The 72,089-nt window shown below is 32.6% G+C and overlaps 4 protein-coding genes across 7 annotated transcripts; 2 read left to right on the top strand and 2 right to left on the bottom strand.

Annotated features, from left to right (window-relative positions):
* Positions 1-23,693: 23,693 nt before the first annotated feature.
* Positions 23,694-27,715, top strand: LOC107406469 (transcription factor MYB1). Its single transcript, XM_016013592.4, has 3 exons — positions 23,694-23,943; positions 24,168-24,297; positions 27,098-27,715. The coding sequence occupies exons 1-3, from the start codon at positions 23,811-23,813 to the stop codon at positions 27,501-27,503; spliced, it is 669 nt and encodes a 222-aa protein (XP_015869078.1). The 5' UTR covers positions 23,694-23,810; the 3' UTR covers positions 27,504-27,715.
* A 322-nt stretch (positions 27,716-28,037) lies between these two features.
* On the bottom strand, positions 28,038-36,416 carry LOC107406472 (ran-binding protein M homolog). 4 transcript variants are annotated; one of them, XM_048475574.2, is made up of 11 exons: positions 35,688-36,415; positions 35,095-35,241; positions 34,856-34,942; positions 33,605-33,650; positions 32,522-32,598; positions 31,900-32,065; positions 30,732-30,800; positions 29,518-29,577; positions 29,128-29,214; positions 28,541-28,766; positions 28,038-28,436 (listed from the first exon to the last, which is right to left on the bottom strand). In XM_048475574.2, the coding sequence occupies exons 1-11, from the start codon at positions 36,071-36,073 to the stop codon at positions 28,420-28,422; spliced, it is 1,368 nt and encodes a 455-aa protein (XP_048331531.1). In that variant the 5' UTR covers positions 36,074-36,415; the 3' UTR covers positions 28,038-28,419. The 4 variants fall into 4 exon arrangements, with proteins under 4 accessions (XP_048331531.1, XP_048331530.1, XP_048331534.1 ...); XM_048475573.2 differs by having other exon boundaries at positions 28,038-28,766; XM_048475577.2 differs by lacking the exon at positions 34,856-34,942 and having other exon boundaries at positions 28,038-28,766; positions 35,688-36,416.
* Positions 36,417-41,946: 5,530 nt separating this feature from the next.
* LOC107409528 (V-type proton ATPase subunit G3) lies at positions 41,947-43,279 on the bottom strand. Its single transcript, XM_016016962.4, has 4 exons — positions 43,123-43,279; positions 42,716-42,821; positions 42,371-42,471; positions 41,947-42,275 (listed from the first exon to the last, which is right to left on the bottom strand). Exons 2-4 carry the CDS (start codon positions 42,801-42,803, stop codon positions 42,138-42,140), a joined length of 327 nt encoding a protein of 108 aa, XP_015872448.1. The 5' UTR covers positions 42,804-42,821; positions 43,123-43,279; the 3' UTR covers positions 41,947-42,137.
* Positions 43,280-65,211: 21,932 nt separating this feature from the next.
* Positions 65,212-68,046, top strand: LOC132803788 (uncharacterized). The gene is made up of 4 exons (XM_060817320.1): positions 65,212-66,331; positions 66,419-66,914; positions 67,251-67,741; positions 67,835-68,046. The coding sequence occupies exons 1-4, from the start codon at positions 65,212-65,214 to the stop codon at positions 68,044-68,046; spliced, it is 2,319 nt and encodes a 772-aa protein (XP_060673303.1).
* Positions 68,047-72,089: the final 4,043 nt, after the last annotated feature.

Below are 72,089 nucleotides of genomic sequence, written 5' to 3'. Positions count from 1 at the left end.
TTTTAAAATAAGCTGTACCTAGAGAGGATTAGCCTATTTTTGGTTCCCTATGCTACGGTGCATATCAAATATCTTTAAAAAAATTTTATAACTTTTTGATTATCAAAATTGATTACCAAAGGATCTAATTATACAGCGAGCCCTTAATACCAATATCCAAAATTATGGTTTTTCACCCTAAGATCAATTTTATGGAATTGAGCATTCTAATGGGTCCCATTAACATCTAATTACATAAAACAAACTCTAATTTGATCCTAAGTTGTCCAAACACCATCCAATTTTATCTGGTATTAAACTAATTGACCCAAAAATAGAAAAACTATCAAACAACATCCCATATTCTCAAACTTTATGGAAAGCATAAGAGATGGGTACTACAGTGGTGTGCTTACCTTGCTCAATGATCACTGATGGTGGTTGGAATCTCGATGAAAATTTGAGGCCAAGCTTGAGATTGATGAATCCCTTAAATTGTGAGGATTTTTAATGAATAAAGGTAGAAAATGGATTTAGAAGGTCCAAAATAAGGGAGAAGGACCAGACCCACAGCTTGAAATGGTTGGAATCTGGCTCTATTGAGGTTGATTGGAACTTTACCACCGCTGTTGGAAAATGGCTTATCCCAAATCATTGACGAGAATTCTGGTGAGAAATTTTAGGTTTTGAATGGAAATTTCATGGTTAATCCATCCATTGGAGCATGTAGCTCAACTCCCAAAAAAAAAAAAAGAAAAAAAAAAGAGGTCAATCGGAGTGTTTTCCTGTGATGGGTGGTGGTTATAGATGGTTGCCAACAAATCAGGTTTGGTCCGACTGGATCTCTAGTTTTTAGGAATTTTTTGGGACAAAAATGGAAGTTTTGGATTTGTTTAATAAGGCCACACTTCCCTATGCATTTATAGAACTTTGGAACACTATAAGACACAAACTTGGACTGGTTTGGACACAAATAAAAATTTTGGTATTAAAAAATTTCTCAGAATCATAATTTTTTAATCATAATTCAGAATCAAGTATGCTGCCAGTTTACGAATTTATGTTGATGATCTCTACATAATGGTACAAGAGTTAAAGCTAAAATTATTATCTAAAGAAAAGTCAAACTTGATCCCACATAAAAAGTTTAATTTGGTCAAACTTGATCAAACTACTCAACACTTCAAATTTTGTGTGTTTTGATCTTGGCATTCTAATTTCGTTGGTGGTCGCTATGTATGTAGACATGCTCTGGATCCAAACACTAAAAAAGATGGTTGGCAATATATTTACTATGAGTTGCCCCAAAAAAAATGTTAAAGAGAGAGAGAGAGAGAGAGCCACAAATATATAAGAGAAGAAAGCTATCAAGCAAAATCAATCACATAGATCTATCTGAAAATCAGTCAACAAACATCAAGAAAAAAAGTCACCATACTAGGAGTTCCAACAAAGGAAAGAATCCAACAAATGATGGCAAAATATGGTTTGAATATAGTTGTCCTAGTTGACTATTATATTAGGAAAATGTCATTCAATTTTTGAATTAGTTTAGTTTTCTTATTTCTCACTCAATGTATTTATTTATATTATTGGTTAACTTCCTTGTAATACATGGCTTTATATAATAAAAATGATCTTGTCCTTCGACTTTTGAAAAATATTGATAATTACCAGAAAAATTGAAATACCCGAAAAACAAAAAAATAAAAATAAAAATAAAAAACCAAAACAGACCATGAAATTTTAGTTTGATAATTTGCAAGTCCTGAATTTAGATAATCACCAACATAAATATGAATGGTTATTTTTTTATATGTATATATATATTGTTACTATATATACGGGTAAAATGTAATTTTATTGTTAATTAAAGAATATAATAATATTTTTAATTTTAAAATTCTGATTACTAAAAGGAGAATCTAAAAAACTAGCTTCACTATTTTTCAAATTCTAACTTTTAGAAGAGATAGATTATTAAATAATCTAAAATCTATAGATTTACTATATTTAATAAAACAAAATTCTCCTATAACCAAATATGGGGTTTAAAAGCAATCCCAACTAGTGTAACAATACCATTTATGACTACTTTTGACCGTCTCCAATAAAATCTAGTTAAAAGGCTGTTCCAAAAAAAAAATTCACTTCCCATGTTATATCAACAGTGGTTGAACTATCAATCACAAAATTAACAACAAATAAAAAAACTATGCATTAATAATCTTTTAAAATTGGCTAATTTTAAAAGGGACATTAACGTCGTAGGTAAGAAGAAAATACCTAATAATTTCAACAAAAGATCCACATAAACTATATATACATCGACATACACTTCATAGGGTGAAAATTCTATAAAATCAAACCTTTGTTTACCCCTAAATTCAAAGAGAAACATTAATAACATGACCATAATTCACCTCATCATAGATATTTTGCAACTTTTCACTTCGTTTTTAAGTGTTTTCGTTGTACTCTAGATTCAAGATAAGCTAGACATTTGTCAAATGTAGCAGTAGCCAAACCTAACAAATTTGTACACATACTTTGTAATAATTTGATATCTTTAGAATTTTGAGACAGTAAAAAAAAAGAGGAAGAAGCTAAGAAAATTAATGTAATTGGTCTGATGCTTTATTTCGGTTCCTATGGTACAATTTATACCCACTACATGACAAGAATCAAATAATGACTTACATAAAAATAATATAGGCACCACTACCAGCAGTAAAGTAATGGCCACAACTAAAATAACAACTAAAACAAAACAATAACAAATTACTAATTTTGTTAGTCCCTATCCTAAAGATAAATGCACCAGAGCTAACTCATTCCTAACAGCTCCACATTTCCCACATTCAACATATGTTGCCACGGAAGACATGCACATGTTCTCCACGTTCAACACCTATTGCCAAGGAAGACATGGATTATATGCATGGGCCACATTACGACCACAACATCCTCCCACCCACCCCCCACCCCCTTAAGACTCCTTATCCGCAAGGAGGAAGTCAGGGTAGGTCCGAGCAAATCACCATGTGTTTTGCCACGAAGCATCTTCCTTGGGCAGTCCTTGCCATGTAATTAACACGTCTGTTTTTGGCTGATAACAACCCTTTTGCATCACACGGTGGTCCAGGACAGCTTCTGGGCGAGGCAAAACTATAGCTTCATCAGAGATAGGCAGTAGTTGTTATGAAACCACTGGCAAGTTCCCCAGGTGTTTGCGCAAGAGACTCACATAAAACACATTGTGAATTTTAGAACCAGGCGGCAAAGCAAGTTTGTAAGCTACAATACCTACACGTTCTAACACTTCGTATGGCCCAAAAAAATGTGGGGCAAGCTTGCCGCCTATCAGCAAGAGTGAAAATCTGGGACTGATCTTACAAAAGATTGGCATGAAGAAGACGCAATACCGCATCATGGCCCTGAAGATAAGTATCAACTGCATCAACACGAGATGAATGGGGAACATAAGAAAGCAAAGTTGGTGGAGACCAACCATACACAACCTCAAAGGGAGTCATCTGAGTAGTAGAATGTTTAGGGGTGTTGTAGTTGTATTCGGCCCATGGGAACCACTCCGCCCAATGCTGAGGATGATCACTAGTGAAGCAACGCAGGTACTATTCCAAGGTGCGATTAACCACCTCGGTTTGGCCATCCGTCTGTAGAAGGTAGTTGGAGCTCATACGAAGTTGGGTGCCATTCAACTGAAAGAAAGCTCGCCAAAAGGAACTAATAAAAATTTTATTGCGATCACTAATGATGGACATGGGCATGCCATGGAGTCAGACCATGTGGCTAACAAAGGCCTTAGCCACGACCATAGCTGTGAATGGTTGAGTAAGAGGAACAAAATGGACATACTTAGGCAACCTGTCCACCACCACCATAATAATCGAATAGCCATTTGAAGAAGGCAACCCCTCTATGAAGTCCATCGATATATCAGACCAAATAAGATCAAGAATGGGCAAAGGCCGTAATAACCCCGCTGTAGTCTGATGATCTGCCTTGCACCTTTGACAGACATTTCATCTACAAACAAAATCGGTAACATTTTGTCGCATTCCAGGCCATTTGAAATCATTATTCAAATGTGATAAGGTTTTATGGAACCAAAAATGGCCTCCTATTGGGGACGAGTGACACTCAGTGATTATGGTTGGCAACAAGGTAGATGAAGGACTTAGTGAGACTTTGCCATGTTCAAACTAAATGCCATCCCGTTGTACACGGTGCAGGGTGGAATCGAAATTAATATAGTATGGATCCTAGGCACATTCAGATTGCAGATGGCTCCACCAATCGGCCTGTGGTGTAGAAACTGAAATAAAATTGAGCTCAACTCAAGAAAGGGGCATCGACAACCCGGTTTTCATTCCCACGTTTGTATTTAACATGGTAATCATACTCAAGAAGTTTTGGCAACCAACGTGCTTGGGCAGGGGTGGTTATGCGCTCTTCTAACAAGTATTTCAGGCTTTGCTGGTCTGTGCGCACCGTAAAAGAATTTCAGAGCAGATATTATCACCATTTACGAACTGATTTGACCACCACCAACATCTCTTTTTCATATGCGGAGAGGGAAAGTACCAAACCTGGTCATGCTTGACTGAAATAAGCAAATGGCCGACCATTTTGAGACAAGATCACACCAATTCTGATTCCACTGGCATCACATTAATAACAAAGGGTTGTGAAAAATCTGGAATCGCATGAAAAAGGACTATGGTTAGTGCCGTCTTCAGTTGTTGGAAAGCAACTCACATTCTTGAGTCTAGTGGAATCCATCCTTGCTGAGTAATTTAGTGAAAGGCACTGTGATGCCATCGAAATGTTTGATGAACTTCCGATAATATCCTGCCAAACTGAGAAATCCACGAACCTCATGAATAGTCACCAGGGTTGGCCACTCATGTACAATATGTACCTTAATAGGTTTGGCATTTACTCCTACTGGAGAGATTATGTGCCCCAAATATTTAACAGTAGACACTCCAAAGATGAATTTGGATTTCTTCATAAATAAGTGATTATCAGTGAGGAGGGATAAAACTATACAAAGATGGCTTAAGTGATCCTTCCAACTTTTAGACAAGATCGAAATGTCATCAAAAAATACCAGAATGAATTGCCGTAGGTAAGGCCAAAATATATCATTCATCAAGCTTTGGAACATGGCTGGCACATTGGTGAGGCCAAACAGCATTATGACGAACTCGTAGTGGCTTTCATGAGTTCAGAACGCCATTTTTGAAATGTCGGCTTCGTGTATACGAATCTGGGGTAGTCAGATCGTAAATCCAACTTTGAAAAAAATTAGGTGTCAGGGAGCTCATCCAGCAGCTCGTCAATCATCGGAATGGGGTATTTATCTGTGATGGTGATCACGTTGAGTGCTCGATAATCCATGCAAAATCACCACTCCCCACTGGCTTTCTTGACCAATAACATCGGTGAAGAGAATGGACTGTTCACGGATAATTTTCTCTATTTCAGATTTTTGATAATGTCCGTAACAATAGGGATGCACGTTCACTGGAGGGTGATTTGGCAAAAGTGGAATTTGGTGATCATGAGGTCTCTGCCGTGGAAGAGTTGTAGGAGTTTGAAAGAATGATGGAAATTTGCATAAAAGCATATCTAAATCTGGTGGGTGGGTTAAGATTTTTTTGGTGGGTGACATGGCAACCAGCTAGATAAAAATTCGTGTACCGATTCCTACAGACCCATATGAGCTTTGGCATTCCTTTTGTGAGAGTACTCTTAGTCCTTGTTGGACTCCTTGAAAAGTATGCATGATCCCATCTTGCTTGAACGTCATAGTGAGGCATGCATAGTCGGTTTCGATCAGCCCAAGCGTGGCAAGCCATTGATGTAACACCCCGTCCCAAAGTACAACGGAAATTTTCTAACTTTGACCAAGGTTGACCGTTGACCGTTGATCGAAGGGATCAAAAGTTAAATTTTTAACTTGGATGGAATTCTAGATTGACTGAGGTACCGTTACGAAGTACACATTGGCACGAGTTCGTAGACTAGTAGCACGTTGAAAACGGAGCTACGGTTTGAAAGTTATGAGCAAAACAAGATTTGGGGTCCAAACTGTCCAAGGGTGCCGAAGTTGACTTTTTATTTATGGGGAAATGAGCTTTAACTCATATATGGTTGTAAAGTGCTCGTCGATACGCGTCCATAGACTAACGGCAGACCTAATTTGGACATCTGGTGAAAACGTTATGGACCTGCAAAGTTTTAAAATACCGTATTATTCTAATATTATTTTTTAAACGTATAAGAATGTTCCACATGTGACTTAATAAATGTGACCATGTGTCACCATGATCAGATGCCACATGTCAACCATGCTTAATACCATACTATTTTATTATTGTTATTTTATATAATAATATTATTTTTAATATTATTTAATTATTTTTATTTTCTTTTCTTTTTATTTTCTTTTACTTTCTTTTTCTTTTCTTTTTCTTCTTTTTTTCTTTTTTTTCTTTTCCCCCATGTGAGGAAAAAGGGCCACGGCCCCTTCTTCTTTCTTCTTCTTCTTCCTCCTTCTTCTTCCTTTCCCTTCCTTTCTCCCTCTCGGGTTCTTGCCTTTTTTTTTTTAATTCCGGCCACCACCTTGCTACACGCGCCGGCCAGAGAGGAGTGGGGAACGGAGGTGAGCTCGACCGTAAAATTTTACGGCCGCCAATCGCCGGATGCGCCCAATTCGGGCCGGAGAAGCCCGACAGCCGAAAATTTTTTCTCTCCTCTTTTCTTGTGTTTTCTGGCCAACTCAGCTCGACCCATACCTCTATCCCACCATTTTCGACCCCTCTGAGTCCATTTCCATGATTATATTGCCCAAAACCCCCACCATTTGAAAGATCTCTCAAGATGAAATTCGGCCGGTACTTCCTGGGCAAATTTCGACCACCACCGGCGGAATTGGGATCAATGGAGGCCGTAATGCGATCCTCATTCCATAAGCTTCGTTTTGGTATATTACTTGTTAATTTTGGTTAACGTTTGTGTTTAACCCCCCGGGTACCAGGTATTATTTACCCGAATAAAATATTAATTTATTAATAAAGTAATATTATTTGATTTATTACGGAATTTATTTGTAAATTTATTTTGATTAATAAAAAATGCATTTATATAAATTTATGCATTGTGGAAATTATTTTATGGTATTGAGGATTTGTGGAATTCAATTATATATGAAATTCTTGTGGTTTTAATATTATTTTTGGGCGTGATTTGATTTTTAAATATTTCAAGGAAAATATTGGTTTAAAGTGGTAGTTTCAAATTTTATAATTATGCCAGTGGAATATTATTTAATGGACTTTGTGATACGAGAAAAATTATTTGTATATTGTTATCGGTGGATTTGTACCGGAAATGTTAAAGAACAATGTGGGAAGTTGAGTTCGAAAAATGGTATAATTCCCACGGTGGATTTTGCAAAAGTTTGTGTATCTTTTTATAATAAAATTTGGTTATTTATTTTAGACTCACTCATACAGTACTGGTGTTTTGTACTGCATATGTGGATGCGCACGCAAGTTATAATGTCTCCAGTGAGTTGCCATTGGATCGAGGGCAGGCAAGTTTTATGTAATGCGCATCAGCCGCCCCCCCTCCGTGGCCGGGATGACGGTTTCAGCAGTGGCGCTGTCGGGACATCGAAGTGACCGTATGCAAGTTTTTCTCTTTAACCTCCCGCCAGTCAATGTTCGGGACGCTGGGTATCGGAGGGCATTACTGGTATATGGTGTGGTGCGTCAAGTATAAATTTTCAGATAAAAAGTTCAAACCCTAAAGTGTTCTAAAATTATTTATTATATTTTATTACATTTTATTTATATTCGGATCATTTAATTATTATTTATTAAATTAATGATTCCTTGATTTTGGGCATATGAATAACGGGTTTGCAAAAATGTTTTAAAAGGGGAACCTTTCCAAAGGAGTGAATAGTGAGGGTTTTAAGAGAAAATATTATTTTCAATTAATTATTATTTATTTATTTTTAATTAATCAAACGTACTGTGATTATCGTTACTATCATATTTGTGCAGTAGATAGGGTCACTCACTGAGATGATTAACATCTCATATTTTTTTAAATTCCGTTCCCCTAGGTCCAGGTTGGGAGATGTTGATTGTCCGGGGCGAGCCCGACGTCTCAGTTCATTGCCGAAAGTCCAAGAAGCATTTCCTTTCCTTTTTATTACTTCTTTATTTGTATAATTGTATTAATTCAACATTTATTTGTATAATGCTTTGTATACTGTATTGGACATTTAGTTATTAATTATGCACTGATTTATTGTTATTCATTTGGAGTGCTATAAATTTGTGGAATCAAATTGTAGTAACATGGGAGGAATAAGGGGATGTTTCTAGAAGTGTGTTTTCAGTGCAGGAAATTTGTGGTAAGTCCAACCCTTAGGGGAGGTTCTGCCGGATTTTCCATTGGAGGGTCCGGTAGGGTTTCCCTGGGATCAGGGCTTGTCTAGAGTTCCGGTGAGAAATTTTGGACGGGTCCTGACAGTTGGTATCTGAGCTCTAGGTTCTAGTATTCCTAAGGGACTATGCATTGTTGTGCATCCCATCCGCGTTTAATCTCTCGTTTTACTTGTCTTAAAGCGTTCTTTCCCTTTGTCTCAAAGCAAATTCTTTGCCTGAGTTGAAATAACTCTAATCTTCGAGGGTGTCAATCGGAATCACCTATCCTAATGGGGAATTCCTATGGCCTAGTCAATGGTTGGGGATTGTCTTTTCTCTATCGAAGCTCAAGTAATGGGGGCAGATCCAATTCTGTGAATCTTTTTGGGATCCTAAGTGGTCCTAGATAGGGAGTGAGTAGTTCTTATGTTTATGGACCGCTACCATAAAGGAGTAAAGTTAAAGTGTTTCAGCTTACCTGAAGTGGTGCTCCGTGGAGGAGTTAGGAGGCCTTTACCTTGGTTAATTTCTATCCTCGTCTCCAAGGAGCTATCAGAGAATGGTTGTCAAAGGTATTTGACCCATGTGGTTGATGTCCGAGTAATGGTGAGTGTTGGAACTGCTCATAGTGGGAAGCAATTTCAAAGCGTTTTCCCAACAAGTTACCTGGATTACGACCGTAAAAAGGATATCGAATCATTATTGAATTGGCTTTGGACATCGATCTATTTCAGTACCGCCATGCCATGCGACTCCATTAAAGTTAAAGGACTTAAAGGCTTAACTGCAAGATTTGGTGAATAAAGGTTTCACTAGATCAGGCCTATCATCGTGAATGACATCTGCTTTGTTGATGGAGAAGAAGGATGATTGCCTAAGGGTGTGTATCAGCTACCAACGACTTAACGAGGTCACCACCCATAATCGATACTTGTTATCGAGTATGGATGTGTGTCGATCAACCTCAAGGTGTAAAGATATTTTTTCTGATCGATTATCAAAAATTAAATGCTTTTCAAAGTGATATTTGAAATTAAAGGTATTTTATTCAAGTATTTTTTGTTTATGTTCGTACATGTATTTGTATGTTATATTGTTTGATATTATATTGCCTAAAACCCCCACCATTTGAGAGATCTCTCAAGATGAAATTCGGCAGGTACTTCCCGGGCAAATTCCAACCACCACCGGCAGAATTGGGATCAATGGAGGCCGTAATGCGATCCTCGTTCCATAAGCTTCGTTTCGGTATATTACTCGTCAATTTTGGTTAACGTTTGTGTTTAACCCCCCGGGTACCGGGTATTATTTACCCAAATAAAATATTAATTTATTTAACTGTGTGTAAATTGTTATTTTAGGAGCACGTGTGGATTGACGAATCGATCCTATGGTGAATCGTGGTTTAATTGCATGTTCCAGGTGAGTGATCCACCTTCAAATTAATTTCGAGAATTAAATTTGTGAATATTTTGTGTGAATTGAATATTTGAAATTTATATTTATGTGTTAAATATTTAGCAAAATTATATTTGAAATTGTGATGGCACAATTTGAATAAACTGAAATGTAGATGTGCATTAAATCATATTTTGATTTTTGACAAATTATGAAAATTTGGATTTTATGGAAATTTGATATTTAAAGGAATTGTAAAAGTAATATTATTTGATTTATTATGGAATTTATTTGCGAATTTATTTTGATTAATAAAAAATGCATTTATATAAATTTATGCATTGTGGAAATTATTTTATGGTATTGAGGATTTGTGGAATTCAATTATATATGAAATTTCTGTGGTTTTAATATTATTTTTGGGCGTGATTTGATTTTTAAATATTTCAAGGAAAATATTGGTTTAAAGTGGTAGTTTCAAATTTTATAATTATGCCCGTGGAACATTATTTGGTGGACTTTATGATACGAGAAAAATTATTTGCATATTGTTATCGGTGGATTTGTACCGGGAATGTTAAAGAAAAATGTGGGAAGTTGAGTTCAAAAAATGGTATAATTCGCACGGTGGATTTTGGAAAAGTTTGTGTATCTTTTTATAATAAAATTTGGTTATTTATTTTAGACGCACTCATACAGTACTGGTGTTCTGTACTGTATATGTGGATGAGCGCGCAAGTTATAATGTCTCCCATGAGTTGCCATTGGATCGAGGGCAGGCAAGTTTTATGTAATGCGCATAAGCCGCCCCCCTCCGTGGCCGGGATGACGGTTTCAGCAGCGGCGCTGTCGGGATGCCGAAGCGACCGTATGCAAGTTTCTCTCTTTAAACTCCCGCCAGTCGGTACTCGGGACGCTGGGTATCGGAGGGCATCACTGGTATATAATGTGGTGCGTCAAGTATAAATTTTCAAATAAAAATTTCAAACCCTAAAGTGTTCTAAAATTATTTATTATATTTTATTACATTTTATTTATATTCGGATCATTTAATTATTATTTATTAAATTAATGATTCCTTGATTTTGGGCATACAAATAACGGGTTTTGCGAAAATGTTTTAAGAGGGGAACCTTTCCAACGGAGTGAATAGTGAGGGTTTTGAGAGAAAATATTATTTTCAATTAATTATTATTTATTTATTTATTTATTTTTAATTAATCAAACGTACTGTGATTATCGTTACTATTATATTTGTGTAGTAGATAGGGTCACTCACTGAGATGATTAGCATCTCATATTTTTTTAAATTTCGTTCCCCTAGGTCCAGGTTGGGAGACGTTGATTGTCCGGGGCGAGCCCGACGTCTCAGTTCATTGCCGAAAGTCCAAGAAGTATTTCCTTTCCTTTTTCCTCTTCATTTTGTATTACTTCTTTATCTGACATTGTATTAATTCAACATTTATTTGTATAATGCTCTGTATACTGTATTGGATATTTAGTTATTAATTATGCACTGATTTATTGTTATTCATTTGGAGTGCTGTAAATTTGTGGAATCAAATTGTAGTAACGTGGGAGGAATAAGGGGATGTTTCTAGAAGTGTGTTTTCAGTGCAGGAAATTTGTGATAAGTTCAACCCTTATGGGAGGTTCTGCCGGATTTTCCATTGGAGGGTCCGGTAGGGTTTTCCTAGGATCAAGGCTTGTCTAGGGTTCGGTGAGGAATTTTGGATGGGTCCTGACAATTGATCACCCAAAACTATGGGGCAAGCTGCCACCTGAAGCATGTAATAGTTGACGGTCACGGGACATCCCTGAATGTGCATGGTAAGCGCTTGGCAGAGACCAACGAACTTGATTCGCTCCTTGTTGGCTACCATAACATGAAGTTACTGGCAAGCCATATTTGGTGACCACTACCTGATCGATGAAATTGTGTGTACTTCCTCCATCGATGAGTACTGTTAATTCTTTATTCTGTAGCTTTCCCAAAACCTGAATTATTTGCGAATGGTCTGTTCCCGTGATTGCATGGAATGAGATTTTGGGTGTTGTTCTATCGACCTGTATGAGATTTCGGGTGTAGTTCTATTAACCCCTTCTGTTGTCGTGACTTCCAGGTCTCCCTCAGTGGTTTCAACTTCATCCCCTATCTTGAAGAGCCATGGTCGGGCACAACGATGATTGGGAACGAGTTTTTCATCGCAATAATAACACAACCCTTTTTCACGGCGTTCACAAGCTTCTTTTGGGGTTATACATCGGAAAGTGGTAATAGTAGGGCTGGATGTGGTTCTTTGCAAAGGTGGACACCCCAGTCATCCTTACATGGAATTTCCCTGAGTTCGAGCCAGTGGTGTTGCCGAACGATGGAGTGGTGGAAGTCTTCATTGCAAGAGATTAGGGATGCCACCACTATGGCTTCGGTCAGATTAGGGATGTTAATTTTAACATCCAAGCGAATATCATCCCTTAAGCCAACAATAAAACACCCAATTAAAAATGATTCTGGTAACCCATCAATGTGGTGGGATAATTTTTCGATGTTCTCCTAATAAGCCTCTACTGTGGAGATCTATCACAGATGGGGTAAGGCTTCTAAGGGGTTTTCAAACTTAGTTGGACCGAAGCATAGGAGAAAGGCCTTTGTAAACTCTTTCTAGGACACTGGCCTTCGAAATTTCATGAACCATCTATGCCATTGAAGGGCCAATCCTTCCAAATGAAATGATGCCAACAAAACCTATTGGTTAGAGGGAACTCCTTGGAACTCAAAATATTGTTCTGCCTTGTACACCCAACCTTGTGGGTCCTCTCCATCAAATTTTAGGAAGAAAAGCTTCATATGATGGTAGTTAGGTTCGCTGGCAGCATTCTAAGATTCTCCGTGAGAGAATGGATTGATATCTAATGACTAATGAGGTGATTTTGAAGATACCCAAAGAGATTGGAGTTCTGAAAAAACAATCTATAAGGTTGCAGTGACTTACTTGAAATATGTATTCACCTTTCGTGTCTTGCTAGGGCCTCATTTACTTCATTACGACACTCGGGGCAAGAACTCGGCATTGGTCTTGCCCCGTGTGTCCATTAGTAAACCTAGGATCTATGGTTATGAGAAGAGCTTTGTGTGTATGTGAGTCAAGCCTCTATTTTAGACAGTAAGAAACAAAGCCAAACAGAGTGGGGAGGATGAGAATAAAGAGAGGAAGAGAGAAGAGAGAGAAAAAGTGGTAACCAGGCTCTAATACCAATGATATGTTTAGAATTTTGAGACAGTAAAATGAAAGAGGAAGAAGGTAAGAAAGATTAATGTAATTGGTCTGATGTTTGATGTTTTATTTCGGTTCATGTGGTACAATTTATACCCACAATATGACAAGAATCAAATAATGACTTACATAAAAATAGGCACCACTACCAGCAGTAAAGTAATGGCCAGAACTAAAATAACAACTAAAACAAAACAATAATAAATTACTAATTTTATTAGACCCTATTCTAGAGATAAATGCACCAAAACTGACTCATTTCTAACAGCCCCACATTTAGCACCTGTATCCATGGAAGACATGTACACGTTCTCCACATTCAACACCTATTGCCAAGGAAGATATGGACATGCACACATTCTCCACATTCAACACCTATTGCCAAGGAAGACATGGATGACATGCATGGGCCACATTATGACCACAACATAATGAGCTACGCTTCCCAGATCTCTATCCACCTAAAAACTTCTTTTGACTCCCTCATGCTTAAAAGGTTACAAAAGGCTTACACACACATCAAGCGGAAGTACAGCAACCCATTTAGGAACGAAAAATTATTTGTGGATCAGGTAAAACATAAAAGGGCCTCTGTGGAGTGTACCGGAAGCTAAATCCAACATGATCCCTCTACATTGCATTTTAAGAAATAGGCAACTCTGCATATGAACATGGGAAGATGATTAAGTGTGGTTAATTAATCAAAGCTAGCACTTTGCCTTCTTAGGCCATGTATGGTATAGCTTTCAGGGAGCCAAAAACAGCTTTTGAAAATCAAAACTGCTTTTGAAAGTATTTGGATAATTTTCAAATATTGCATATAGTCTGCATAGATACTTCTAACCAAAACCAATAAAAAATAATTTCCTCTTAAAGTATTTTTGAAGAAGTGGAAACTATACCAGGACCTTGCCTCTGTTGAGTACTCTTTGAAGATGGAAAGACCCGGCAATATCAGGACATAGGGAAAATCCGGGTATTAAAATACATGCATAAATGCTAGGAAATATGTGTGCCAAGTTAGCGTATATTGAAAAGAATTCGTAACATTCTAAGAGGCAGAACTTGTGGTTATTAGAAGACACTTGAAAGAGATACGAAGGACCATAAAAGGGAGTTAAACAAAGTTAAGACAGTACACCTGGAACAGTCTGGGGATACCAATCACCAAGTTTGCCAAGTGCAGCATCGATCTACCCATTCCTTATTAGCTTCATTGGCAGGAAAATATTGGTTAGTGGTATCCAAAATTCATTATATTGGCTGGTTTACTATATTTCAGATGGAAGAAGAACAAGCAAAAAATAAAATAAAATCCACTCGAGCATATATCCTATAGTAACACAAACTGCATGTGATAGTACCCAAACTGAAAATAGAGGAAGTCAAAATCAAGCAGTCATGCAAGGCCCAAATTCCAAAATGCGTAACAGAAACAAAAGGCAGTAAAAGTTCGATAATTAGTTTTGTCTTTTTTTTTTTTTTTTTCAATTGAGGATTTTGCATGATTATATAAAATTAAAGGCGTCTTTATGGCATCTATTTCAAATTAGTTTAAGGATATTGCATTCTTTTCAGATAAGTTTTTTTTCTTAACTAAAAACTTTTCTGGAGGAATTTTTTTTCTCTAAATTTTTTTGACGATTTAATTATTTCAACATTATATCTCTTTTTATTAGTACATAAAAAGGTAGATGAAATTTAAAATTTAAAAAATAATTAAATATAAATTTAATAATATATTAAAATTTTATTTAGAAAAATAAATTTTGTTAAAATCTAATAATCAGTAAATATAATTTTATATTTCAGTTTTTGAAACTTTTAATGCGATTCTAAAACTAAAAAAAAAAATAAACTTTTTCAAAAATTCGATAATTAATAAATATAATTTAAATTTTACTTTATTCAATCTAAAAATTAACTAAAAAAATATTATAATATTAATTTTAATATTAAAAATTTTATTTGAAACTGCCAGCATATATAAATATAAATATATGCACATATTTACAGCCAAAACTTGTTTCCAAAATTTTAAGATAAAAATAGAATTTTATTCTGTTATTTATTTCTCAAAAACTAAAGATATTTGGAAATGACAATGATAAGTCGAAGAGACATATTTGAAATTAAAGTAAACTGCTAAAATCCCATGAAAGTTTCATTATTAGAGGAGAAGACGTGAATATGTGGTACACATTTAATGTTTTATGTCAAATAAATGGCCAAATACTTTTTTTTTTTTTATCTTGGTAATTGGACAAACACTATTTCTAAAACGAGCGAGTTGGTATTTCTTTTTAATACAACTCCAAAAAAATTAAATAAATAAATAAAACGATGCACCGTGTTTTTATTGATTCATGTCAAATGAAGTCACAGCTAATAGTCTTGCGTTTTTGTCTTTATTGCTTTTACTGTCGAATGAAGTCACAGCTCATGGTCGTGCTTTTTGACTATTTTATTTGGTTGAATCTTCATTAGAGTTTTTATTTAATTTTATAGATATGACCCATATTTGGAAAGATTGATATTGACTTCGAAAATGACACTATTAAAAATAATAATAATAATAATAATTTTTTAAAAAAAATTCCCTTCATGTAGTTATACTCGTATATGAGTGGTGAATGGAGATCGGGGCCCTATTATTAATTTCCTATCACCATACCTATCCGGTAAATCCATTTGATATTTTAAAAAGAAAAATATTATTTGTTATTATTACTAAACAATTATTAATGTAATTTATATACCAGGTAGCAATTTATATAGATATTATCAAAAAAAATTAAAATTTTAATTAAAAATAATGTAATTAAATATGTTAATTAAAAAATTTATATAAGTTGGTGATTATCACCAATATTAAAAAATAACAAGATTTATTTTGAAAAATAACTTGGATCATTTACTTGATTCTTTTTTTTTTTTTTTTAATGTTTGTTTATACGTGTCCTTTAATCATAGTCATTCATTTTCTAATTCATTCAATCTAATTTATTCAATCAATAGATAAGATCTAAGCCATATCATTTTAATATCATATGTGACTTACATGTGCAACACAAGTAAGAACTTAACCTCAAAATCTCGATTTTGGCATATATAGTATTAAGGTCAATTATCATAATAAAGAAACTTACATATATATATATATATACACATAATGGTATTCAGTGATAATATTTTTAATTTTTTAGGTTGAGAATAAGTGAGCTAAATCATTTGAAACCATCAAATTAAATATATTTTATGTGACATGCAATTCGGTGGTTATAAATAATCAAGCCCACTTATCCTCTATTTTTTGTGGATATATATATATATATTCTCACCAAAGTTGGACTATATATATATATATATATATATACTCATTTATATCAAAATTATAATAGTTTACAATATAAAGGTGAAGGAGGCATAACTTGAACCAATAATTTCATTGTTGTGAATTTAAGAAATATATAATATGTTCTATATGTTGAAATACTACTTGTTTCAAAAGATTAAGGTTTTGGAATCAGTGAAATTTCAACTTGGTATCAAAAATCCAAAATGTTCTGAGTTCAAAACTCAATAATTTCATCCAAAATAAAAAAATAAAAATAAATGTAAGGATCCTGAAAAAAGCCTAAAAAATAGGACCTACATTTGAGGGGTAATATTAGAGAAAAATATAAATAAAATAAAAATTCATCTTCCATCAGCTTAAATTTTTGGATTCAGTGGTATTTCAATTCTATATATAAAATAATTATCATCCAATTTCTCAAAAATACTCGAAAACTATATATGAAATAATTATCATCCAATTTCTCAAAAATACTTGGAGACACATATATGGTGGGTAGAGCTAGCAATCAAGATTTTGAAGATTGGACTGTTAGCTGATATTCTTTGACGGTGGATTATGTGAGAGTTTTTTCCCCTTCACTCGACAACCATTTGTACTGCCAATTTCAATGTTTCGCCTGACATTTTCGACCACGCACAAAGCCACTTTGGACCTATTTGTACGAAGGTTTAGTTTCTGTTGTTAAAATAATATACCTTTCCAAGTGTATAAAAGTCCAACTCCTTTTATAAAAGGGGTACTTTAATATGGTATATATTTTGATATGTACTTTGATATGAAGAATCCTCAGGGATAAGTGTAAAGCATAGACTTCTAGCAACATGTAATTTAGAGAGAGGCTGCATTTGTTGGTGACCGGCTGGTTAAGAATTGCGACATGGTGGATGGAGATCTTCGGTCTTCTATTTCGTATCACCATTAATCCTAAATTGAATTCAGGAGATGCTACTTATGCAAATTAAGATTGTTGTTCCAGTTTTCTGAAGTTCCTGATCAATCATGCACTTAATTATTAGCCATATATAAAAACAATGCACTTAATTATTAGCCATATATAAAAACAAACATTCAATTTATCTAACGAATTTGGAAAGTTTAGCAATATACACAGCATAAAAAATTTAAAAAAATGGTTAACTAATTTTATTAGATTTATTTTTTATAAAATGCATAATTGAACTAAATTAAACTAAATAAATAACGAACTAAAGTGAGGTTTGGTAACATAATTATTATTAGTTTTTAGTTTTTAGTTTCTATTTTTATTTTTTATTTTTTATTTTTGTCTAATTATGTATAATTTTGTTTATATCAAATGTTAAATAATGATAGTTATAATTTTTTAAACATTCAATAAAAAAAATTAAAAAAAAAGTACTACAATTTGAAGTTGTATTCAATTTTATATGTATGTATATATATATTTTTCTTCCTTTATAATTAATTAAAAAATCTAATAACCTTTAATTATCATTAATTAACATTTGACATAAGCTAATCCACACAATTAATCAGAGAAAATATAAAAAAAATTAATAAATAAAAATCAACTATATTACCAAAACACACATAAATAAACAAAAGTCGTTGCCGGACTTTTTTGTAATTTGCAGAGCAAATTAGGGTTGCATTATTGCTACGTTCTCTTTGTCCCCTGCCACCGTTCATACTTTCTCTGATTCAATTCAAATGTACCCTGATATCCACTTTCCAAATTCAACCCATCTTATCAATCAATTAATTTTTTTCAATCAATTAATTTTTTAGTTACTCCCCATCTCAAACCCATACTTGTAATGCTGTTCAACCATCCACGCTTTATGTATTTCTTGGTAAAAATATGCCCTGCCCCATATATGTAACAATGTATGCCCAATATTAACTGAAATCCTAAAGCTTCTTTTGGTGCCATCGTATCAAAATCTCATGTACTTGTGCCAAGACGTCTCCATAAGCAGCAACAATATTTTGGAGAAATTACACCAACTAAAGGAATCTGAGGAAAGGGGCTTTGTTTTGGGATGCCAATTAAGTTGACCGAAAAAAAATAATAATAATAAATGACAATCGAGATCATCAGGTCAAAATGGGAAGTTTATACATATTTACCGTGGCTGGGAAGGAGGCCGTGCAATAACGCCAACCATCATATTGTGCAAAACTGATAGTTCAAGGAAGTATCAATAAAAAGAGTGTTCAACTAGCAAATAGAGCCACCAAGAAACTTTGGATATTATGTTCGAAATTTCACAACTCTTACCAAAAATAATTTTAAAACTTTGAGCCAAAAAAGGCTAAAAATTGCCGTGCCAAAAAAGGTTGATTGGTTTTAGCTACGCTAAAAATTTAATATTTTCTATTTCCTTTATAAAATTTTAAGAATAAAAGCAAAAGTTGGAAGGAGTAAAAAGACTCCAAACCTTTATGTAGCGACAATTTTTGACACTCCAACCATATTTGATAATCAATTGATTATTTGTTAAATATTGAAAAGCTCTAACATTTGAGTAATTCTTGGATGCTACCCGTATCACGACAAATCGGTAAGGAAATCAACAACTTCCACAATGAGGTATTGATTCACTCACTCACTTACTCACAGACCAAGAACCAATCCTCTGAGCATATTCTCGCCTTATTCTACAATTGATTGTTATCATCTTTACGAATTTAAATAAAAAAATACTGTTTATCACTGTTAAAAATAATAATTTATGAAATATATATGTGATTTGACAATTTAAATAATTACTTAAAATTTACTATTACAAATTAAAATTTGGAATAAAAATTTATTACATAATTAAAAGCAAGCAAGTAGTAATATTAACAGTGATCCCAGCACCGATAAAAAATAATAAGACTTATTGACCCATCCATGGAATTTTGCTCCCACTAGTCCTGCCGTTGCAAACATGGAAGCAACCTGTCCGTACCAAGGTCATCAATTCCAGGATCGTTTACAGCTTTGGTAAATTTTCTCCTGAAGCATTTTTAAACTCAATTTCATGCAAATATTTCCAAACCAGAAGCCTATACCTTCTATATATGCTAATGATCCACTTATTTCTGACCTAAAATTTATTAATGGACATGACTAACTACCTCAATGGGTTTCAGCCAGCTCTTCCAAAATTGCTACTTACGATCATGAAAAGGAATGCAACATGGTGAAGAAGATTTGCAGATAGGTGTATAAGTCGATGAGCTTAAGCAAGTAGAAGATTGCACTTGCTACTCCTTTAAACGCTCCAGCCCCACCGCTATTAAGTAATTTCGCTTTCTCATTGCATCAGAATAGACTCTGACAAAAAGGGGAACATGAAAAAAAAATAAAAATAAAAAAATAAATGAATATGAAGACTAATTTTATCAATACACGATATTTAAAATTTGCTAACTATATTATAATCAATATTTTAAAATTTTTAAAAATTTGCTAACTATATTATAATCAATACACAATATTTCAAAATTTGCTTTCACCAACTAAACTTATAATTTATACTTATTTTATGTTTAATAACTTAAAATTAAATCTACATCCATAACAACCTATAATTTCCTTCAATACCTTTACATTTTATTTGGATGTCAAAAAGACAAAAGGCGAAAAAAAAATTAAAGGAAAAAAAATATGAAGGGGAAAAGATTAAAATTTTTTTTTTTATGTTTGGTTCAATAATTTGCAACAGGCAAGAAAAATCTATATGCAGTCTTTCACAAACATGAGAGAGACATAGAGAGACAGAGAGAGAGAAGAGAGAAGAGAGAGTTGCAAAAGAGAGAAAGAAAAGAGATATTGTAAGAGAAAGTTCTAGAGAGGTGAGAGAGAGGAGAATGAGAGGGGGAACCACAATAGAGCGGAAAGACTATTCAAAGAGAGACTACGGGGACAATAGTGTATTTAGTATTTTTTTTTTAATTTTTAAAGTTATTTAAGATATTTTATTTGCGAATATTATTACAATATTAAAAAATTATTAAAATTATAGTACAACTTATGTAACGTGGATAAAATTGTCCATAAACCAATCCTTCCATGGCAATAACGCCAATCCTTAATAGCTTTTGTTTATATCGCTTTCTATAATGATTTTAAGAATAATATAAAACATTATTTAGTCTATTATCATATTTTAAAATATATATTATTTAAAATTAATTATATTTAATAACATTTATATTTTACAAAATTCATTTATATTTTTGTATTAATCAATTAAATAGTTATGCATATATTTTTAATAAATATATTGGTAGACTAACAATACGTGTAGCATTACTCTCATTTTAAAATCCACAATATGTTACAACGTAACCTTTTCAATTTGATTTTTGAGCAAAAAAATATTTTCAATTTGTATTTTGTTTATTTTATTTTGCTAATTATGGTTAACAATTTCATCTCACACATGATTCTTAAAAATTGTAATTCTAAAATATATCAATTTTTGGACTATAATTGGCAATAATAAAAAAGCATCCATAAAGGATAGCTGTAACACCCCGTCCCAAAGTACAACGGAAATTTTTCAACTTTGACCGAGGTTGACTGTTGACCGTTGACTTTGATCGTTGACCGTTGATCGAAGAGGTCAAAAGATGACTTTTTGACTCCGATGGAATTCTAGGTTGACTGAGGTACCGTTACGAAGTACACGTTGACACGAGTTCGTAGACTAGTAGCACGTTGAAAACGGAGCTACGGTTTGAAAGTTATGAGCAAAACAAGTTGATGTCCAAACTGTCCAAGGGATGCCCGAGTTGACTTTTTATTCATGCAAAGTTGAGCTTTGACTCATGCATGGTTGTGAAGTACTCGTCGATTTGAGTTCATAGACTAGCGGCACGCTTAAATTGGACATCTGATTAAAAAGTTATAGGCATGCAAAGTTTTCCAAATACAGTATTATTTTAATATTATTTTAAATAAGTGAACAGTATGTGCCATGTGTCGCAATTTCAGCCAATCCCGTGAGTGAACAGTGTCACCTACGGGTGGCTTTTATTTTGGCAAAACGCGTGAGCCGGCGAGGAAAGGAGAGAGAAAGAGAGGAGGAGAGAGAGAGAGAGAGAGAGAGAGAGCTAGAGAGAGAAACCAACCGGCCACCGCCGTTCACCCATTTCTGGCCACCGAAACAGTACACGTGCCACCCCACCTGAAAACTGGCCGGCCAGCCAAAAATCAAGGCCAACCGACCATCAACGGGCCCGGATCGAGGCTTTTTCCGGTGGCAATGCCAATTTTTCAAACTCTGATTTCTCCCTATTCCGGCCACCGTTTGCCTTACCGCCGGTCCCATTGAGTTACCCATCACCAGATCTACCTTCCCACCAAAAATCACGGCCAGTGGCCATCTGAAGCGTCGACGGCGGTGGCGGATTTCGGTGACCACGGCGGTTCGCCGGGAAATTGACTTTCCGGCGAGTTTCCGGCTGCACCACCCCTCCTTTCCCACTAATTCCGACCCTCTGAACCCAAATCCGGTGTCCCGTTTCCTCAATTCTCAACGGATTGAGAGAATCAAGGACTTGAAATCCGTGAGCTTTCCGACCAGATTCCGGCCACCACGGGTCCGATCTCTAGGAGGTAAGCCTCAATCCGCGATCCTCATTCCATAAGCTTCGATTCGGTATATTACTTGTCAATTTTGGTTAACGTTTGTGTTAAACCCCCCAGGTACCGGGGATTATTTACCTTAATAAAATATTATTTTATTTAACTGTGTGTAAATTGTTATTTTAGGAGCATGTGTGGATTGACGAATCGATCCTATGGTGGATCGTGGTTTAATTGCGTGCTCGAGGTGAGTAACCCACCTTAAAAATTATTTTGGAATGTTAAAATATGTATATTTTGTGTTAATTGGTTATTTGAAAAATATATTTGATGTGTTGGATATTTAGTAAATTTATATTTGGAATTTTGATGCCAAAATTGAATGGAATTAAATATTTGTGCATTATAAAATATATTGGTTTTAAGGAATTTGAGATTTTGGTAAATTTTATCAAATTTCATTGTTGGAATATTTCATAATTAAATAATTGATAAATATGTTTATGTATTTGATATTAAGAGAATTTCCATATAAATTGTATTGCTAATTTATAATGTTTTTAATATATGTTTTGGTGCCAAAAGAATATATTTGGGAATTTAAAGAAATTGTGGGTTGATTTATTTTAATTATTGCTATGGTTATTATTCAATTATTGTGCACAATTATATGAATTAATTATATATGAAATTTATGTGGTTTTAAGGATTTGTTGATTTAAATAGATTTTGAGGATTGGAGAAAAATATTGTTTTAAAGAATTATGTTTCAAAAATATTTATGCCATTGGAAAATTGTATATTTGAGTTGATGGAAATGAAAGTTGATGGATTTGAAAATTGTATAATTGTATCGATGAATTTTGTGATGTAAGAAAAATTATATTATTATCGGTGGATTTATGCTGGAAATGTTAAAGAAAAATGTGGAAGGAATAAGGGGATGTTTATAGAAGTGTGTTTTCAGTGCAGGAAATTTGTGATAAATCCAACCTTTAGGGGAGGTTCTGCCGGATTTTCCATTGGAGGGTCCGGTAGGGTTTCCCTGGGATCAGGACTTGTATAGGATTCCAGTGAGAAATTTTGGACGGATCCTAACAATAGCAAATAAATTATTTAAAAAGAAAAAAAGAGTAAGACGTACGAATTCGACAAAATTAGAATGAATTCGGTCTAAATTACAATGTAAAAAAGATAAATAAATAGAAATGAAAAGTACAAGTACCTAAATTTAGATGATGTACTGATTCTCACAGTTATAGTGTGGCCCAATATGGCATATATAAGGTGTGCGTGGATTAATCTTTAATTGGATACCCATCTCACATTTTGTCTATGATTTTCTCCGTTCTCTTTTTTTCTCTTTGACCCCAGTTGAACTGTTCACACGTCGACGTCGTGTATATGTGCGGTGTACTTCTATTCCAGCTCCATTTTGAACCATGTGAAAAATCTGAAAACGACTTGGAGGTTGGGCAAGCAAGATTTAAATTTGAAGGTCGGACTGGTAGCTAGATGATGATCTGCATGCATGTGAAATTAATTAGTTTGTTCCTTTTTCAGAGACCATACCCTCTTTTGGAAATGATTTGTGTGGACACCAAATTTTTGCATTTCCTTTTACAATATTACAAGAAGAAGTAATATGTACCAAATTCGATCAATTAGGCCTACTTTATATATAAAAGAATTATTGAGTTTGTATATTTTTAAAAGAAACAAATACAATTTCGTTTTGTTTCAAAAGTTACTGGGAAGCATATATGGAAGAAGAAGGACAAGAACGTTGTTTAGGTGTCAGAAAAGGAGCATGGACTCAAGAGGAAGATGATCTTCTAAAGCATTGCGTAAACAAATATGGAGAAGGAAAATGGAATAAAGTACCTCAAAGAGCTGGTAATTTACACGTAGAGAATCACAGGATCCTCTCTCTTAAGTTGCATAAACGATATATATATATATATATATATATATATATGTATTTAGGTATGTATGCAATCTTCAATACGATATATATGTATGTATGATTGTATATATGCATGTATAAATATGCCGTTACCATGCATGGATATAGGTTTTTTTTGGTAGTTTCTGAGTCGATCATTTTCATGGGTTAACAGGTCTAAATAGATGCGGAAGAAGTTGTAGAACAAGGTGGCTAAATTATCTGAAACCAGATGTGAATAATGGGGAATTCATGGAAGATGAAGTTGATCTGCTTATTAGACTTCATAAGCTTTTAGGCAACAGGCAAGTTTTACTACTACATATTTGTCGTAAGTCTTACTGCAATCTTTGATTTGATTAAATCCTAATACTTAAGAGCTTACTTGTTAGATAATAAAAATAAATAAATAAATAAACATGATTTAAAATTTTAACTTCTATAGAAATATTGAAAATTAAAAATATGAAAATATTCACAAAAATATCAAAAATTATTAAATAAGAATAAAAATTTATAAAAAATAATGAAAATTAAAAAAAAAACTATTTAAAAGTAATTTTTCTTATTGAAACTTAGTATTTATTTATTTGATTAATTAATTATCAATTTGATTAGAAAAATTTCAAAAATATTTCATGGATATTATATTTTTCTTAATCAATCAATTTATAATAAATATTAATATAGTTATAAATATACTATTATTAATAAACAAATATGCAAAAAAATACATATTTAATAAACTATTTTTAATTAAAATATATGAAATAATTATTAGAATTATATTATATTTCATTAATATTATTTTGATATCATAAAGAGTTACTTAAGGGTTAAAAATTATTGTTATATTTCAAATTCTCATTTTAAGATATAAAATATAAAAAGTAATTATTAAAATATTATCTCTTTGATAATTTTGCTTTTAATTATTAATATTTTATTTATATGAATATCTAACAACTGAATTTGTAGAGAATATTTTTTGCATATCGTTCAATTTTTATTAACATTTTAATTTTTATCTACTTTATAATATTTATAAAAATATTTAATTTATTATTATAAATATATATATATATATATATATAATAGTGGATAAATAGACTTATAAGTTATACGTGACATTAATTTTTTCTAAAAATATAATAGGTAAACTTGTTTAATGTAATTTTAAATATTATTTATTAATATGTTTTTTTTTATTTGCTTGATTATTGGAAGGCAATTAAAAGATAAAAAAATTATTAATATTGTTAATTTGACCAAAAATTTTACTAAACATCAACAATATTCTTAAAATATTTTTATAAAATTATTTTACAAAAGAAAAACATATATATTTCCAAAATTTCTATAAAAATTTTATCAAAATTTTAAAAATTTCCATAAAAATTATGAATTTTCTAACAAAATTATAAAAGTTTTTATGTGAATATTATAACGAAAGTTTATATAAAAATTATGGACAAAAATTAAAAATTTTAATAAATATTATGGAAATTATACATGTTTCCATATATATGATTAAAATGAAAATTTCATAAAAATTTTGTAAAAAGTTTTGATATTTTAAACTATGGAGATGAATATTGTTTGAATTCAAATCTAAAATTTTACTTATGATGTGGCAACTTGTTGCATTTATTGATAAACATCCTTGCTTATCAAAGTGTAGGAAACCTTGATATAAGAACTATTGAATATTATATATATATATATATAAAAAGAGGGGCTATAATGCAAACATCCGGATGGGTTAAAAAGGGACAAAAACATGCATTTTTTTGCTGACCGTTGGATTGTAATAGATACCCCAAATAATCAGATCTCTCTCTCTCTCCCAATTTTCTCAGTTCCCATCATACACGCCAAAAGCAAACCATAATATAGACTTTCTCTCTTAATTCCCTCATTGTCAGTGGTTTTCTATGGTTTCCAAATTCAAACACCCCAAAGTCAGAACAAAAGCGAAGACGAAGAAGAAGAAGAAGAAGCAAATGTCGATTTCCACCGTATCAATCACAGCGAACCCGACGACTCAGTGGAGACCAGTCTTGGCCTCCGAGAAGAAATCAAACATTGAGTTGGTGGCTAAGTCCGCCGATAATAAAACCGTCACCGATAATGGCAGAGATCTGAGCAATCTGTCGCCACCGATAATAGCAGAGATCTGAACAATCTCTCCATAAGAGGCGAAGCATTCCTCGAACGCTTTTCCAAAGAAGCAGTACAACTCAAGAAATCTGCACCCAATTCAACCGTCACACTGCCCATAGTCCGGCGTTCTTGTAAACCCATCCCTACCCGGCCTCGTTGGCTCACCGTCCTTAGCGTTTTCACCAAGAATTTTGTTCTTCTCCTTGTGCTTGTGGGAGGGAAAAAAAAAAATTCTAATCTGGACCTTCTATTACAATCCAACGGTCAGCGAAAAAAGGCATGTTTTTGGTCCGTTTTTAACCCATTCGGACATCCGCATTATAGCCCCTCTCTCTTTCTCTCTCTCTATATATATATAGTGCGTTTATGGTGCGGACGGTTCTCATACGGACCACAGTATTGGTAATGATTTTTTATAGTATTGGTGACGATTTTCTAAAGAAACCGTCGTTAATACTATAAAAAAACCGTCACTAATACTGCGGTCCTCATGCGGACCATCCTCACCATAAAATTTCCATATATATATATATATATATATGCAAATATATATTGATTTTGATATGTTGGGTACTGATAAATCTCACCATATATTAGAAATCCATTAAAATTCCTATGTGTTAACAGTAATTATTTGTCTAAGCACTTGACACGTTAAAAAATTTCCATTGAATCTACCCATTTTAGTTGCTATTAATTTTGTATTTCTAAAACGAAGTTATTTTAATGTATCGTTCTTTTGTTGTTCAAGAAGTTAATCTCACATGCATTTTCATGTATGATATTAATTCATGTAGAACTCGTTTATAATTTCAAATACTCAAAAAAAAAATAATAACAATAAAAATAAAAAATAATAATAAAATAGTAGTCTTGGTTTTTTTTTTTTTTTTTTTCAGTTGTTCATATGTATCATAAGCTTATGCTTTTCCATACATGTAGATGGTCAATAATTGCTGGTAGACTTCCGGGAAGAACAGCAAATTGTGTGAAGAACTATTGGAATACTCACCTACGGAAAAAGGTTGGTGATGATGAAGAACACTTGAAAGATAATGATACCCCAAAAATGATACAAATGAAGTCCAACATATACAAACCTCGACCTTGGAAATTTTCAAAACATTTTCATTGGGGAAGCAACATTAATAACCCTACGAATATTCAACCACGAAAGACATCTCTAATTTTGGAAGAGACTCAATGGTATGGAGAAGAGCTTCCCCCAAATTTTTGCATTGAAGATCTTGAACATTTTGATGAAGCCCACCAGGATCAAACTGATTATTGGGAAGACTCGAAGGGTTTGGACCCTAGGGGCCTTTTCAATGCAGAGAATGAACCATAATTAATCAACTTGGGTGGCTGTTTCTTACCAGAAGAAAGGTAGGGGGGTTGTTCTTATCCGACGCCGGATAAGCAATATATAAATAAACGTTTGTATTGGTGTTGCATTTTGAAAAATACTATTATCACCACAATGACCATCTTTAGTAAATCCTATTTGCCATCCGCAGTTTAAATGAAAAATTGCTTTCCCATATTAAATTTTTAAAATTAAAATTAATATATAATTAATGCAATCGTTTAGTCAATTAAAATTTCTTTAAAAAATTATCATACAAGGAATAGTTCAGACTGTCACCACAAAGTGATGAATAGCAAAACTCTTAGAATTTTATTAACAAACATTTATGCATTATTTATTTTATAAAATTAGCTAATTTTAAAAGGACATTAACCTAGGTAAGAATGTCAGTACATTTATTTTCGACAAGAAGAAAATACCTAATAATTTCAACAAGAGCCACATAACCTATATAAGCATAAGACACATGTTTCATAGGGTGAAAATAAAATAAAACCTTTATGTACCACAAAATACAAAGAGAAAAACATTAATAACATGACCATACATCATAAATATTTTGCAACTTCTCACTTCGTTCCAAGTGTTTTCACTGTACTCCAAATGCAAGATAAGCTACAGATTCGTCAAATGCAGCAGCAACACAACCTAACAAATTTGTACGCATACTTTTGTAACAATTAGCTACATTTCCCAGATCTCTGTCCAGCTAAAACTTTTTGGATCCCCCAGGCTTAAAATGTTATAAGTTACAAGAGGCTTACAGACACATCAAGAGGAACAACAGCAACCCATTATGGAAAGAAAAATTATTAGTGGGTCAGGTAAAACATAAAAGGGGCCTCTGTACAGTATACTGGACACTAAATCCAACATGATCGCTCTGCATTGCAGTTTAAGAAATGGGCAACTCTGCATATGAACAGGGGAAGATGAGGAAGTGCGGTTAATTAATCAAAGCTAGCACTTTGCCTTCTTACCACTGTTGAGTACTCTTTTAAGATGGAAAGCTTCACCTTGGTCGTCGTTCAAAGATCTTCTCTCCAAACAGCAAGCAGTCAGCTGCCTGAGTAGCCTTTCAAGATACGAGTGCAAGCAACTGTTTGAATCTTTCAGGTTGGGATTCGTTGACAGGATCATTGCATTAACCATATCTGCTACAACTTCACGCTGCGACTCTTCAAGAAGATATCCTACTAAAGACTCCTGTGGTTGTTGATATGCCAGCAAAGCAACACAATCCTATAAAAAAAGAGTTTTTTTGGTGATTAGTATACTTCAATTAATTAATACCCTAATATGCAAAGAAACTAGTTCTGTATTGCTTCTGCCAGCACGGACCCAGAAAAATATATGGAAACTCCACTCTAGAGACAGTTATTTATCGTCTAGGGAAAAAGAAAACGAAACATAACGTGGACAGGAGGAAAAAAATAATAATAAAAATAAAATACAGAAAACTGGTGCCTTCTATGCCCTTTCTAAGGAAATAAGCATTCTTTCAATGTCTCATTAAGGAAGAAAAAATAAGCGTTCATTAATATCTCATAGTATTTGAATCAGTAAATATTTTACGGATGTACAGGCTTACAATTACACTTACCTTAACTAGATCCTCAAACTCAGGCAGCTCGAAGAACTTTGCCAATTGCATCCTTCCATATTTCACAGCTTCCTCTAGTGCTCCAGCCTATATGTCAGATTGAATGGCCTCAGAGCAAGTTCACATACAAACATGGTGAAGGTATGTTTATCATATAAAAGAAATTAATTCCTGTTGACAAATATTCTCCTGACTGATTAAGGAAGTGGTTGGTACATGGTGTTAGAAATAAATCTAAAGGGATGTTTTTGTCTAAATTGGAACCCCATAATATATATTAAAATTTAAAATAACAATAATAATAATAATACTAAGGTTAAAAGGATATGGGATGTTAATGTAATGGACCCTAAATTAAATGGAATATAATAAAATAGGGAAAACGCATACCCGAACCAATTCAATAAACTTTTGACAGTGAAGAAGAAAGCAAGTAGCTGATTTATCATCCTGCAGAAAGTAAATTACAACCTAAATAAGATTATCCTTTTGCTATAAGAAATCAATCACAAACTAGTTAGAGGAAATTATACTCTAGGAAACTACAAAAACATTCAACTCAATGTTTCTAAGGTATCTTCTAAAATACATACTGGTGACATATTTTCAATCCTTGAATACCATAAGAAACAACTGCAAGTACATTTGCAAAACAAGGACTCATAATAAACCAAACAAATGGCAAAATGCCAAGATTAGAAGTGTCAAAGGTGAGGGAACTTCATCAGGGCTAAGAAACTGGTCAAGTATCAGACCTTCTCTTTTTGGAATTTTCAGTCCCTCCCCACCACCATAAGCAAATAGTAGTAATAATAATAAAAAGTACAACACGGTCAAGCTATTTATATTCATAAGTAGATAACAAAATATGGAATCAACTGCTTCTACTTTTAAATTTGAAAAACAAATATGGAAAGGTACAACTTTTGATTGACCTAGGTAACATTGATTTTTCGAGTAAACCAACCACTCAAGCTAAAGTGATAAGTGAAAATGAAAGAATAAAAGTACATCCAATCAGTATCAACCCAATCTGTGAAGGACCTTCTGAATTCAGATATTCTTAAATGTTGAAATTAGCTAATGTAAGGGGAAAAGAGGATATTTGTTCCAATCAAAATATACCATATGGCCAAAGCCATACAAGATATGACTTTTAACAACCTCTTTTTTGTTTTTTTGTTTTTTCGTTTTTTTGTTTTTTTGTTTTTTATAAGTTCAAAAACCTCAAAAAAATAAACAATCAGAGGTTATTTTAAAGAAAATTTAATCCGGGTAATACATGCATAAATGCTAGGAAATATGTGTGCCAAGTTAGCGTATATTGAACAGAATTTATAGCATTCTAGCAATCAAAACTTGTGGTTATTAGAAGACAACCTCAAAAAAAAAACAATCAAAGAGGTTGTTTTAAAGAAAAAGACACAACATTATCAGGACACAGGGATAATCCAGGTAATACATGCATAAATGCTAGGAAATATGTGTGCCAAGTTACTTATATTGAGCAGAATTTATAGCATTCTAACGATCAAAACTTGTAGTTATTAGAGGACACTTGAAAAAAATACATATAACCATTAAATAAAGTTATGACAGTACACCTGAACAATCTGGGGATACCAATCACCAAGTTTGCTAAGTGCAGCATCAATCTCCCCATTCCTTATTAGCTTCATTGCGGGAAAATATAAGTTAGCCATAACCAAAATTCATTATATTTGGCTGGTTTACTATATTTCAGATGAAAGAAGAACAAGCCACAAAAAAACAAACAAAACACTCAAGCATATATCCAACGGTAATAATATAAACTACACATAATGGTACCCAAACTGAAAAAAGAGGAAGTTAAAATCAACTATCATGCAAGGCCCAAATTCCGAAATGAATAAAAGAAACAAAAAGCATTAAAAGTACAATTATTATTATTATTATTTTTTTTTTTTTTTTTTGGCTACAGAAAAGTGTAGTATATTTTTGAAACATGCAATCATGACTTTGTTTTGAACATTATGGAAGAACTTTTAAAGAGGATTTTACAGGATTATATAAAATTAAAGGTGCCTTTAGAGCATCTATTTCAAACAACTTTAAGGACATTCCATTCTTAAATGGAACGTTGTGATGTAGAATTTTCAGATAAGTTTTTTTTTTTTTTTTTTTTCTTAATTAAAAACTTTTCTTGAGGATTTTTCTTCCTCACTAATTTTATGTTTTTCTTTCTATCAAAGAAGTAAAGTTTTCCACACTAATTAACAGTATATTTCACAAACAGAAATTCGTTAGCCATGACCAAGGAGATAAGATTTTCATAGAAAGTAATAACATAAGCAGCAACAGGTTCTTGTTTCTGATTCAAAAATAGATGTGATATCATACCAATATAACCCCCACGTATATTTAGCCCCAACATGTTCTCATGAAAACCTTTCTGAAATTACTTAGTCACAAAATATAAAAAGCTTGAAGAAGAAAATTAGATCCCAAAATGTATGAAAAAAGCTCATTTAAGCCATAATTGCAATGATAGATTCCAATTAGCTGATAACTAAACCATAATAACTTGGAGCCCCATAACTAAGCACCTCCAAAAACAACTCCCGAATATTTCAAAATTTCTAATCTAAACATGAAAAGAAATTTTAAATTCATCTCAAAGAAGTAAAATTTATAGATAGGAAATCTAACACAAGACATTAAGTCAAAAAAAAAAAGAAAAAAGCATGGGACTATTTTTACCAAGCAATCTGTATACGCAATTTTTCATACCTGTCGAAGAGTCTTTCTCTGGCTCAGTGCATACATGATATCCTCCTGTTCACAGGAACCATTTTCTTGAGCTATATATATAGGAGGAACAGTGCTTTTACTAGCCATGTCAAATGAATTGAGTGTGTCTTCGTATCCATAATGTAGCAAGTAGGAGCGAACAATCCTGATTATATAATTAGACAAATAAGAAAATATTAACAATTATTTAAAAGTATCATAATGATATTATCAGCTCCAAGATAAAATCTGACTGAAATGCTGCAAGAAGTAAACTCTAAAGCTTTTAAATCCGTCAGATCTGAATAGTAACTTTAATATTGGTAACAAAAGACTCGAATATGTAAGATTGCACAAGCATGGATAGAACACCTAGAGATGACCAAATTTTTGTCCAATAGAAAATAAAAAAGGTGCAAAGTACACAGAACAGGATTCATGCAAAAGGCCATAAACATGAGACTTCCACGTAAAGTCCATATTCTGGATTTCTACTTAATTATAAACATCAGACTGTTCCATCGAGAAATATTGCACTAGAGGCATATTATTTGCTAAGTACACTAACCCAAAATCAAGAAATTTGTTGATTGAAAAGGATCCAAGACAAATGTTAACTTACCCATGACTGACATTTGTTGGTAGAGAAATTTTTTCAATTGTCATTTGCTGCTTCATCCTCTCTTGTGCTTCAAAATCCTAATCAGATTCTATAGCATGAATATCGACAAAAAGACATGATATAATAAATAAATAAATAAAAGGAATGAATATTTCATGATTTTGTTTGATATAAAAATGGTTTTTTCCCTTTTTTGATAGAATATCTTGTGTTATATTTCAAAAAAAAAGGAGAGTAAAAAAGAAATAAATAAATGCAATGGAAGAGGAAGATGGGTCAGGAAAAAAATGTCAGTGATGATGATGAAATCAAATTTCGAGCATAGTGAATAAAGAAATTATTAAATGTTCACAATCAATCATAAATATAATGCAGACAAGAATAAACAGTTTCTGTAGTTTTCCATGCTTTCATAAACTACACAAAGCAGGTGACTTTTCAAAAATAATCAGCTCAAGAGAAACTTGGAGCAAGTTATTGATAACTCTAGGAATTTGGTCTGTTAGAAAGACAACATAATTTGAGCCAAATTTTGTATGAGTTAACAGGACTAGTATAAGCAACACTCCAATTGAAGTTACTATACATAACACCATTACTTAATTTTCAGTATGAAAATATCTAATTATCAACACGAATAAAGATCAAAGTTTCCATGTAGTAGTATTAGGAGGCAAGCAACTGGGAACAGTGACAAAATTGCCATGAACAGTGTAGAAAGAAACATGTTGAGATCATGTAGATCTACTATGTCAAAATATTTGAACCACATTACTCACAAAAATTTAGAGGCACACACATTCAAGGTTTTTTCCCATACCATCCACTATACAAAGTTGACCATCTAATAACAGTAAAAAAATGATTATACAAGCAAAAGTAACAACACAAACCATACCTACTACTACAAACCTGAAATTTATACAAAAAATAAAATAAAATAAAATAAAAGAGCAGCAAAACATAAATAAAATACTAAAACATAAAGTTTAAACAATAAAATATATGATTGACTGAGAGTGAGAACAAAAGAAAACTGCGGACCAAATATTTAGAAATAACGAGGACAAACTTCTATCTCACCTTGAGATCAAAAGCAAAAGGCTTTTGTCCAAAGTTGACAAGCACCCTGCAAAAGAAAGTACCACAGAGATTGAATAAGGGGTTTGAAAAAAAAATGAAAGAAGAAGAAGACAAATAACGCATTCATGGCACCTTGCATTAAAAATTAGGATAAACAGGAAGTGTACTTAAAAAAAAGAAGAATCCAAGAACCAAAATGCATAACTTGTGTACACATTAAAACTGTTTCTAACAGCCAATTGACCTGAAAAGAAAAGTAACCTAGAAATGCATCCACAGACACATACAAGGAAGGGACAGAGGGGGAAGAACAATAATCCAGTTCAAAAAGTCTAGCACAATGAAAAGCAATGCCATATTCATAAAAGTTGCAGAAGTAAATAGATTAAACGACTATCTAGAGACTCAACCAGCAAGCTTCAAATGCTAAACATTTCACAAAACTGTAAACCAATAAGTGTACTTAAAAAAAAGAAGAATCCAAGAACCAAAATGCATAACTTGTGTACACATTAAAACTGTTTCTAACAGCCAATTGACCTGAAAAGAAAAGTAACCTAGAAATGCATCCACAGACACATACAAGGAAGGGACAGAGGGGGGAGAACAATAATCCAGTTCAAAAAGTCTAGCATAATGAAAAGCAATGCCATATTCATAAAAATTGCAGAAGTAAATAGATTAAACGACTATCTAGAGACTCAACCAGCAAGCTTCAAACACTAAACATTTCACAAAACTGTAAACCAATATAATTTGCCAAAAGATGTTGCTAGGTTGGTGACAGCCAAGATTTTAGAAAACAATGAGATCACAGCTGTGTATTTATCCAATAAATAGTATTTCTGTTTATAAGCCTACAAGTATTTCCCAAAAACTCATATTAAATTTATATAAGTCCTAATCTTCAGTTCTCATCACAATTGATCCTACAATTCCTACTAGAACGTTAATCACCTTTTAAAACAAAAAAAAAAAAAAAAAAAAAAAAAAAAAAAACATGAAAGAGAAGACAGCAAAATGTATCTAGGTGACTCAAAATGTGGAAGAAATCAATATTGAATGTGCGTGCAGTAGATTGTCAAAGAACAAACTAGAACAACATTCATACAAAATGCAGTTACCACCATCAAGTCATTTCAAATTCAAAAAACCACAAGCAAATGAAGTTTAAAGATAGACTATGACATTTGAATTCCTGATATTGATGAAAGGCAAAAGAGGCTTAAAATTTAGAATAAAACAACATACTCTTCATTTTGGCTGTGAACGGCAATTGTAGGAAATAAGGGTCCCTTCATGTCCTTGTTCACTTTTCCTACTACTGCCCCATTTTTACTAGTATCAACATGAAAGTTAAATATACATGAGAATCTCAGGAAGAAAAACAAAGAATCCAGAAAGCGAACCAAAGCTACAAGTGAATAGATAATCATAAAATAGTCAACAAACACTCGAAATGAAAAGAATAGCATAGACAACTAACTTACGTGAAAAAGAATTCCTGTGTAGCGTAGTTAATACCACCACCAACTATATCACCAGATGTGTAAGTTGGGCCAAAAGGTTCCCCCTTTCCCTGTCCACGATAAAGTAGTCCATCATCCCCATGATAGCCACAACTGTTTGCTTCCCATCTGGTTCAGCGATAAAAGGAGACCATAAAAAAATAACGACAACATAACTATAACGCGCATAGCTACAATAAACCGTAGTTATTTACATCTTATTTCTTATCTTAACTGAGGTGTGACTTTAAACTGTTGAAGGGTTTCCATTGTTTGTTATCTTTCTTCAAGAATTTCATGGGGAGCTAACTAACTACAAGGAACTAGATAGAAATACCCATGTATTGCACCTAGCATAAGAACCTAGAAGAAGCAATTTCCTACATTCTCAGCAACCAAACAAGATTTAAACAAAATGCATTCAACCAATAAATACAAAATATAGTAACAGCCTGTTAAAATGGCATCAAAACAAAACAGGATTGAATTAAGCAATGAACCCAATAATTCATCTATCAAAAAAAGAAAAAAAAAATAACCAAATGAAATTTACACCGAAAGAGAAAGACCCATACCCGGGCTGCCTCCGCATCTTGAAGCTCTCGCTGGTGAAACCAATGGCAATCTGCCCCTTAGTGCCAGCGTCCTTGACAAAAATCTCGAAGTAATATACGAGCCGCTTGACCGGAGCCTGCTTATTGGCCTGAACAACGCCGACATCGTGGCCATGAAGGTTGACGTTTGTATACTTCACCGAGAGCTTATCGGGGGAAACCACCAAGAACCCACCGGAGCTGTTTATGGTGTTGAGCTCGGTTGGAGCTTCCTCATCCTCGTCCATGTCGCACGGACCCTGAGCCGAGCCGAGACGAGACCGCTCCAAGAAGTAGAGACCGAGATCTTGGCCACTCTTGCTGTTGGTTGTGGTGGTGGTGTTGATGTCGTTGGTTACAGAGTTCATTGTTCCCAAAGTCTCTCTCTCACAAACCCTAGAATTCCACAAGCATTTAATCTTTATTTTTTAATTATTGAAAAATTTGCAATTTCGGAATCGAAGAGAAACGAAATCAGCTCCAAGAATTAGGAACTGAAAAGAAAATTTTTGTTCCCGAAAATATAAATTTTTTTGGGGGGTTTGGTGGGGCAAATGGGATTTTCTTCCCCTTTTGTTTTGCTATATAATTATTTTCTCTCCTTTGTTTGATGAAAGGGAAAGATAAAAGAAAATAGCTTGAGAAGGAATCCTTTCTGTGCTTCCCACTCGAACTGTTCGTGGATTATCGGATCGATCTAAGTTAGCACGAAAAGAATGTTTATTTCCAATTATACAATTTTTTTATTTTTATTTTTTGGAAATTATTTAAAATATATATATTTTCAATTTATCCCTCCTTTAAAAAAAAAGTTATAAAATTTTGTCTTAAATTATAACATAATACAAAATTATTTTCTTTATAAAAAGTTTAAAAACTTTAAGTTAGAGTTTCAAGATATTGACCCAACAAGCGTTATATAAATGTAATTTATAAATTTATAGGTATAAATCTAATTAAAGTTTATAAAATTTAAAGATGGATATAAAAATGATTATATAAATAATTATTTCAATTTATTTTGTCATCAATTTTGTTCCCAAAACAATTCTTGATGTATGCATATACATACTACCGTATACTTTTAAGGCTAGATCGCCATTTTTGTCTAATTCTTTTAAAAATAATAATATAATAGGTCATTTTCACATTGTACAACAATTAATTAAGGGGGAAATTGGTTTAAAAAAATTAAGAAACAAATTGAAACATGAAGTTAATTTCAAGAATTTTTTATTTTTTTTATTTTTATTTTTTTGTAATTCTTTAAAAATGCAATCGTTCTTGACACAACTAAATAATCTTGTTAGAAAATAAATAATTATATGTTATGATTTATTTGTTTGGAAAATTCCTATATTATTTCTATATAGTATTAAGCTAAGTAGCTAATGCATAATAGATAAGTGGAGGTTAAGACTAGAGTTAGTTTGGAGACAAAAGTCCATAAAATTTTGGCTCAAAGTTGGAGGCCGCAATTCTAAATTTTTTCATGCCTCAACGGTTGCTAATGGGAGAAAAAATATTATAGCTACCTTAAAAGATGATAATGGTGATTGGCTAGAGTCTACATCAGAAATTGGGTGCTGTTATTGACTTAGATAATGCACTGACTGACGCTCCCCCTACAGCAGATGAAATCTTAAGAGCAGTTAAGAGCATGTATGCCATTAAAGCTCTCGGATTTGATGGGATGTCTGCTCTTTCATTCCAAAGATATTGGAGCATGGTGGGGGTTGCTGTAACTACCATGATTCAGAATGCCTTCCGTTCAGTTATCATCCCAATAGCCATTAACAAAATTTATATTGTGCTTACCCCAAAAGCTAAACACGTCTCCACCTTAACCACCTCAGGCCAATAAAGCTCTACAACACAGTCTACAAGATCTTATCTAAGATTCTAACAGGAAGAATACATTCTGTCCTGGACAAAATCATCTCCCCCTCCCAAGCGGTTTTCATCCCAGGCAGATAGATTGGTGAAAACTCCATTCTAGCTAATGAAATTTTACACATGATGAAGAGGAAGAAAAATTGAAACAAGCTTATCGGATTCAAAATTGATATGATGAAAGCGTATGATGGGGTTGATTAGGAGTTTTAATAACAATCATCTCCAAATTTGGTTTCCTTCATAAGCTGAATGGATTTGTGCTTAGATGCATTTCTATTAATTCTGCGGAGTTGTTACTCAATGATAGTGCTTTTAGCAAGGTGGAAATCAGAAGAGGCTTAAAACAAGGTGACCCCCTTTCCCCTTTTCTCTTCATCCTCTACTCTAAGTTGTTATCAAGGATGCTTTTGAAGCTGAAAAGAGAAGGGGAAATTCATGGAATCAAAATTAGTAGAACCAGACTAGCGATCTCTCACCTACTTTTCGCAAATGACATCTCATTTTTTTGCAGGGCTAACCTTGATGAGGTGCGGAAGGTGAGTAACTACCTTAATCTTTACTGTAGCTAGATGGATCAAAAGGTAAACTTCTTGAAATCTGCATGCTTCTTCTCCAAGAACTTTCAAGGAAAGATTAAGGCAAGTATTAAAAAGATCATGGGATTGAATGAGCTATCAAAGGAGGTCAAATATCTTGGCAACCCAATGTTTGTTGAAAGGAATCATTCAAAGGCATATGAGGGTTTAAGGAGGAAGGTGGAGAACAAACTTCAAGGATGGAAGGCCAAGCTGCTTTCCCAGGCTGGTAGATACGCTCTGATAAAATCAGTTATTAGTGCTACCCCCTTATATGCAATGTCAGCCCATAAACTTCCTATGAAATGGTGTTGAGATATAAAAAGCATGGCTAGTAATTTTTATGGGGTAGAGAGATGAGTGGCAGGAAATACACTGCTATATCTTGGTCGAGAATTTGTAGGCCCAAATTCTTTGGAATGCTCGATATAAGAAAGCTAAAGTATATGAACTTGGCACTTCGAAGAAAACTGAGCTAGTTTTTAGCCACAGACTCGCATAAGATGTGGGTTTGAGCATCAAAATCCAAATATTACGCAGGAAGCTCTTTCCTGAGATGCAATAAGAAAAAAATGGGTAAAAGGGATCGTATCAACATCTTAGAAGACCGTTGGGTACCCAACAACCCAAACTTTAAACTAACACCTCTTTTTGAGGAAGCTATAGTATGGTCACTTTCGGATGGCAATTGGACTGTGGAAATGCTTAATCACATGTTTGATAGAGACACTATCCAAAACATATGTAAGATACCCAACAAGAATTTGAACTTGGAGGACAAGCTTATATGGAATAGAAATTCTAATGGTCTCTATTATGTAAAATCAGCCTACAAAAATAGAATATTGGGATAACTTCCCCGCCTTTTCTTGGTGGAAGTATCTTGGAATTCTAAAATTCACAAAAGATTTAAGTTTTTTTCTTATGGAAATTAGACAATTCTGGTTTTACTATTACCTTCACCCTTCTCTGTCGCAACATTGATGTTGTTTTTAAAGACTGCATGCATGGATGTTGTGTAATTGAATCTGATTGCTATTTTTTTTTTTCACTGTCAAGTGGCTAAAGCAATCTACTTTGCAATGCCCTTAAGTGTAAAATGGGACACCTTTGACGACCAACCTCTAGAACAGAAGTTAATGTTATTAGCTAACCCAATTGGAGTTTTTCCAGTTCATACTAGCAACAAAAAGGACTTTTTCCTCTATTCTTCTCTTATCTTGAACCAACTCTAGAAATTAAGAAATAATGCTCTTTATGACAACAAATAATTTTCTCTTAAGATCACTATGGCTAGGTTGAAGCTTAGATTTAAAGACGCTAAAGCAATTATTGCTAAGAATTGCCTCGAAGGCTGGGTCACCCAACCTAGCAGGGTGATATGGTGGAAACCACCCTTACAGTTTATCAAAGTTAACTCAGATGCTACTGTCAAAGATAAAGTTGGCATGATTAGAGTCATCACTAGAGATCACCAGGAGGAAGTGATAAAAATCAAGGCTGTACAACTGCAATCAAATATTCTGAAATTGGCTGAAACCTTTGGGGTGTTGCAAGGTTTGTCAATGGTGATAAAGGAAGCTTAGACTAAAGTGTAGTGCGAATTAGATGCCAGGAATGTTATCCTCAACTTGAGTAATCCTAGTATTCAATCATCCATTGGACAGCAGAAGGAACAATCTCGGATACCCTTCTTATGAAAAACAAGTTCCAGGAAGCGTGTTTTGTTTGATCCCCCAGGAAAGCAAATTTACTAGCTCATTTTGTTTGTGACTAGTGTACCCTGTCTTTAAACTCCCTTCCTAGTATTTTCTTTTCTTTTGTATCCCAGGAGAGTGGCTGTTAAGCCAACCTTTTTTTTTTTTTTGTAGGCTTTAGCCTTCAGGTTTTCAACTTATAAACTCTTAATTTAGCCCCCCCAAAAACAAAAAAGTAGCTAATGCATATAAGAACTTTTTGAAAAATAATAATAATATGCATGTATGGAACTATACTATATATATAATTCGGGTATTGGTAAAATTTTTGTACTGTGGGATTTTTATTTTTATTTTCATAGTTATCTATGCTAGCTTTTGTTATGTTTGAAATATACATCATCAAATAATGGTGAACCATTATTCTTCAGAAAGAAAAAAAAAATGGTGAATGAAAAACAAAAATGATAAATCATTATACTTTACGATATTTCAAAGAACATTATATGATACATCATGTGTAAATATTTTATATGTGAATGTAGAGTCAAACGTTAATATCAAATTTTTCTCTATTAGCCCCAAATCACATAAGAATTAAAATTTAAAATTTTAAAAAATAATTAAATAGGATTTTAACGATATATTAAAATCTAAGTTTAGAGAAAGCAAACGATCCTATCGGGATACCACCTTAAAAAAAAAAAAAAAAATCTAATGATACAATCTAAAAATTGAAAAAAAAAATTCTAATATCTTTATATTATTTTTTATATTAAAGAACTGATTTGAATGTGATCTAGTTTGAATCTGATATATATATATATATATATATATGAACTATTCTAGATACGGTCTCACATAATCCCTTCATGTTTTTGGATTTGGATGTGAAACTAATTTTCAAACAGCAAGAAATTATGCGTGTAGATTACTATAATATGGAGTGCAATATTTTGCTTTTGTTAGTTTATTATTATTAAATCATGGAACAATACCATATTCTCTTGCACAGGCTCACAACATTAATAAGACTTCTATTACACTAGGCTCCATCAAGTGATGCAACAATTGAGAATACATATCTAGTATTAAGGTTTAAACTTCAATCCGGATGAAAATGCCCTCTTTTCAATTAAAAATAAAATAAAATAAAGATCTGCTTTTTACAATTTGCATGATATTTTTTTTTCTTTCTTTTTTGAATCATGAACATCTTGTTCTGCTTTGTAATCCAGTGGCAGATTCAACAATATATATATATGTGTCAGGGGCGCCATTAAATAATAACATGCCTTTGATCCGCTTTGAACGTAGACAATAATAAATACAACTTTTACTACATACTATAAGTCTAAACCTAGTAGAGATGCTGAGAACAAAGCTTAATTTGTATTATTATATAATTAATATATTCCTTAATTATTAATTATTATTACAAGTATATAGCCATAAACAACTTCAAAACGTGTTATATGTAGCTTCATTCCTTCCTCAAATTTTCAAGAATCTGTTATAACTTAGTCTAATGGATCTACTTGATATAGAAATTGGTCATTACAAGTCTTGTACATGTATGAGAATATTAAGAGAAATCCTATGGAAAAATGTGTGATGCATATTACTGGGTTCTCTTTTTTATTTTGATCTAGAGTAAGGACTTGAAGATCTATAATATACTACAAGACCAATTAATTTTACATATATACATATATATATACACATATTCTTTTTATTTTGGGGATTGCCGGATTACAAGAAGGTTTTAGAATCAGAATATTCTATGATTATTTTCATCATAAAATAACAATGATTATTGCCGTAGAGAACTTTCAATCATTTTACAAATGAATAAGTAAATTTTTAAAGACAGAGGAAATAATTTAACAATATTGCATTGTAGTACTAAAATGCTTATAATATATATATGTATATATATGCGCTAATTGATTATATACCAGCTCAGAATCCTTTCGTTGCATGTGCTCTAGCTCTTCACTGTCTTCTACATTTACTGTAAATTGCATAAACAAAATAAAGCAAGAAAAAACAAGGATAATTTTTTTAAAACAAAAAAAAGAAAAAAAGGAAAGGACATTTGTCACGCAATAATAAACATGATAAACTTCAAATACTGATTTTTAGAGGAAATTAAAAGAACAAATTAAACAGTTGGACTAGCTTTTAGTAGCTCCACAAAATGAAAATATAAAAAAATATTATTTCTAGTTGAATTCAAAGACCTTGAATCAAACCATGCACCCTCAAGTCTTCACATTTGTGACAAATTTTAAGAGCATGTCAACAACATCTTCTGAGACCTTTGTTGCTGATTCTTTCAAGTTCTGAATCTTCACATCGGTTTCCTCTTCAAGCCGTTTTGCATCCGATCCAGTGCTCATCTGCGGCGATTATAAAGCCGGAGAATAATTGAAGAGAAAGGTTCAAAATCATGGATTTCAGAGTTCCATAAGTTTATTTATGAATAAAGGGTTACCTCGGATTTTTTCTTTTGGTATTCAGCTTCCATATTAGAGCGATATTGCGCTACTTCTCTCTCAGCTTCATCTTTTGCTTGCTTCAACCTTGACATCTTCACTGAAAAATATGGTTAAGAAAATTTATCAATTAAGGAGACGAATAAAAAAGAAGAAAAACTGTTTACATTTATATAGTTTTGCCATAATAAACGATATCATCATTCAATTCATGATGTGTGCACATCGTCGGTCATATTTATTTAACATGGTAATTTGATAGACAACATCCATCATTAATATGGATGACATGTAATTATATATATATATATATATATATGTACAATGATGTAATGTGTATTTACAGTTTCTAGCGTTTGAAACAATATGCTGGGCTTCCTGTTCTGCTGTTAACAGCATCTGAATGCCTCCTTGTCCTTTAAAAGAATCCATGGCAATTGTACTTGTATCCTAAGCACAAGGGAAAATCCATATTAATTAAATAATAATCCATAGTTCATTTTCTTGGTTCGGAATTAATACAAAGATGAAAAACTTGCTGTTAAGTTTTTTTTTTCTTTTTTTAAAAAAAAAAAAAAAAGATCGAGAGCAGCCAAAAATTGCTTATGGTAGGAAAGGGAAGGGATCAAATTCAATGCCAACATAAAATGGAGACAATTAAGAAATCATGAATAAAATCGAATATATAGCCAACTCAATCCCAAATGCTTAAAACATAATATTGAAGAAATATAAATATGAGATTCAGTACCTTAATAAGCAAAGAAAATACAGAGAAGAATAACACCCACTTGAAATGCTTAATTTTGAGAAGGAAAAATGGCAGGGATACGTTTGAGAAAAATATGTTTGAGAGAGTTAATAATCCAAAATTAAAGGGATCGGTTTGGTTTTGGCTTTGGTCAGGTCAAAATGGTTCTAAGGAAAAAATAAATAAAAAATCAAGTTTTACACCGGATTAACATAAGAGATTTGTTGGAATTCTACTTAAGATCCTAAAGTTATGGATAAAACCACCTATATATGTAACTTAATATGGGATTAAAACTCAAAAAATAAAAAAAATAAAAAATTAACTGAATGTAGAAATACAAACAAATCTAATGGAAATTGACAAAATAAAATTAAAATTAAAACTTCTACAATTTATATTGATAAAAAAAAATAAAATTAGTTTTAAAATTTAATTTGTATATCTTGAAAGACCCTACCTACAAAGAAAAAAAAAAATACAAAAATTTCCAATGCTTTCAGGAAAGTGCACACTTCTCTCACAAACAAATGGATTTTACATTTGTGTGTCACCTCGTGTCCACTTGTCTGTGAGAGAAAAGGAGCGCTGCTCCATTAGCATTGGAAATTTTGCTCATCAGCAGGACTGCCAGTGGGATGAAAAATCTATCAATATCTTTTACTATTTATTTTTTTAAAAAAATATATATAATAATTGTTTTCTTTTTGAGAAATCAATTGGCCAATTATTACAGAAAGAGGATCCATGGTGGAAAGTACACTTGTACCATATAAATTATGTTTTGGGAAAATTCTATTTACGATACAAGTTGGACTTCATTTATATACACTTTTATAAGGGCAGTAAAACATTTTTCCTGGGAAGAGTTTGTATATAGTTAATGAGTGATTGTAAAAAGAATAGCACTTTGGTTTCATCATGTGCAGGTCTTGATACGCCGCTTAAAGGGCCAAGTTAAAGATCCAATGCCCATTAGATAGCCCCACCAAAAAATGCTAGATAAATACATAAACTTTCGGGATCAGAAAATCAAGAAAAGTAAGGAAATCAATAAATTGGGAATGAGCACCATAATATATATAAACATGAGGGATTCTTATTTATTTATTTATTTTAATAAATTAGGAATGTGAGATTTTAGAGCCTGGTTGGTCACGTTGGATTAAAATTGGAATTGGGTTAAAATTATCCCTAATTTACATTTGATTACCATGGTAAATAGGATTATTTTAACCCACCTAAGGGTGTGGGATTATTTACTCCACCCCATTTGAAAAGCCACATAGACCTACATCGATGCCCATTTGTGGGATTTTTTTTTTCTATTATTATGTTACTTTTTAATTTGATTCTTTATTACATTCTTTTTCTCTTCTTTTACTTCATTTATTTCTTTTTGGGAAAAAATCATTAAACCTCCTCAGGTTTCAGATTTATCATTAGACATTTCAATCGTTACTTATTTCCGTTAAATATAACGGGTAAAGGGTTAATATGGCAAAAAAATGGTAAAAAGTGATTTTAAAATAGAGTGACGTGAATTACCTTGATTTGCACCTTTTGCACCCTTCTCAATATATGACAACTTCCTAAATATCAAAAGGAAAAATAAAAATAAAATTTTATCAACCCAAACAAATCCATCTTTATGGCTTCCACAATGAAGAAGAGAAACAGTTGATGAGGAGGCTTAAAACCTTGAGCAGAGACCTTCAGAAATTAATTCAGATTTAAGGTTTGTCTACATCTTTTGCTTCCCTTTTTATGGTTTTTTTATTTTGAATATATATGGGGCTTTTGAATGATTTATTTTAGAGCTCTTAAATTAGTATTTAATGAAAAACCTTTATTGAAGAAATTTGAGTTTTCCAAATTCTTTCAAAGATGGACTATTCGGAACATAATGTTGAATGAGAAATTTTTGAGATTTTTTTTTTCTTTCTTGGTTTATAATTTCTTCCATTTAATTGTACCAACATTGCTCTACATTTTGTTAGTTCTTGTATTATTTTTTTTTTTTCGTCTTTCTTGCTACATACAAAATGCATTTTGTTTTGCTTTAGGATTATAGACACCTAAAAAAAAATGATATATATATATATATATATATATATATATATATATCTATTGCTATGGAAAAAAAATGTGATAAAATCTTGTATTGAAGTATCAAGTATTACATAATGAAGTACCATAGCATCCATGATGAAAAATTTTATTTTAGGAAATGGTACCTTGAATTTTCATATTTGAGCTTTTTTTTAACATATTTGAGCTTCATATTTTCACTTCTTAATTGACGTATTTTTCTTTTAAGGTAAAATGAAGTTTGATGTAAATGTTCATGCTTTGGTGAGATATACAAAATAGAAAATGTAGACCCTGATGATTTTAGCTTGGCTCGTCTATTGTCTGATTCTAATTTAATATCTATTGGAGAGAAGATTATAATTGAGGATTATTTCAAGTTAGCGGTTGACATTTCAGGAGCTAAAAGTAGGAAATTTTTAAGTTCAAATAAAGATTCAATGGATTTATTTGAATTACTTGGAGAGAAATGACAAAAGGAGATCCATATACACATTGAATTAAATAAATCTAATAACCAAATCTCCTATCAAACACAATCAACTCCAACCTTTACTAGTCCAACCCAACTGAATTCAACCCTTCCTTTTACTAGTCTAAATCATTCAAATCAAGAAAAATTGAAGAATGGTGTAGACTTTGATGAGGTAGTTGAGTGGGAACAAGAATCTAAAGATGAGGTGCATGTACTTGAGAATGGTAACATTGACTTAAAAGCAAGTGGTCAAGAAAGTGATGATATCTTATCTAGTTATGAATCTGTTGATAATGGTAGCCTAGGCAGTGATGCAGAGGAAGAGACACCCATTCCTAGGATGGCTAGATATATGATGGGGAGGGAGGTTACAGAATCTACAAGGAAGATAGAGTCTCAAAAATGTTAAATTTTTTAAGATGTTTATCATTTTAGGAAAGTATTGAAAGATTATGTGATCCAAAAAGGATTTACATTAGTTAGAAAGAAAAATGAAACGACAAGAGTAAGTGCTAAATGTGGTACCTATAATTGTCCTTGGAGAATTTATACCTCTCAATTTGCCAGATACTGTGAAATTTAAAGTCAAGATATGTAAAGAGCAACATACTTGCATAAGGAAAACAAAAAATGATGCGGTAACTTCCAATTGGATTGCAAGTAAACTTGAATCATTGATTCAATCAAATCTTGATGTTAAGATAAGTGTATTAGAGAATGAGTTGAGAACAACCTATGGGGTTAAATGTAATTAGCAGAGAATATATAGGGCAAAGAAGAAGGCTCTTGATAGGATGGGAAGGGACCATGCTGGGAGTTACAAAAAACTATACAAATATGCAAACATATTGATGATCCAAAATCTTGGTACTATGCCATTAATAAAGGTTGCTAGACCAACCATCATTGACATTCACAATTTCAAAGGTTTTTCCTTAGTTTTCCTACACAAAAGCATGAAATTTTGACTAGATATAGGCCCTTTATTAGTTTTGACGGATACCATTTAAAATGACCTTTCAATGGAGTTTTATTATCTGCTGTGGCATTAGATGCAAACAGGGGGATATTTCCAATTGCAATATATGTATGTGAGGGGGAAAGCACAGAGACATGGAATTGATTTTAAAATTTGTTGTATGAGTATAGTGGGGAAGCTGAAACCAGGATTACTTCATTTATGTCTGGTAGACAAAAAGGAGTATTAGCAAGTTTGCAGCAAATTTTCCCTACATAAAACTAGATTTTGTGCAAGGCATATTTATGCCAATTTTAGAGGAAATTTTCCCACTTTGAAGCTTATGGGTTTGTTTTGGGCAGCAGCAAGGGCAACAAATATTCAAGATTTTAAAAGGAATATGGAGGAGATCAAGGTTGTTAAGGAGGATGCATATAAATGGTTAATGGAAGTCTCTTTTTGCCACTGGTCTATACATGGTTTTGATGAAAGTATTAAAAATGACCATATCACAAATAATATGACTAAGAGTTTCAATAGTTGGCTTGGTAAAAGTAGACAGAAGCCAATACTTACACTTATTGAAGATATAAGGAGGAAAATTACGAAAAGCTTCCAGAAAAGGCAGTGAGTTAGCCAACCACTATTCCTCCAAATATTCAAAAAAGGATTGTGAAAACTCAAAAGGAAGGGAGGTATATTAGACTCATATGGGCTAGGTGTGATGAATATGAAGTTATGGATAAAGCAACTCAAACTGGAGTTTATGTAGTTCATTTGCAGCAAATTAGTGGAGTTCTATGCAAGCATGATGTGGTATGCGTTACCCATAAAAGATTGGATTTTGTGCAATATATTGATCCCATATTAACTAGGGAAGCTTATATTGAAACATACAAGTCAATGATACATCCAATCCCCAATGAATCAATGTGGCCAGAGGTGGAGTGTGATGAGTTGTTGCCTCCAATTAGAAGAAGAATGTCAAGAAGACCAAAAATTACAAGGAAAAGAGCAGCAGATGAGGGGGAGAAAAAGAAAAGGTCATTCACTCTCAAATGTGGACTTTGCAATGGATTTGGTCACAACAAACGACCTTGTAAGGTGGCTAGCAATCAATTGAAGGTAAAATTAATTTTATTGTTGGTTTTGCAACTAACCAAGAACAAGGTTAGTGATATGGGAGGAAATTCATTTATTATGCTTTCCTGTTTTGATGGCTATAATTGAAGTTTTTTTTATGGCTATTAGTGAAATCTTTTGTATAAAGATCTATTCCTTTTGTAATTTTTGATCACATGTATGGAGACTATTCTTTCATCCAACTATGATGGCTATAGGTGTGTTGGCATACATGGAAGGATCTCTTTTTATTACACTGTAAAAGTTTGGATTATGACCCTTTCTTGTATCGTCTTTATCGAATGAAAGATTTGAACATTTGATTGTAAGAGATGATTATATCTAAATGCATATATTTCACATTTTGAATGTAGCAATGAATGAAATATTTAATTAATGATTTAAGCTTTGAATTTTTTTTAATAAGTATTTTATACGTAATATTTCATTTCATGTTCATAATTAATAAAAAAAATATAAATATTAAAATTTTCAAAATTGGTAGAATAATTATTTTAATATATGTACATATATAAGGTAATATATATCATAATTTGTGCCACATGTTGGTAAAAAGATTGTAACACAATGGTAAAATGACAAAATATTAAATTAATTTTAATTTTAATTTATATAAGGGTAAAATAGACTTTTATAATTTAGATAAATTAAAATATAAAATTTGTTAACAGATGTTAATATCCAGGGAGGTGAACGATGAATTAAATAACTTTAGGAAGGTGAATGATGCTTTATTAAACCTTGAGGGGGTCAATGAAATTTTCCTTTTCTTTTTTTATAATTTAATTATTTTCGAAAGATTTAGCCCATTGCCCATCCAAACCTGGCCTCAATGATGGATACCCTTTAGTTAACATAATTTTTATTTTACCCATTAGTTTGCATGTTGCCTCCATTGAAAATAAATAAACCAAAAAAAAAAAAAAACAACAACAAAAATGAAATTGATTTTGCTTTCCTTTCCTCTTTCTTCCTCGAGCGAACCTACAACCCTATTAAAAAACTAAAGTATAATAAGCTTAGGTTTGGAATTTTTTTTAGGGAACAATTAGATTCATAGTGGCCCTATTTGTGATTTAATTAGTTTATGGTGTGCATGATTGAACTATAACTTCTCATTGGTTCGTGTTGTTTGAGATGAATATCAATAGTTTTCTCAAAAAACTTTTGTAAAAATACCTCTGAAATATTAAAATTTGTTGTTAAATAGTTGTTTAATTTCTTTATTCCCAATTTTGTTTTTTAACCGGTTATGTGAAATAGAAAGAGTGCAAGAAAGAATTATATTAATTTTTGGTTTCTTTCCAATAAGAAATTCGAAAAAAAAAAAAATATATATATATATATATAAGAAAAGCCTATATTGAATTATTTTGTTAAAAAAGAAAAAAAAAAATGAAAAGTAGGTGTGAACGATGAAACATGCAGAGGTAGATTTAACTAAAAGTTCAACATCATGTGCATAACATTGGAAAATTTAGGCAATTATCATGAGCATTGGAAATTTGAATAAATTAAGAAAAATAAGTTGTTGTCCCTTTTTTAAACCAAAATGCACAATCATCTCCAATAGCAAATGTTTGAAAAAACATTACCAAACAAAAAAAAAAAAAAAAAAGGAAGAGAGAATACAATAATACCGAGGATTTGAACTATCTGGGTGTCTTTCAGATTTCCATAGATCTTCTATTCTCGAGTTTGAGCTCGACTCTGATAATTTTTTATATCTTCTACCATTGCGGCTTGTCTCCTTTAACATCATCATGGGTTTCCAGCCAAGTTTGTTATGCGCAAATATTTTGAGTTTTGTCATATGAATTTCACTTTATTGTTTTTGTAAATATTGAATTTCACTATATCTGTTTAATTTAACTTATGTTCACATTAGTTTCAAACCATTCAACCTCTTAAATGGAATGAACATTTATGCTGAAATTAGAAAGGTAGAGAATTAAGGTATTTCTTTTGTGATAAGCTCTTTATTAGTCGTTTTGGTCTGATATAAATTTGTCCAAGGACAATACTTAAGCTTTAGCTAAAAAATTTCTTTTACTTCTCCTTTTGTCCCTAGTACTATGTTGCTTTTTGGTTCTTTTATATGTGACATTGATTACATACTGTACTTTAGAATGCACCAAGGAAAAAGAATTTGTGATCTCATTCAAAGAAAGAAAGTATAAAACTGCAAACCAAGAAACACAGTGAAAACACGTCACTACCTTCCTCGAAACATTAGTGCACTTCTCAGTTGCAATCCCAATCCAAGAAGGAAAGTACTAAGCTACAATCCTAATCCAAAAAGGAAAGCATCAAGCTGTGATTTTTTCCGAAAAGTTGTCTAAACACACCACCACATTCCTAAAAAAATTCAGTAAACTTCTGAATACTTTATTCCTCCAACAAAGTTCTCAGTTGATGTCCTAATGTTCTCTCTCCCATCTAAGTTGGTAAATTTAATACTTTTTTATGTATCTTGGTGCTTTGAATATGTGAACAATTATGTATTGAATGTGTGGTTTGGTTTGAGACTTAGCTCATGTATGTTTTATTATATTTATTATAAATATACAACATTATGAGATTTTGATATGCATTTATGAATTCTATATTAGGTATATCAAGTTTATTGATAATATGTCTTAAACTTTTTATTCATGATCATTGATACCTCTTGGTAGTTAATTACTAAACCAACTTCTCCCAATGGTCTTTAGTAATTTCCGATAGACCATCAGTAATTTTTTTTAGTTTGTTATGGCTTGATTACCGAAGGCTCAATTGATAATACAATTTATTTAATAACTTTTACTAATATGTTGGATTGGTTTGAGCATATTAATGTTAATTTGGGGTGGGAAAATAGTATGTGACAAATGGTTAACTTCCATTTAATTTATATGCATATTATTTAGCAAGTCGCTTAAGCTCCTAGGTGGAAAGAAGGTATTTTCAAATATTTTGATATATTCAAAGTTAGGGTGCATTCCTTTACAAATCCAATGGAAGCAAACATAGTGATCAAACACGTACTTACACTTGATCAATTGAATTTGTATAGGATGACCTGCTTTAGACCTTTGCTCAAACTAAAAACCTTAAGTTCTTTGGTCATTTAGTGCACAATATGTTATGGGAAAAAGTTATATGTAATGATCCCAAAGGTTTTCGAGTTCCACTTTGGAGGATCAGGAGTTCGATTTACTAAGTGGAAATTTGCATTTATTACTGGTTTAAATTTTACCCGTTCCAAAGTGTACTTGAGGAGAGGAATATTGAATCCACCAACTTGTGTGCGAGATTATTAGAAGAAAGATCTAACCTTAAACCACCTGATTTGAAAAAATTGTCTAAATATACACATTTTAAGAATAATTAGGATGTAGTCAAGATCACACTGCTTTATTTCTTAGTTTATGGTGTAATTGAAGTGGATCCATGGGTTCAAATCAATAAGAAATATGTTACGATTGTTGATGACTTCAATGTTTTCAATTTCTACCCTTAGAACACTATGAACTATAAGGAGACAGTGGAGTTATCACAAATGAATTTAATTGTAATTTGAAAATTAAAGTTGGTTACCAATATTCAATCTTTTGTAAATGTGGGGTTATGAAACCATTCCTGATTTTGGCAAACAATTTAGTGATGACATAACACTACTTTTCCTCAGATTATTGGATGGAATGCTATAACTCAACTGGAACATAAAACTATGAATTATTGGTTTATCTCAAATAGAAATGTAAGGCATTATTACTAATCATTTTTAGATCGGATGTGGATCAATATTAGAACATGTTATATTTTTCCCCTTTCTAAGAAAAGTTACGTCAATTTCCAAACAAAATTACAATTCATGCATATCTAGATCACCATATTATTGATAAATTACTGTAGACAAGTTACTTTAGCTACCAAATCATATGTATATAGTATTAGATATTTTCCTACTATAGAATTTCTAGATCATCCCAGTTGTATCATTTTTTGGTTTTGGTATGCAATTTTTTTCATAAATTATATCAAATTTAGTTATCATGAAATGTGGACAGATATTATTTTTTGTTGTTTTTTTTTTGGGGGGGGTTTCCGTCCAATACAGTATGCATTGAAAGTTATTTGCCAATGAAGAGGAGAAAATTACGTATTACTGGAAAAACCTCAACAAATGAAATACATAAAGTTCAATATATAAAACTGCTATTTGTGGAACCGATTGCATCCAATGTAGATGTTGATACTCGAAATGCAGCAATAAATAAAGTGCATGCCACTGCCTTTTCAAAATTCAATCCTTCTACATGGGCGACATTTAATAATGTAAGTCCATGTAGCGACTACCTTCAAAATATATATACTAGATTGGATTCATTTATTTTGTACTAACATTATTTACTTCTTTTTGGTTACTAATGTTGAATAAATTAATAGAGTGGAGGCCAAATCAGATGAAGTAAAATAGGTCTGGCAACACGTCATGTCAAAACATATTCATATCGTATCATGTCATATTTGTATCAAATTTCTTTGACCTAAATATGACCCGTTAAGCTTTTTTGTTGAGATATGTAGACCAAAACTCATTTATTAAATTTCCGTATAATTCGTCACCTAACGTGTTAACCCATTAAGCGTGTACGCCAAATTTTGATTAGGTACCAAAATGATATAATGAAGCCTTTCTTTCTTTCTTTTTTAAGAAAAAAAAGATCAAATGGACATGTTTATTGATAAGCTAAATATCTCCCAAAAAAAAAAAAAAGAAGAAGAAAAAGAGAAAAGCAGCCACATACTAAAATTCCACATTCATCAATAATTGTCAATTTGAAATATTACAAATTAAATAGATATTAAACATCTATCATAGCCAGGAAACATGCAATGTCAATTTAAAATATTCAAAAATGATAAACCGAATGAATATTTAAAATTCAACATAGCTATTAGAAAATAATAAATCTAGAACAATACATCACTATGTAACTTTTCATATAAAATTAGTTTTGGGTAAAACTACTATGTCATATAAAATTACAAAAATACCTCATATTAAAGGGCCTGATGGGTTTAACGGTTTCCATCCATTATCACTACTTTTTGTAATGGGCTTATTAGGTGAAACTGATATGGACTCAATCCAATATCATGGATCCAAACCTACAAATACTATACAAGTTCGTGTCATCTTAACAAGGTCATGTGGTATTTTGCCAGGCCAAATTAAAACAAGATATGGCTACCAAATATGATCAAGTTCATGTCATCTTAAGGATGATGTTTGGTTCCCTCATGGATAAACTCAATTATTAAGTATCATATTACAGTAGCGAAAATGGTAAAATATGAATTTATTGACATACTAAGACTCTATTTAGGAAAAGTGAACCTTGTTGAGATCATATGATTAATAAAAATATAATTTTAAAACTTTTGATATGATCTAAAGACTGAAAAAGAAAATCTTGACATTAGTATTTGATTTAAACTTGGTTGCATATATATAGATATATATATATATATATAGGATGAGGCTATTTGGTGCGGGTTCGAATGTAGCGGCTATTTGGTGCGCGTTCGAATGTAGACGGACTACACCATAGAACAACCATATATATATATATATAGACCATCTATTTTCCAGATTTATTATTGTTATTAAGAAATAATAATAATAAATTTGGAGATTAATTGAGGATTAAAATCAGCTTGAATAAGACTACTTAGAGAGCCAAATAAGGCTAGAGTTTTTTATATTTGAAACATTGGTTTATAATCAATATTTAATTCAAAGACTTGTGCTTGATTTATTATCATCTTTGGTCAAATTTCAAATGGAAGAAAAATATGCTTAGGTTGAACAAGTTTCCTAATTTAAGAGTTTTGAATAATTATAAGGAGTGATTGATAGGATTGCCCTTAGAATCCTTCACAAATGCTTAAAATGGTCCTACCTAGTGAAGTTTTACCAAATTCTCTATTGAAAATCCAGTAAGAACCTCCTCGTAATACAGATGTAAACCAATAATATAGATAAAATATCATAAATATATATATATTTTTTATGAAATTCCCGCAAGAACATCAATACAAAGATCAAAAGGTCCCAAACCCAAGATTCAAGAGAGAAAAAGATAATATAAAGAGTTATATATATTAGATTAATCCATCAGAGCAATAAAAAGAAGTATAATAGTTTAAGACTAAATAAAGACAACATAAATAATAAGTCCAACGGAAGCACATGAAAAAGGATAATACATTAACAATGGAAGTAAAAAGGTGATAAAAATATGAAAGGATGAATATACTAAAAGGATAATGAAGATGCTAGACGTAATGTGCGCAACTTGTCAGTTAAGGTCTAGGAGAACAATTTGAAAGTATAAAACTATAAGACATGCTCAGTAAGTGGAATAAAATAATAATATAAAAATAGCCATTTACTTCAAAATCTTTCACTTAAGATCTCCCTTTCATTCTTTTGAAAGTTTCCCTTTCATAAAACCTAACTTGTACCCTAAATCAATATCATAAATTAAACAATTCATAATTAAATAATTTAAAATATTAATAGAAAACTGAAACATAAATTTAATACTAAACAATAAATAATATAATCAATAATCATATAAGAGATAATGAAAATATAGTAAAAACCAACAATATATGTATATTCGCAAGAAAAGTCATATAATGGACCATAAGATATACCTAGCACTGCAAGTTGGTGTAAAGTGTCCCAAAACACCATCAAACAGCAAAGAGATACAAAAACACCAATGTCATAAGGGAATAACACACAACTCATCATCACTCAAAGAGAATGATACAAAAGAGAATCATCATTCTGTCATATTATGAAAACCTATCAGCCTATGATCACAGAGGAGTGACACACAATTCATTATTACTCCAAGAGAATAACACATAACTTAATTATCATTCTTTCATGTTGTGGCTACACATAAGATGGTTAAGCCTGCGCACAACTAATTAACATAAAACAAAACCATAAGTACTATTTAGTACACCCTTTAAAAACAACAGTGTAGTATTCATAAACCATCATTTCAAGATCATACTTTCCATTTTTCCCATCTAAATATGGTATCGTAAACTATAATTTAATACTCAAACTTAACCATTTATTTAAATATTTCAAATATTCTAAATTACTATTTTATGCCAAAACATAAATACTAATAGTGAAAAATATATCATTATTAATCACTTTTAAACATCTTGAAATATAAAATGCTTATATATACTTAAAAATATACAACTTCCAATTTTCTCTCTCAAAACCAATTATTCTGTAAATAAACTAAAATATCAATTCAAATACTAAGATATCTAATTACCAAAATTTTCAAGTTCACTTTGAACTTATCAGAATTTAAAATCACTTAAAATATTATCAAAAGTTACATGAAATGATAACATAACTATTTAAAATCATATATTAATATACTATTTTCATACATGTATTACCATAAAATAAAAGGCAATTGAACAAAAATGAGTGGATAGGTAGAAACACAAGATACGCAAAGGAGTAGCAATGTAGATCTTATAACTTATCCAAAAGTAGACATTTCCACATAATATACAAAGAACACTATATGATAAACATTTAAATCAAACCATACATATAAAATATTCAAACCAAATATATATTGTACTAATATGCCTAAAATTATTTAAAAACACAAACCACTCGTGTATACCGCTGATGTCCACTTCTATTCGTTCACAGGGTTGCTTCCAAGCTCAGCACGGATGTTGACAATATGATAAAATATTCCTTAGAATTCAAAATCAAATCCAAGATATTAATGCGTAGCAAATGTCTTAAAATACTTTATACAACTCTAAAATTATATAAATTAGACAACAAATGATTCAATTATATTGCGAATCTTTAGAACTTGATACCCGAAATTGAAATTTTCCACGTAAAGGAAAATTTTATGACATTGAACTTTTCAATGGGTCTTATTAACATCTAATTACACAAAACCAACTCCAATTTGATCCTAAATTGTTCAAATACAGTCTAGTTTTACCTGTTATTTAACTAATTGATCCAAAAATGAAAATATATATAAACGATGTCCAAAATTCATAAAATTTATGTCAATGAAAAGGTTGTGGAATGGGAACAAGAATGTAAGCTCACATTGGTCTAAAAAGGTTGATGGTGGCTAGAAAACAGGTCATAAAATTTAGCAAAATTTGATGTTGATGGATCTCTTAAATCGTGAAAATTTTCAACAAACGAAAGATGGATTTAAGCTCAAAATGTTCAAAATAGGGGGAAAAGATGTGTGGGTTGGCCTAGAATTGCCAAAAAACCTAGTTTTTTTACAACTTTTCGGATTGCCACCATCGACTTTGCCAACCGGATTTACGTACATTCAGCGGTGGTTTAGCTTGAAACTTCATGGCCAAGGTTGTCGTGGGATGGGCAATGTGTGTGGCATGCACATGGTGGTCAACTATGGTCGGAGATGGCTCACATCGATGTGACCTGATTGGTGTGAAATAGTTCGTGGGTCATAAGTCGGGTAGCTCGTAGGTCAAAAGGTTTTTAGGGATAAATTTGGTATTTTTTAAATTATTCAAAAAGCACAGTTACCCATGTATATATAGATTCTTGGATCATTAACAAACAAAAATTTAAGATTGATTTAAACATTAATATAATACTGATATAAAAAATCTTTCCAAAGCCATAACTTTTCAACCGTAATTCAGAATCAAGCATGCTATTGATCTATGAACTCATATCAATGAGCTCTATGCAATGAAATAAGAGTCAAAACCAAAATCCATTTCCAAAAAAAAAGTTATACTTGGTCCCACTTAAAAATCCAATTTGGTCAAACTTGGTCAAACAATCCAAATTTTCAAATTTCAGATATTTTCAGGACGGATCGTTACAGTAATTCTTTCCATCATGATAATTGCCTTAACCTCAGAAGCTTCATTCTAAAAATAGATCCATTGAAGACCAAGAAGGGGATCTACATCTCTCTGATCTCCCAATCAATCAAACATATTACTATTCTTTCACAATATTTCCTTTTTAATTTTATTTTTGGTCATATATTTATTCATTTTTCAGAAATTTTTTTATAAATTTTATTTTACAATATATCAGTTATTTTTTAGTTGAATATTTAAAGCCTTATTTTTTAGCAAATAAAAAAAAACCTTTAATTTGATTGTTTTTTGTAAATTAATATAGTTGCCCTGATTTTGTCAGATTTATTTTTGTACAATTTTTATTATCATATTTTTTTTTCTTTTTTTTTTTCTCTAATCTAATATAGAGTGATGAACGATAATACTATACAATATTATACCATCGTTACCATATCAAGATATTTTGATTTTATAAACTAGGATACAGTCCAAATGATTAATTTATCCTTATTGATTTGCACATAAAGTTAGGATATTATGATATAATAATGACTGATCGTAACATATATACATATGCTGTAACACCCAGTCCCAAAGTACACCGAATTTTTTTTCACGTTGACCGAGATTGATAGGATTTGACTGCCATTGACCAAGAAGGGGTAAATTTTTATATTTTACATTTACTGAGGCACCGTTACGAAGTATATGTCTACCCGAGTTCGTAGACTAGTAGCATGTCAAAATCTGAGCTACCATTTTGAAGTTATGAGTAAGACAAATTGCGATCCAAACTATCCGAGGGTGCCAAGTTTGACTTTTTATTTTTGTAGAGTTTTGCTTTGACTCTGGTATGTTTGTAAAGTACTCATCAATATGAGTCCATAAACTAGTGGCACGCCTAATTTAGGCATTTGGTTGAAAAGTTATGGACCTGCAAAGTTTTTTTAATACCGTATTATTTTATATTATTTTATACGTGTGAAAAACATGTGCACGGTGTGTGCCACATGTCGACTCCCCAGCTTATCCTGTGAGTGCACAGTGTACCCATAGGGTGTTTTTTTAATTGGCCAAAACTGAGTGTGGGGGAGGGGGAAGAGAGAGAGAGAGAGAGAGAGGAGAGAGAGCCACCACCAGCCTTACGTTGTTGACCCATTTTCGACCACCATTAAGCTACACACACCACACTCCTAGGAAGCTCACCTCATTTCCAACCGGCCAGCCAATTTTCATGGCCAAGCGACCACCGACGCACTCGGATCGAGGCAATTTCTGACGATAGTGCCGATTTCTTCTCTGGCCATTTTCTCTCAAATCAAACCTCTGTTTGCTTCATCGCCAGTTCCATTGGATTACCTATCACCATATCTACCTCCCTACCAAATTTCACGGCCATTGGCTACCAGACGGCCCAGCAGCAGTGAGTTTCTCCGATAGGCACGGTGGCTCACCGTGAAATCCTATTCCGGTGATCCCCCCTCCCCTTCCCACTAATTCAACCTCCCTGAATCCAAATCTAAGGTCCTTTTCCTCCAACTCTCAACAATTTGTGAGATCCAAGGACATTAAGTCCAAAACCTTTCCGACGAGCCACAGGTCCGAACTCTGGGAGGTAAGCCTCAATACGTGATTACTTGTAAATTTCGGATACCGTTTGTGTTAGCTTCCTCAGGTACCCATGTGTAAAATACCCAAATAAAATATTGATTTAATTGATCTTGTGTAATATTGATATTTAGGAGCACGTGTGAGTCCTGGGACTGATCCTGTGGAGGATCTTGATTGATATGCGTGCTTGAGGTGAATGACTCGCCTTCAATTTATTTTCGGACATTAAATTATGCATATTTTGTTTTAATTGATTAATTTAAAAATATGTTGTATGTGCTACATATTTGATAAATTTTATTTGGAAATTTTTATGCCAAAAATTTGGGGTAGAATAAAATATGTGTGCATATGAATTATATTCTGATTTTGAGGAAACTCGAATTTAATTTTTAATAAATTATTGTTGAGAATATTTTGGGATTTTGATGCATACTAAATTTGTTGCATGGATTTAAGAATAATTACACAGGATTTAAATATTATTTTTTAGAGTGGATTGATTTTACAGATTTGAAGGAAAAAAAATAAATAAATTTATAATGCATTGAGGCGAATTTCGAAAATCATTTTATGATATTAGAAAATTTGGATATATATATATATATATATATACCATTGGATTTGAGGTGATGGATTAATTTATGAATTGGAATTGATGGGTGTTAGCCCTTGTTTTATAAAAATTGGAAATTGGTATATATAGATATATATTTGGCTTTTAAGACGTACTATGCAGTACCGGTGTTCTGTAGTTGTGGATGTGATTAGCGCGCAGGCGGAGTGTGATGAGTGCGCAGGTTTATACTCTCCCATGGTTGCCATCAGACCGAGAATAGGCAAGTTTGAGATTGGCTATAGCTGCCCTTCTCCATGGCTGGGATTGAGGTTTATAGCATCGGCGCTGCTGGGACAGCCAAGCGGCCTGGATACAGGTTTTTTTCTTTAACCTCCCTGTCAGTGGTGCTTTGGGACACTGGGCACCATCAGGCATCACTGATATATAGTTTGCGCGCCAAGCTATTTTCCCGATATGATTTTCAAAACTAAATGTTTTCAAATTTTATTTGAAATTAAAAATATTTAACTGTGATTTTATTAATTATTTAAATTGGAGTCTCTCATTACTTTATTTATTGCATATTAATTGCATTTTTATTATTAATATTTTTTGATTATTTCATTGATTTGAATATTTGTTTAGTTAATTTTGGTCTATGCTAAATCCTTCTAATATGAATTCTATCATTTATTTGTTTATTGTGACTTTATTTAGCTTATGGTATTATATTATAAATTTAATTAATTGTTATTAAATTGTTCTAAAGGTACATTTTAAATTCACAATATTGCATTTATTTATTTATGGATTCCTTAATTTTTGGAGTGTAAAATTACAAGGTTTTACGAAAACGTTTTAAAATTGGAACCTTTCTAACTGAGTGAATTGTGAGAATTTTAAGAGTAAATGTTATTTTTCAAATAATTACTATTTATATTTATTATCCTTATTCCTTAATAGATGAAATCACTCACTGAGATGATTAGCATCTTACGTTTTAAAATTTGTTCCCTTAGACCCAAGTTAGTAGACATTGATCATCCGAGGTGAGCTCGACGTTTTCTTCCGTCGCTGAAAATTGGAGTAGCTCCTTCTTTTCATTGTTCCTATCTTCTTATATTTCTTTCCTTTCACTGTTGTATTAACTATTATATTAGTGTTTGTAATTTTAAATGCTTTGTATATTGCATTGAACATTTATTTAATTAATATTGCACTGGTTCCCTGTTAATTTTGAAGTGCTGCAAATTTATGGAAATTAAATTGTAGTAAGGTGGGAGAAATAAAGAGATATTGTTAAAAGTATATTTCTATGCAGAAAATTTAATGGTAAGTCCAACCCTTAGGGGAGATGCTGCCGGATGTTCCATTGAAGGGTCCGGTAAGGTTTACTTAGGATCAGAACTTGTCTAGGTTTCCGGTAAGGGATCTTAGATGGGTCCTGACAGATTGGTATCAGAGCCAGGTTCTTGTATTCCTAAGGGACTATGCATTGTTATACAACCCATCCGTAAGTTACTCCTATCCCTGTTGTAATTGTGATAAAGTTTTCTATCTCTGGATTCTTGTTTGTTCCTTCAAAATTTGCTGTGATGTGTAGGCGGGACGCACGTAGTACCCGAGAGGCCTAGGCCGAGAGTTTCGGATAATTTAATACGTGTGATCCAATTTAATATAAGAGGAGCTGGATAACTTATATAAAAGAAATAGTTGATATTAGCTAATACAAAACACAGATGCGAGTTTAACCGAAAAAAGAAAAAAAGAATAAAAAGACCTCACCCTTGCCCAAGCAAATAATACCACATCAGAGAGAGATTGATCGATGTACATGTTCAAGTGCCGACAATTCAACAATTTTTGAATTCTGATGAAAGATTGTATATGCAGACGGAAGAAGATTTTTGAATTGGTAAAGATTGATGTTTTTGGAGTTTTGTGAATTTTTGGGTTTTTTTTTTTTTTTTTTGGATGAATTTCTAGTGTGACATTGCTGGTGGGTAAGAGACCAAAAGAACAGGACAAGAAACCAAAGAGAAAAAAAATGAAGAGTGACGGAGAGAAAATCCAAAGAGAAAAACACAAACCCATGAGTAACAGCCAAATTGCTCAGATGGATATGAGGTTATTTGGGACTTGGATGAACACAAAAACAATTTTTTTTTTTTTCTTTAGGATCTGGTGGTTCTTTTAGATATGGAGAGCAGTAGTTTTTCTTCCCCCCCCCAAACCAAGATTTGGTGGTTCTTTCATACATGGAGACCTGGATTGGCGATGTTAATAGAGATATGTGGCAGTTTTTTTTTTTAATTGGATAAATATTTTTAATTAAGCTATTTGAATAAAATAATTATGAATAAAAAATATTAATGCTAATAAAATATATAAATTTGGATATTTTAATTTTATTTAATAAAAAAATAATATAATACATTATAATACCAAACACAATATAGTATAATATTGTACAATTCATTCCAATCTATTCAAATACAATATATTACAATACAATACTACATATCAAATGAGACATTGGTGAATATAAAAACCTTATCACTTTGAATGAATATAAAACCTTATCACTTTTATCAACGAAATGTCAACAAACAGCATACGATTTATATCCCAAAAACCTTGATTATGCATGAACTATTTATAATTTTTATTAAATAAGATGTGTCTAGTTACTTAATAGGCATAATTATCAATTGACAAAGTATAATTTAAACGAAAGGCTACTTAACGATACCGATGGCTTCTTGAAACCCAATATTTGTATATCTCTTTCAAGAGTCACTGGTCAAGAGTCAAAGATTTGATTTTATATTATTTCAGAGTTTATTCAGACTATGTCCCTAAACTTTTTAATTATATGGATTCTTTTGAAACTCATAGTTGTGTAACTTTATAAATCCTTTGAATGCCTATTACAATTAGGAAAGAGGTATTTCACATATACAATAAAATATTGTGTCTTTGAAAAAAAAAAAAAAAAGAAAAACGGTTAGTTATATTTTAATATATTTGATTTTTAGAGTTTTGCAATTTAGGCTTTTAATTAGAAGTGGCAATTCGTGTCCACGTGTTGACCCATTTCATAATCATGTCAAAAATGCTCAACTCTAACCCGACTCGTTTATTAATCGTGTCAAGTATCTAAATACTAACTCAACCTATTTATAAATAAGTTAATCTGACACTACCCATTTAACATGATTACTTTAACAGATCGTGTTAACCTATTAACCTATAACCTGAATATTGATCTATTAACCTAAAACTTAACCTATTTATTGAAAATTAACATATTAATTCAAAATTAACATATTTATTGAAAATTAACTTGTTTATTAATATATCTATTCTACTAACTTGAAAATCAAGCTCTCTATTTAGAAATGATTTAAAAATAATAATTAAAAATAACATAAAAATAACTTAAGCATTAAAAAATTAAGATACAATATTTAAATTTCATAGTAATATACCTTCAAATTATATTTGCAAATCCTAATCCACAAAATACAAATCTCAATACATGTGCTTTTATAAAAAAATTACTTTTATAAAGTTTTTTAATTTATAATATTTTTTATTTATTAAATAATATATTATGGGTAAAATTATAATTTAAAATTAAACTTAAATGGGTTGTAATAGGTATATAATTGTGTCAGGTTGAAACTGACATGTTTACTAAATAGATCATAATGAGTTAATTTTGAGTTAAACAGATTAATTCGAAAATGATACAATTAATAATCGTATTAAACGGATTGATCTGATTATGATCCGAACCGATTTATGAGAAACCTAAACTCATTTATTCCTTATAGTTTTCGAATGGTATTGCCATGTCATAACCCAAATTACTACCTCTACTTTTAACTTTTCAACTTAGCAATTAGGATCTCAATTTTTTAATTTATTGCAGTTTGGGCATTTTTAAATTTTGACTAATATAGCTAAGCAATCATCTCACATAACTGATATTGATTTGTATAACATTTTGAACTAAAATATAATAAAACGCAAAATTGTAAAATTTTATGTTTTTAGTTTCTTCCAATTTGAAATTTAATACAATTTAATATTAATTTGGAGGCCTTCACCAACTTTTAAAAAAAAAAAAAAGATACTGAAATGCAAACAAATAGTTGTAATATTTTGCATTTTAATATCCTTCTAATTTGAAAATTGATACAATCTGATACCAGTTACATGAGACTGCTATTAAACCTTATAATTAAAAATCAAAGAAAGTTTAAGTTATAACAAATTGAAAAATCAAGGGTTTAATTTATTAAGTCAAACCTTGAAAGTTGAATGTACCAAAATACAATTAATCCCAAAAGAAAAAAAAATTAGAATCAATGTTCGCCCTTAACCATACCCTTTTTTCCTTTGAAAAATTGTTATTCAAGTAGTTATAATTTAGTTCCGGCAAAGATAGTCTAATAGCAATATTCATACCTCTTTATAAAATAGTCTAATAGCAATATTCATACCCCTCTACATGTGAGATACTATGTTCAAATAATCCTAACAATAAAACTGTTGTAATTTAGTTTCTCTATTGCTTTACAATTTGTTATGATTGACCAATTGGATTTATTAGGCTAACCATATAGCAAACAACTTTGTTTCATGTGACTTGCATTAATTGTAAATTTCTTAAAGAATATAAATGTTTGAACTTTACTAATAGCCAAAAGAATCTTGCTATTTGTCATCACTGGTGACGACGTTTATATGATAAATTTTAATTAAAGCACTTAATTCTATCAAAATTGTACCTATTTAAATTGTCATTTGACATATAGGTTTCATTGATAATTGTTCATCAGTAGTGACAAATAGTATTTTTCTAACCAAAAATCCAAAAAAAACAGCCAAAAAAAAAAATCATAAAAAAAAAACTTAAAAATTTTAAATGGACTAAATTGCACTATATTGTAAATCAATATCTTAAACTGCAAGGTTTTCAAACGAGGACACAATCATAGTAAATTAAAGAATATTGTGTAATTAGTCCTAAATATAAAGTCAACAGATGCTTTTTTATTTTTTATTTTTTATTTTTTGGCTTTAATTGTCCTGCCCTAGATGAACCTCAACAATATCATTGGGGAACATAAATAAGGTCCTATATAATATAACTTTTGCTTCTTCCTTTATTTTTTCAAAAAACACTTTTTAAAAAAGCTATTCTTTATTAACCTTAATTAAAAATGCTTATAACCCACAAAAATACGTCCAAAAAATTATCCAAAATTCAAACATTACTAAAACTGCTTTTGAACCTCATAAGCTATTTTTCTTCTAAAAAGCTATATAAGCTTTGATATGATTCAAGTTAATATAATTGCATTTCTTGAGGGGATAAAAGCACGCACAAAGCCAACTAAGTCTACTCTAGCAAAAAAAAAAAGAAGCCAACTGAGTCTAATTAATAAACATTTTTTTTGGGCAGGAGGATTAGGACCTCAAAAAATTAATTAATTGCCTCTGAATTTATATCTTCTTTTTTTTTCCCCTCTCTTTTTAGTCAATTGCAACCTAAGTTGTATTATTTTCACCAATTTAAATAAATTAAAGTAATGATAATGTTGGGTCACATTGGTTGCATGGCCCATGCAGGTCTTACGTGGCCAATTAGTGGGATTGTGGGGCCGTTAGGAATAGGTCTAATACTGGTGCTATTATCTTTAGTAGTGGGTAGAATAAAATTAGTTAATATATTATTGTTATTTTGTTTAGTTGTTATTTCAGTTGTAGGCATGACTGTATTGCGGGTAGGGGCAGTTAGTGGTAGTAATGGGGCCGAATATTTTGGAAGTCATTTCTTGATTCTTGTTATGTAGGGGTATATATATTGTACTGTAGGAATGAAATATGGCATCAGATAAAGTTTATTAACCTTCTCTCTAACTTTCTCTCTCTAGTCTCTCTCTCTAGAATATTGCTCTGTTCTTCTATAACCGAAACAGGGGAGTTCCTTCCTTTTCTATCTCTTCCTTTTCATTGCTTTGAAATTCTGAACCTAACATTTGGTATCAGAGCCTAGTTCCATCTCTTCTCTCTTTACTCTCTTCATCCTTTCCACTCCGATTGGCCCTGCTTTTACTGCCCAAAACAGGGGCTTACCTCACATATACACAACACTCTCATCATTGGTTTTCAAACCTAGTTCAAATGGATACCCGGGGCAAGACTAATGCTGAATTTCGAAATGAGATAAACGAGGCCCTGGCAAGACATGAGACTAGTATCCACTAGGTGAATACACAGTTCGAGCAAGTCACTGCAACATTGCAAATGGTTTTGTCAGAACTTCAATCTCTTCAGGTGTCTACTAAATCATTCCAACCCTCTCAGGATATCAATCCCTTTTCTCTTGAAGAATCCTCAAACACAGCCAACAAACCCAACCACCATCAACTGAAACTTTTCTTCCCGAAATTTGATGGAGAGGACCCGCAGGGATGGGTGTGCAAAGCAGAACAATATTTTGAGTTCCAAGGAGTTCCTGCTAACCAACAAGTTACGTTGGCATCATTCCATTTGGAGGGATTGGCCCTCCAATGGCATAGGTGGTTCATGAAATTTCGTGGGCCAGTATCTTGGAAAGAGTTTACAAAAGCCATTCTCCTACGCTTTGGACCAACTGAATTCGAAGATCCTTCCGAATCTTTGACTCGTCTACAACAGACCACCACAGTAGAGGCTTACCAGGAGAATTTTGAGAAATTATCCCACCGAATTGACGGATTGCCGGAATCGTTTTTAATTGGGTGTTTTATTGCAGGCTTAAGAGATGACATTCGCTTAGATGCTAAAATCAAACATCCACCAACTTTGACCGAAGCCATAGGGGTGGCTCACCTAATTGAGGAACGAAATCTCCTGCAAAGGAAACTTCCACAATTCCATCGTTCACCAACGCCTTCAACTCGAACACAGGAAAATTCCACGGAGGGATTACTTGGACCTCCACCTTCTCAAAAATCCACATCCAACATCACTTCCACTACTTTCCGACGTATAACCCCACAAGAAACTCGTGAACGACGTGAAAAAGGCTTGTATTATTACTGTGACGAAAAATTTGTTTCTGGCCATCGTTGTGCCCGACCTCAGCTCTTCATGATAGGCGATGATGTTGAGACCATTGAAGGAAATCTGGAAGACACGGCAACAGAGGAGCTTGAAGGAACTACACCCGAAATCTCGTTCCATGCCATAGCGGGTACGAATCATCCGCAAACAATTCGAGTTATTGGACAGTTGCAGAACAAGGATTTAACAGTACTCATCGATGGTGGGAGTACCCATAATTTCATCGATCAAGCAGTGGTCACCAAATATGGCTTACCTGTTGAGAAAAGCAAGAAGTTTCATGTTATGGCAGCCAACAAAGATAGAATTGAATGTGCTGGTCTCTGCCATGCGCTCACCATGAAAATTTAGGGGTGTCCCGTGACTGCAAATTATTACGTGCTTCCTGTGGCGGCTTGTCCGATAGTTCTGGGTGTCGAATGGCTTACTACACCTGGACCGATCGAAACCGATTATGCCCGCCTCACTATGACATTCAAACAAGATGGGATCATTCATACTTTTCAAGGAGTCCAACAAGGACTAGAAGTCCTTTCTCAGAAGGAATGCCAAAGCTCCCACGGGTCAGTAGGATTGGGTACAGGATTCTTCCTCCAGCTGGTTGCCACATCAGCCACCAAAAAAATCTCAACCCACCCACCAGAATTAGATAGACTCCTCTCCAAATTTCCAGTAGTCTTCCAAAATCCTACGACTCTTCCACAACAGAGATCCCATGACCACCGAATTCAACTTCTGGCGAATAACCCTCCTGTGAATGTGCGTCCCTACCGTTACCCACACTATCAAAAGGCCGAAATAGAGAAAATTGTTCGTGAACTTCTCCAAATAGGACTCATACGTCCCAGCCACAGTCTGTTCTCTTCACCGGTGTTATTAGTTAAGAAAGCAAGTGGGGAGTGGTGATTTTGCATGGATTACCGAGCACTTAACAGGATCACTATTAAAGATAAATATCCCATACCCGTGATTGACAAGTTACTGGATTAGCTCCACGGTGCCCAATTTTTTTCAAAATTGGATTTATGATCCGGGTACCATCAGATTCGCGTACACAAAGTAGACATTCCCAAGACGGCGTTTCGAACTCATGAAGGCCACTACGAGTTTGTCGTAATGCCTTTTGGCCTCACCAATGCCCCAGCCACGTTTCAAAGCTTGATGAACGACATCTTCCGAACTTACCTATGGAAATTCATTCTGGTATTCTTTGATGACATTTTGATTTTTTCTAAAAGTTGGGAGGAACATCTGAGCCATCTCCATACAGTTCTCTCCATTCTTGCCGCTAATCATTTGTTTGCAAAGGAGTCAAAATGTGTTTTTGGGGTGACTACTGTTGAATATCTGGGCCACATAATTTCTTCAGCAGAAGTAAGTGCTGACCCTGTCAAGGTGCAAAACTTTCGAGAATGGCCAACCCCGTCGACCATCCGGGAGGTTTGTGGATTTCTGGGTTTAGCAGGATATTATCGGAAGTTCATTAAACACTTCGGAGGCATTGCACCGCCCCTCACTAAATTACTCAGCAAGGAAGGATTTCATTGGACTCAAGAGTGCGACGTTGCTTTCCAACAGCTGAAGACGGCACTAACCACAGCCCCTGTTCTGGCACTTCCAGATTTTTCACAGCCTTTTGTTATTGAGTGTGATGCCAGTGGAATTGGAATTGGTGCGGTATTGTCCCAAAATGGACGACCCCTTGCTTATTTCAGTCAAGCAAGGCTCGGTACTTTCCCTCTTAGCATATGAAAATGAGATGTTGGCGGTGGTTAAATAGTACGCAAATGGTGACCATACCTGCTCGGGAATTCTTTTACAGTCCGCACTGATCAACAAAGTCTGAAATACTTGTTGGAGCAGCGCATAACAACACTGGCTCAAGCACGTTGGTTACCAAAACTACTTGGGTATGATTACCACATTGAATATAAACATGGGAATGAAAACCAAGTTGCCGATGCCCTCTCTCGAGTTGAGCTCAATTTCATTTCAATTTCCACACCACAAGCGGATTGGTGGAGCCATCTGTAGTTCGCGTGTGCCCGTGATCCATACTACATGAACTTTGGTTCCTCTCCGCACCAAACACAACGGGATGGCATCTGGTTTGAGCATGGCAAAGTCTCACTTAGTCCATCATCTACCTTGTTGCCAACCATTATAGCTGAGTGCCACTCATCTCCAATGGGAGGACATTTCAGGTTCCAGAAGACCTTATCACGTTTACGCAAAGATTTTAGATGGCCTGGTATACACCAAATTGTCAAGGACTTTGTTAGCCAATGCGATGTTTGTCAACGGTGCAAGGAAAATCACCAGACACCGGCAGGGTTACTCCAACCTTTGCCCATTCCTGATCTTATTTGGTCCGATATCTCGATGGATTTTATAGAGGGGCTGCCTCCTTCAAATGGATATTCAGTTATCATGGTGGTGGTGGACCGGTTGTCCAAGTATGCCCATTTTGTTCCTCTAACTCATCCATTCACAGCTGCGATCGTGGCTAAGGCTTTTGTTAGTAACATAGTCCGACTCCATGGCATGCCCACTTCCATCATCTGTGACCGAGATAAAGTTTTTATCAGTTCCTTTTGGAGGGCACTTTTTCAGTTGCACGGCATTAAGCTTTGTATGAGTTCTAGTTACCATCCTCAGACGGATGGCCAAACCGAGGTGGTTAACCGTACCTTGGAACAGTACTTGCATTGCTTCACTGGTCATCAGCCAAGGCATTGGAAGGAATGGTTGTCGTGGGCTGAATATAGCTACAACACATCCAAGCATTCTTCAACTCAAATGACTCCCTTTGAGGTTGTGTATGGCAGGTCCCCACCAACTCTGCTTTCCTATGTTCCCAGATCATCACGTGTTGATGCAGTAGATTCCTATCTTCGAGACCGTGATAAGGTGTTGCATCTTCTTCGTGCCAACCTTCTACAAGCTCAGTCTCGGATGAAGATTTCTGCTGATCGGCACCGTCATGAGGTAGCTTTTGCAGTGGGGGATTTCGTGTATCTTAAGCTCCAACTGTATCGGCAGACCTCGGTAGCTTTTCGAGCATCACTCAAGCTTGCCCCACGTTTTTACGGGCCTTATGAGGTGCTGGACCGTGTGGGTACCGTAGCTTACAAGTTGGCATTGCCACCAGGGTCGAAAATTCACAATTTATTTCATGTGAGTCTCTTGCACAAACACATGGGGAAATTGCCAATGGTTTCACAACAACTGCCGCCAATTTCGGATGAAGCTACGATTTTTCCTTGGCCAGAAGCTGTCCTTGACCGCCAAGTGACACAAAAAGGTCGTTATCGGCCAAAAACAAAAGTGCTAATCAAGTGGCAAGGGCTGCCTGAGGAAGATGCTACGTGGGAAAATGCATGGCGGTTTGCGCGGACCTATCCAGATTTCCTCCTTGAGGACAAGGAGTCTTAAGGGGGGGAGAATGTTGGGTCACATTGGTTGCATGGCCCATGCAGGTCTTACGTGGCCAATTAGTTGGATTGTGGGGCTGTTAGGAATGGATCTAATACTGGTGCTATTATCTTTAGTAGTGGGTAGAATAAAATTAGTTAATATATTATTGTTATTTTGTTTAATTGTTATTTCAGTTGTAGGCATGACCGTATTGCGGGTAGGGGCAGTTAGTGGTAGCAATGGGGCCGAATATTTTGGAAGCCATTTCTTGATTCTTGTTATGTAGGGGTATATATATTGTACCGTAGGAATGAAATATGGCATCAGATAAAGTTTATTAACCTTCTCTCTAACTTTCTCTCTCTAGTCTCTCTCTCTCTAGAATATTGCTCTGTTCTTCTATAACCGAAACAGGAGAGTTCCTTCCTTTTCTATCTCTTCCTTTTCATTGCTTTGAAATTCTGAACCTAATAGATAAGTGTTTTTTTTTTTTTTTTCCTTATAGAGTAAGCAATTAGCTATTGGATAGCGTAAACGCATATGAAAAAATAACAACAATTTTGTGACTGCCAGATTTCCTTAACCCACCCACCGCTGCCTTCTTTCACACCTATATTTGGTCAGTGCATGGCGTCAGCCATGACGGATAAGGCCGACATTTCATATAATTTCTATTATAAAATGGAAAATTTGATTTCAATCATTTCAGTTTTATTTTAACATATTTAAAATTTATTTGTCAGAGTTGTTTTACAATTTCGAATTACAAATATAATTATAACAAAATTAAAATGTTTTAAATAAAATTTATACATTCTAAAATGATAAGGTGTTTTTGTAATTTGACAAATGCATGATGTAATTACCAAAAAAGGAAAAAGACAAATACATTACGTGTTCACTTTTTTGTAGAAACAGTTTGGATGACACTTTTCTTCTTTGTGAGGCAGCTTAAATTCAAGTCTGATCCTTATTGAAAAGATTAATAATTACTATTATAAAAAGGAAAAAATAAAAACGAAGACATATATGTTGGAACAATTAAATTGAAAGAAAATTCACAACAAAATATAGAAATTAATTAATTAATTAATTAACACAAAACCCTTTTGCTAGCTTTCATAGACTATTGAGTTAGGCCCTAGTTTTCGCCCATTCCGGCAATAAAAAAAACATTTTATTGAGACGGGATATCGAGGGCATTAAAAAATACATTCTCTTTTTATTTCTCAATCAGTTTGTACTTTTTTTTCTTTTGTTAAAGCTGTTTTTCTTCCAAATTAATTTTGGTGGAGTTGACCTTTTTTATTTTTTATTTTTTTGGAAGCAACGAAAGTTGACTTTTGGTCCATTCAGTAAATTAATTAATCTCATTAATTTTAATATAAATTACATTATTGGTCCTCAACTATATCGCCATTTTAAAGTCAGTTTTTTTATAAAAAAAAAAAAATTGGCATTTTAATTTCCGAACTTGCAAATATTGCATATTAGTACTTGGATATTATTTCATCCAAAACCATATTTTTTTTTTATAGATCGATTTGTAACACAAGATATAATTTGAAATCAATTTATAAAGTTTAACATAATTTGAGAATTAAATATGATAGTGTATTAACTATATATTTAATTTTCAAATTATATTAAATGTTATATATTAATTCTCAAATTATGTTATATATTATAAATTGGTCTTTAATACAAGAATTGCACATGCATATAAGGGTTGATTTTGGATTGAATCATGTTAAGGGACAAACAGTACAACAATTTAACGAGTTAAGGACTAAAATGCTATAAAAAAATTGTTTAAGGATTGATTTGTAAATGATGGTATAGTTTGGTGACCAATTATGTAATTTACCTTTAATTTTATTTCAATCCTTTTTGGTAAGGCTTTTGAGTTTAAAAACTGTTTCTGAAAATGTTTGGATAATTTTTAAAGTACTTTTAATTTTCAAAAGCACTTCTAATCAAAGCTAATAAAGAATATCTTCTTCGAAAAGTACTTTTGGAAAGCAAAAGCAAAGATAAAAATTGTACCAAATAGGGCATTCATCCCTCCATTTTTTTTTAATTATTTAGAGTCAAAGATATATTGATCATTATTCTATCTAAAATATAATGTATATTTGGATGTTGTTATTAAAGTTATTAGCCTCCATTCACATTGAACTGTGACGAGAAGTCTTAACTCAATAAATGAAGGGTATACAAGTTGAGTAAGGCGTTGCTTGACAGAGTTTTTGTTTTTTGCTTTTACTTTTTCAAAAGTGCTTTATGAAAAAAGACTCTTCACTAATTTTAACTAGAAGTGTTTTGAAAGCTAGAAGTACTAATTGAAAATTATCCAAACACTTAAAAGAAGCAATTTTTAAGCTTTAAAAGTTGTTTTAACTTCCCAAAACTATGCCAATCAAAGCCTAAATATTGGTTGTCTCACATAATTACACATAATAAAACTAATAAAATTTTTTACTTGTTCAACTAGAATTTAGTTTCAAATAGTTAATTAAAGTTCAGTCCATAATATAATGCCCTAATAACATGTCCTCTAAATATAATTTGGAAGATAATTTTCAAATGAACAATACTTTGTAAAATATTATATATATATATATATATACATAGAAATTCCAACTTCACTTATTAGCTTT

The sequence above is a fragment of the Ziziphus jujuba genome, chromosome 5, assembly GCF_031755915.1.
Source record: "Ziziphus jujuba cultivar Dongzao chromosome 5, ASM3175591v1".
Classification (NCBI taxonomy): Eukaryota; Viridiplantae; Streptophyta; class Magnoliopsida; order Rosales; family Rhamnaceae; genus Ziziphus; species Ziziphus jujuba.
Note: the sequence above shows the minus strand (reverse complement) of the source record. Positions and strands in the feature narration are given on the sequence as shown.

What these genes read in the sequence shown, in the direction of transcription:
- LOC132803788 (XM_060817320.1), top strand. Translation starts at nt 65,212, where the DNA reads ATGGTTTTGTCAGAACTTCAATCTCTTCAGGTGTCTACTAAATCATTC. An exon ending in AAGAAAGCAAGTGGGGAGTG is followed by an intron (nt 66,915 to 67,250) that starts GTGATTTTGCAT and finishes TTTTTCTAAAAG; the next exon opens with TTGGGAGGAACATCTGAGCC. An exon ending in TTTCAGTCAAGCAAGGCTCG is followed by an intron (nt 67,742 to 67,834) that starts GTACTTTCCCTC and finishes ATTCTTTTACAG; the next exon opens with TCCGCACTGATCAACAAAGT.
- LOC107406469 (XM_016013592.4), top strand. Translation starts at nt 23,811, where the DNA reads ATGGAAGAAGAAGGACAAGAACGTTGTTTAGGTGTCAGAAAAGGAGCA. An exon ending in TAAAGTACCTCAAAGAGCTG is followed by an intron (nt 23,944 to 24,167) that starts GTAATTTACACG and finishes ATGGGTTAACAG; the next exon opens with GTCTAAATAGATGCGGAAGA. An exon ending in CATAAGCTTTTAGGCAACAG is followed by an intron (nt 24,298 to 27,097) that starts GCAAGTTTTACT and finishes CCATACATGTAG; the next exon opens with ATGGTCAATAATTGCTGGTA.
- LOC107409528 (XM_016016962.4), bottom strand. Translation starts at nt 42,803, where the DNA reads ATGGATTCTTTTAAAGGACAAGGAGGCATTCAGATGCTGTTAACAGCA. An exon ending in TGTTTCAAACGCTAGAAACT is followed by an intron (nt 42,472 to 42,715) that starts GTAAATACACAT and finishes CATATTTTTCAG; the next exon opens with TGAAGATGTCAAGGTTGAAG. An exon ending in ACCAAAAGAAAAAATCCGAG is followed by an intron (nt 42,276 to 42,370) that starts GTAACCCTTTAT and finishes TAATCGCCGCAG; the next exon opens with ATGAGCACTGGATCGGATGC.
- LOC107406472 (XM_048475573.2), bottom strand. Translation starts at nt 36,073, where the DNA reads ATGAACTCTGTAACCAACGACATCAACACCACCACCACAACCAACAGC. An exon ending in AGAGAAAGACTCTTCGACAG is followed by an intron (nt 30,801 to 31,899) that starts GTATGAAAAATT and finishes CCCGCAATGAAG; the next exon opens with CTAATAAGGAATGGGGAGAT. An exon ending in AGTTTGAGGATCTAGTTAAG is followed by an intron (nt 28,767 to 29,127) that starts GTAAGTGTAATT and finishes CTTTTTTTATAG; the next exon opens with GATTGTGTTGCTTTGCTGGC.